The sequence below is a fragment of the Hyaena hyaena genome, unplaced genomic scaffold, assembly GCF_003009895.1.
Source record: "Hyaena hyaena isolate Hyena2069 unplaced genomic scaffold, ASM300989v1 scaffold_915, whole genome shotgun sequence".
NCBI classification, from domain to species: domain Eukaryota; kingdom Metazoa; phylum Chordata; class Mammalia; order Carnivora; family Hyaenidae; genus Hyaena; species Hyaena hyaena.
In genome coordinates this window covers 638,806-710,894 of record NW_024081550.1, presented here as the reverse complement: position 1 = coordinate 710,894, position 72,089 = coordinate 638,806, and the positions used below count along the sequence as shown (strand labels likewise).

At 40.3% G+C, this 72,089-nt stretch overlaps 1 protein-coding gene across 1 annotated transcript; it reads left to right on the top strand.

Annotated features, from left to right (window-relative positions):
* Positions 1-45,041: 45,041 nt before the first annotated feature.
* BMP3 (bone morphogenetic protein 3) lies at positions 45,042-69,111 on the top strand. The gene is made up of 3 exons (XM_039220854.1): positions 45,042-45,366; positions 60,571-61,481; positions 68,920-69,111. The coding sequence occupies exons 1-3, from the start codon at positions 45,042-45,044 to the stop codon at positions 69,109-69,111; spliced, it is 1,428 nt and encodes a 475-aa protein (XP_039076785.1).
* Positions 69,112-72,089: the final 2,978 nt, after the last annotated feature.

Below are 72,089 nucleotides of genomic sequence, written 5' to 3'. Positions count from 1 at the left end.
GTTTTTTCTTAACCTTGTCCTTCTTCTGACATTCTATTCCCATTGATACCCAGGAACTTCCACTTAATTTCAAAGACCATCTATTAGATCTCTGATCCCTGAATCAATCCTTTCTTTGTCTCCTATTTTCACAACCTCTCCCCTACCTCAGTTCTATACTGTCCCTTACCTAGGCTAGATCAAACATAGTGTCATTAGTTGCTCGGGACACGTGTCCTCCCAGCTTCGACCCATCCATCCGCGTTGTGCAAGACAGAGTACTGGCCTCCAAAGATGTTCATGTCCTAACCCTCAGAGCCTGTGACTGTCACCTTACAAGGCAAAAGGGGACTTTGCAAATGTGATTAAGGTTAAGGACCCTGAGATAGGGAGATGATCATGGATTATCCAAGTGAGCCCTCCCTAATCATAAATTCTTAAAATCACGAAGTTTTTGTCTCATGTGATCAGAGACTAGTCATGTGACTCAATGAAAAGGATCAGAAGGCGGTAGTTTTGAAGATGGAACAAGAGGACCGTGAGACAAGGAATGCAAGCAGCCTCGAGAAGTTGGCAAAAGCAAAGACAAGACAGGGAAACCATCTTCCCTGCTGCCTCCAGGAAGAAATGCAGTCCTGCCGACACTTTGATTTTAGACCAACAAGACCTGCTTTAACTTCTGCCTTCCAGAACTATAAGATCATGAATTTGTATTGTTTTCAGCCACTAAGTTTGTGGTAATTTGGCGTAGCAGCAATCGAAAATGAATACTCATGTGCTGCTAGGTTAATCAACTTAAGAACTCTTTTCTTCCAACTCAAGACTTTGTAGCAACCCTCGACCTGCCAAGTATAATTCAAATGACTCTACCTTGGGCGCCTGGGTGGCTCAGTTGGTTAAGTGCCCGGTTCGGCTCAGGTCATGATCTCTCAGTTCGTGGGTTCGAGCTCTGCGTCGGGCTCTGTGCTGACAGCTAGCTCAGAGCCTGGAGCTTGTTACAGATTCTGTGTCTCCCTCTCTCTCTGACCCTCTCCTGTTCATGCTGTCTCTCTCAGAAATAAATAAAACATTAAAAAAAATCAAATGACTCTACCTTACATAAAAAAGTCTTTGTACTTTTGTTGCAGACATCTTCTACGGTTTTCCTCCACCATTACATACCTAAGAAATGTCTACAAGCCATTCCCCAAATCAGAGCCCTACTTTCCCACCATTGTGTCTTGGTACATCTTTTTCTAAAACATGCCTCCTCTTCATCTCCACTTGCTGAAATTCTGGTTGTCTTTAAAATTTGAAATCTATCTCCATCTCCTCCAAGTGGCCTTCTCTGATTTCTGTGGCTGGGAGTGAATCATTTTTCTCTTCTGTGCTCTCTTTGCCATTGTTTATATCTCTTCATTTTGTTTTAGTTTCTATCTTTTTTATGCAAAACCCTTACTTTGCCCTTATTATATCTATTAGCTTTTCAAGAACAAGAATCTTGACTGTTACCTTTGAAACCCTAATGCTCGGAGTTCAGGTCATTACACTAAATAAATACTCAAGAATTCTTTTCTTGAACCAAAGAAGCATTAGAAGAATGAATAAATAAGTGTAGAAAACACACTCATTTTATGTCATCTCCTCTTGATCAGTTTAAAGAAGGCCTGGTATAATATATCAGTTCAGACTTTTAAAACGAATTTTATTGAATTATCTTTATGGTACTAAAGAGTACATATCATATTATGGTCATAGAAAGGCAGCTATAATAAAAAATCTTCTGATGCAACAGTATCACTATTGATGGGTCTATCAATGGCGTATGATGCGATAAACACTGTAGGTAATCTTTAGGCCATGAACATATTTTAGTCTGAACAATTTCCTTATGGTTGAGATGGCTCCTTAAGGATGTTCCAATGTTTGTTTCTCCATCGTCTGATTTGCTTATTTTTTCTTATTTTGAAAATGAAAATGCTGTTGTCTCTAAACAATGTCATCCAAGAACCCTAGGCAGAGAAAGACAAATGTGCCAAACACATGTATGACAGGGGAATGATTTTCCCAGAAATGATAACCACATGAAAGTTCTTAGAATGCCCTCCTGGGCTATGGGACTTTTTAGCCAAAGAAAATGCAAATTGTATGGGCCGAAGTAGGACTCATATAAAAAGAAAAAGGATAAGGAAACTGGCTCAATATTTTTGGAAAAGAGAATCACTTCTTGACATGCAAAATATCTTCAATATTCTTACTGAATATTGACTCTGCTTCTAAAATGGAACTGTTGGCAAATGGAAGTTTCATGAAAAAAAGAAAATCGCTGCCATTGGAACTAACAATATTGAGAGACATAAAGGGAGTAGTAATTAACTTATAACAGGGAGATTGCTTATTGAATGCCTGCTCTGCTGGGCACTGGACTAGGAATTGAGCACACCAAAATTCATAATATAAGGCTTTGCCCTTAAGAAGCTGAAATTCTAAGCCAATTCAAACTTGGTTAGTTCGCTAAGGAGCTAACTGGTTTTTGATGATTTGTTTCCAGTGATCTGACATATGGCGAACTGACCTGCCTCTGAGAACTTCCAAGAATTTTTGAGAACTGAGAATATCATAGTATGAATAAATGATTAAATTATTTGAATTAAGTGGGATAAAAAGTATAACAGAAGTTTTCACAAGATTATTTGATAGTCTACAGAAGAAACATCTAGAAGGCTTGCTGGATGAGGTGATAGCTCAGATGTCCTGAATAAAGAAATAGCTGGGCAAAGATGAGGCATCTACAATACAAGGATTAGAGAGAGGACAGGATGAGTTTGAGGAACTCTAAGGGATTAGATCTGATGACACAAAATGTCTGAAGTGGGATGGGAAGGGTGAGGCATAAAGAAGGAGAGGTAAACAACAGTCAGATCACAAAAGGGCTCACACACACTCTACCCATGCATTTGTGTTTTGCTTTGACAAACCCAGGAGAACTGTGCAGAAATGTCTGACTATCAATAGGATTGAGGTAAGATAAAATGGAAGGAAGAACATTTTTGTTTCCAGAATAGATCACATGGGGTTAGAGAGAAAAAAATGAGAGGCTTGGTTAGTGTTTGAGCTTCTGCATGGTTGTATTTGGATTGCTCAATGTCCTATGTAAACGGAATTGGAGAGATGAGAGGCAGGGGAATCACCTAGGAGGCAAGTGCAGTAAACATGCAAGAATCATAAGGCAGTGACAGAGGTCTGGAAGGAACGAAACAAATATGAGCAGTATTTTGGAAGCAGTATTAACAGGAATGAGAGATCTGTTGGGAATGAGGGAGGAAGAAACTATAGATGCCCCAGTGACCTCTAGCCTGGGAAACGAGGAAAGTGATGGTGGCATCCATTAAACAATTCAAACCTGCTGAAAGTGGCACAGAGTTCACAATGGACCCGAAAGAAAAAATATGTTTTATGGCGTTGATACACGTGTATTAACCCAGTGTCTTTATTAGCTTAAAGTTTTCCAAGAGCTAAAACTTTTAAAATGTAACTTTTACATGATGGTTCATGTAAAACGTTTTCTAAAATTTTGCCCAAACATGCCATTAATACACAGAACAAGGTGCATGCAAGTGGCCTTTGTACCACCTCCTTAGAGGGATTTCCATATACTTTTACTTGGCAAAAGAAAAAGATATTAATATTACTGAATATCTACTATGTGCAGGCACCGTTTTAGAGCATACACTCTGTGCATACTATATGCTCTAATACTCACAAAATTTGAAGAAAATGAAGAACATATCCAGGGAAGTTCATGAAACTTTAAGGCAGTAATCTCTGACTACATCTATAGCCTAAACCTTAACTTTGTAAGTAACTGGCTCTTTGCGCCCAAGGTCATAGACTAGCAAATGCTCTTCGTTTCTGAGTACAAATGTAGGCCATAGACAGAGTAACAGTGTATCCTTTGCACATCTTCGGGAACATGGTAATCCATTTGGTTTTGTGGCATGTGATAAGCTAGAACTGTAATATATCTTTTGGACACTGGATGGCAATATTCTAAATGGGCTCCTCTCTACTTCCCTGTGTTGGGGCCAGCATTACATAGGGTCTGCATAACAAAGCTTCATTTCTGAAATCTTATTTAGTCTCTGGCTTTCTGAGACTTGTACAGTGTTTTGCCAATAGAAAGTAGAAAAGGCAGCTTGGCTCAACCTGCCAGTTTGTCCATCCAAACACTTGCAATAGGTCAGTCATATTATCCTTAACGATGGAAACAATACGTGTAGTAAATTAACTCCAGAAGGCCAAGGGCTAAATTTTCTTCGAGCAAACTTAAGAATCTGAACGTCTTCAAATAATTTCTTTTCCAGTACAAAATGGGAACACCACTAGTTCTGCAGGATCCACATATGATCATCACACTCTAAACCGGATGTGGTCCGGGCGTGCATGCATGTCACTGTCCCCCAAATTGGGAAATCAGTGGAATCTTTTATTACGTTGGACTGTTTGGGAAATCATGACACCAGATTAGGAATCTGAGGGGGAAGAAATGAGAACAGTGTCAGCTGGCTGGAATTCGGTTTTAAGACAGAAGGGAAAGGATGGCATGTGGAGCTAAGGCAACAGCGATCTTCATCTGCTATATCTCTGCTTATAAAAACTAAACTAAACTAAACTAAACTAAACTAAATTAAACTAAGACATTCCCTTATTCAAAAGAATCAATATAGAGATATAGAGCTGTGTGTATTTTAATGGTTTCTGTTTCTTGATTTCTTTTTGGAGATAGTCAAGGATGCAACTTGCAGCCAGACTTTGTACAGTTCCGGAAAGTCCTGCCGCAGATCTCTGGGTGGTTACATGGACTAACCTTTAGGAAAGCGCCTCACTTCCTCCAGCTTTTCAGAGATAGATCTTTACAATAGATTCAAAATCAAAGCTAATAAGTAAATGACTGAAGCCAGCTGCGTGTCCTAAAAGCACGAATCTTGGCCATCTCCCTGGGCAGTGTCTCAAAATGGTAATAAGGAAAAGCAATGTCAGGAATTACATTCACCCCAAAGCACCTAAGGAAGCTCGGCTCTCCAGACAGCTGCCAGAGCTGACCTGGCTTCAGTGCGGACGTGTACACAGGCCAGAGAGGATTTATTCTCATCTGTAACAGTTCACTCTGCTAAATCCCACTGCCGTTCTCTTTATAGTATGGGGGTATTTTGAAGTACAGGAAAAAGAATTATACCTTAAGACCCATATACTTTTCCCCTGAGAAATGATGTGTTATCCTCTGCTTTGCAACATGATTGCCATGTGTGTTGAACTGAGATCACTGAAAAGTATAGAAGGTGCTGAAATATTAGAGCAAAATCAACTTAAAAAACACCAGAAAACAAATCTGTTCGACTGTGCTTCAATCCCACTAATTTCTGAAACAAGGGTGGAAGTGAGGACAGTTACAACTTCTCTGAGTCAGTTCTGGGCATACAGCAATTTAACACCAATATAATACAGAAAAAGATTATATTTGGAAGTCACAGAGTATGTACTTGTTTGAGCAGTAAGGGAAATAAGAAATCATGCCTATAATTGCATGTATATTCCCATTTGCATTTTTATATATGTGGTCTCCAAGAAGCTTGAAAAAATGTACTATTTCTAGATTGTTTATTTTTGTTGAGAGGCAGTGATGAGGCAGCTTGTTGCAGAGGGATGTTCAAATAGGTTACCATCCGCAGATTCGATAGAGTCTAAACTTGGCCCAATAGTAGACATAGTTGGAAAATGTAAAAATACATATTCTAAGCTACATCCTGGCTCTAATGCTTCAAAATCTTTAGCCTGGGGCACATTCATTCGCTGTCACTCAAAATTATGAGACAGCCTCTTTTCGTTGGAGTGCCCTGGCCTGGTAGGCTCTGAGGTAAGTTCCTTTCAAGACAGCTTAGATCTAGCCACCATCCTAAATGCCCCTTTATCTTCAGGAAATAACATGCTTTATGTCCCTGCCTATGGGCAGTTTACCCAACCGTGGCCTTCTTTCCTTAACCAGCCGGCTTCCCTCTTTCAGGATTTTCAAGGTGCGAAGCAATCACGAATCCCTATTGCAATGTAGACTCCCAACCTCTAGGGAACATGCACTGAGGTCATACCTGATGCTTCGGTCAAGAGCCATGGCTACTTCAGCACAGACCTGTAGCCCAGTCAATTCCAATCCATGCCTGCCCAATCTCCGTGTTTCTTGACTGACAGACTGATATTTGGCTGAGGAAAAGCCCCTTCTCCTCTCTGGGAAAAGAAAAGTCAAAATATTTTCTACTTCTATAAATTTCTTTAGACAATTGATCATTCTAAATTGTAATTTTCTCCTCTATATGCTGGAGATAAGTCCTGTTACTTGAGGAGACAAGTTCATCTACTATGCAAAAAAAAAAAAAAAAAGGAAATAAATTTAGTAATTCTCTTTAGAATATGGGAATACTTATCTCTTATTGTTTTCAGCTTTCAGCGTTAGCCAACATCCGGGATGTCACTTTTAATATCCTGTTCCACAGATATTTAAACTTGGTTAGCTGAGTTCAATAATAAAAAGATTGTAATGGTTAATTTTATGTGTCAACTTTGACTAGTCACTGGGGTGTCCAGATATTTGGTTATGATGTGTCCGTGAGAGTGTTTCTGAATAAAATTGACATCAGAATCAGTAGACTGAGTAAAGCAGATTGGCCTTTCCTAACGTATGTGGATCTCATCCAATCCAGTGAAAGCCTGGGTAGAACAAAAACGCTGGATAAGAAAGAATAATTTCTCTCTGCATGACTGTCTTCAAGCTGGGACATAGGTCTTCTGACATGGACTTGGATTGAAATTTACATCATTGGCTCTCTAGGTTCTCACACTTTTAGACTCAAACTAAAAGTATACCATTGGCTCTCCTGTGTCTCTATATTGCCAACGACAGATTTTAGGCCTCCATAAGTGTATGAGCTAATTCCTTATAATAGATAGGAGGGAGAGGGAGAGAGAGAGAGAGAGGTCCTAATTGGTTCTCTTTCTCTGAAGAACCCTAATACAGGTATGTAATTATTTCTCATCACTCCCTGCTAAATTGACTCTGTGGGCCTTTCTCTTGCTCCCACCAACCCCCACCTAAGACTCCATAAGGAGAATTTTATCCTACAGTTTGTCTCTTCTCTGCTTATTCAAAAACAATGTCAACTAGCTTACACCAACTCAGTTACATTTTAAATTTGTCTGCTATTCAGAGATTTTTTTCACACTGGTTGTAAAGCTTTGGTAAGCTTTATATTGGACATAATGGAAGTATTTACACCACAAAATTGCCTAATGCCAAAAATCTGGGGTTCTTTGAAGGGGAGATCCAGTTTTACTGGATACTAATTGAGGGTAACAATAAAACATTTAACTTAAATCCCCTCCCTAAAATCTGAGCCCTGAAAGTATGAATTTTACATAAAATAGATGTTAAGAAAATAGTTTTGAAAAAGAAAGTAAAATAGTAAAAAAGTTAAAATAAAATAACTCCCTATTTCCCTAACTCCAATACTATAGCTAGCTTGAGGCTTAGAGGCCTAGAATGAGGGAGAGGAACAGAGGAATGTGACTAGCTTCGTCTCTACTCTCCTTTCTTGCTGTAATAGTCTTCCTCTCTCCTCTTAGTACCACTGTTTCTGATCTTTCTAAGGTTGGGCTTCAAAGGAGAAGTGGCTAAGGGGAAGGACACAGCGTTAGGTGGCTGGTGCAGTTGTAATCTGGCATTGGTCCCCACTGACTGCAGTGGCTGCACAGTCACTATACTCTTCTCCTGGGGGGTCCTTTTGAGGTCAGAGTTTCCAGGCTGGGGACCTCCAACTGTTAATCTCTGGATACTTCCCTGGCCGATGGCTTAGGTCATTCCCTCAGCCTTTGGACTCAGAGGGTCCAGTCTTCTACTGAGGTTACATGGTCCTTGCAAGGAGTCTTCTCCGATGAGATCATTTTAAGATGATTCTCAGTAGGATTTCTCCCACCCACCTATATTTGCCCTCTGTCCACATCTTCTCCTTCCAAGACTGGGCACTTGCAGCCCTCTATCATCTTTATCCTTCAAGAGTCTACTGCCCTCAGCTTTGCAAATGCAAGTCAGGACCTCTGTGCCCTCCAAACTCCAGATGACACAAGTCACAATCTCTCAGTAATTCTCATGAAACATCTTTTCCCACTTGGGCTAATATGAAGAGGAAAAATCCTCCAAACCCCCCTCAGTGAGGAAAGGAATCCATAAGCAAAAACGCAATGCTCCAAAAAGGTTCTCCAAGGTTTCTTTTTATATATAGCCCTTGTAATGGATAATGAGCTGACAGTGGCCACACAAAACTTTAAGGCTTCTGAGTACATCCTATATAGACAATATAGTATCTTGCTTTACTTTGAGGGGAGAACTTGGTACCTATTTTATTGTTCTAGACTTTTGGAACCTCAACAGAAATTCTGAGATAACAAGTCATATTTAACATCTAAATATATCTATAAGTATGTTTGAATTTATATAGAAAACATCTACATATACATATTACAACTTAACCTTTGGGGAAAAGCATTTGGGGGAATATATGTGTTTCTACTACATAGCTTTCTATAGCATGTAATTTATTTTTACAGTGTGGTTGTATTAGTCTACTCTTTAAAAAAAAAAAAGTGATTCTGGTCTCCATACAGGTTTGAGAACCACTGACCTCTAAGTACCCATTATTTTATTCAAGAACCTTACTGCAATTTGTGTGTGTTATAGGGATAATTCTACTATTTGTGTGTATATTTGCTGTCTTCCTCACTCTGTAGATGGTAATGCCCAAGAGCTGTTTGTATTTGTTACTAGTGTATCCCTGACATTAAGCAGTGAGTAGATGCTCTTTCTTTTTTAAAAAATTATTTTATTGGGGCGCCTGGGTGGCTTAGTCGGTTAAGCGTCCGACTTTCGCTTAGGTCATGATCTCGCGGTTCGTGGGTTTGAGCCCCGCTTCGGGCTCTGTGCTGACTGCCAGCTCAGAGCCTGGAGCCTGTTTCAGAGTCTGTGACTCCCTCTCTCTCTGACCCTCCCCTGCTCACGCTGTCTCTCTCTTTCTCTCCTAGAAATAAATAAAAAACATTAAAAAAATTTTTTTTTAATTATTTTATTTATTTTGAGAGAGAGAGAGAGAGAGAATAGGGGAGGGGCAGAGAAAGAGAGAGAGATAGAGAGAGAGGGAGAATCCCAAACAAACTGCATGCTATCATTGCAAAGCCCATTGCGATGAACAGTGAGATCATGACCCAAGCCAAAACCAAGAGTGGGAGACTTAAGCAACTGAGGCACCCACCCACCCCATTAGTAGACACTCTTTCCTGAAGTACACATTAAAGACAGAAAAGCAGGACCTAATAGTACTGGTTACCTATAGGGCATCGGTATGAGATAGGTGGGAATTGGACACTTTTCAGTGTGTGTTGTTTACATTGTTTGAAGTTTGAATAATGTTAATACACTTTGAGTTACAAAAATGTCTTTCAGTGGACGTCTTCTGATTGTGTCGGCTAATATGGAGCCCTCTACAGGGAGGCAGGACAGTTTCTAGGCTAAAATTTTGTTTTCAGAAATTCCAGACCCTACACCAGCCTAGCAATTGTCCAGCCTCTGTGTAGAGGGCCCCAAATTAACACACACAATCAGAAGATGTCCATTAAAAGAAATTTCTTACAATTCAGAACGCATTGTCACAGACTAAGTCACATACATACACATAGACTCACCCCTACACCTAGCTGTCTTTCAAATTTCATGTAATTTAAAGCCTTATTCATTAACTAGAAATGTTCCTGGACTATTCACCAAGTGAACTGGGATTACTATCTCAGAAATTCAGAATTTTAAATGGGTCCTAAGCTTCAGAAAAACAAACATCTACTTGAGCCTGATGCTAATAATATGATTCATATTTTACAATTTAGTCAAAGAAATTCACACACAGAGTAAGCTGAAGACTTGCATTTTGTGATTTTCTGTCATCTAAAAACATGTGCCTATTTTGCAGCTTAAGTAGGATTTAAATAGTAGGGAGAGAGAGAAGCCCTTAAAGAATTTTTCTAGGGTTCTATAAAGGTCAAATATTTCTTATAAGTTATAACACAAAACTTAATTAAAGAAACTCTTTCCCAGGAAGACCTTTTTTTCCCCTTACCTGTTTTCTTATTCAATTACCAAATATTTTAATAAAAATAGTCTTTAAACTCAGGAAGTGAAACAAGATAGAAAAGATGCATAAAGGCTCTTGAGGTATAAATGACCTCGGGCACAGATCAAAAACATTAGAGTCATTATTATCATAGGAGAATGAAATGGGCTTCTAATCAAATTAGTGAAGAAAAAGAAATAAGCTTTCCACTGCCAAACAGATTCAGTATTATGAAATAAACTCATCTTCTAACATGGTTGTAATACAAATCATGGCCAATTATGGAATTTGAAAGCTGACTATAAAGAAATGGAGTAGAATCAGCAATCATTCATAAAAAAAAAAAGAAAAAAGTCAACAGAGAGGAACTTGTCCTCTTGATTCACTTAAAGTGTTCAATATCCATTACATTTTCTGAATAACGCAAATAGTTAATTAATTGAAGTGGCAAATCCTTGAAGATCCAACCATTTCTGATCCACTTTTGAGCAAGCATCCTAGCTTTAAGATCTTCTGCCTGTAGAAGATAGGTGACAAAAATTTAGTGGCATCCAAGCAGTACAAGGTATGATACTATTCCCTATTTATAAATGCAGTCAAAATATATATAGTAAGTGCATATTGCATATCTAAATCAATGGTGTGAAAGGCATCACCTCTCTCTACAGGGCTTAACAAAAAGCAAAGAAATGGTTAAACAAGTAATGTAACGTAGTGTGATAAGTGCCACAATGAAAGAGGTACAGTATTCTATGGAAGAATGTGGCAGAAGCAACTAAAGGTGTCCTAAGAGCTGTGGGTGTGGAAGGCAACAGACTCCAAAGAAGTGATCTGAAAATTGATGCATAGCCCTCTCTTCCCCCTCCTCCATCCATTTTCCTCCCCATTTTCCTCTTTTTCCTCTTTCTTATCTTACTCTAGATATCGCTTTTCCTATATTTTTCTTGCCCCAATCTGCTTAGTACCAGTTCCTCTACTATTTCTGTAGTTGAATTGACACAGGGCTTGAGTGACGCTCCTCTTTATAGCTAAAACTCGCTTAATCCATATCCAAAGTCAGTTTCTTCGAACCACAGAGAGACCTACAGCCTTGCAGAGTGAGTGAGCATTGAACTCTCAGTCAGGAGACCTGGGCTCGAAGCCTGATTTGGCCGAGCAGTGGCAGTCATGTAGGTGAGAACAAACAGCCTCTCAGGATCTCAGAGTTTTCTTCTTCATAATGAACCCACTTCACTGGGATGTTGAAAAGAGAAATGTAGTGAAAATGGTGTATAAGATGCATAGTCAAACACAAACAACAGTAGCATCAAAGGAACAAATAAAGCAAAAACATGTCTAATTTGACAAAACTGGGAGATGTTTTAGGAGTCTTTGTTTAGAAATACATGAAAAGTTGTAATTGTGCCAACTACGAAATGCATTATATTGCAGAGTTAGGATAGCTGGGCTATAATATACAGAAGTTTATTTTGTCTTGTAATGAATTTTGTTGGTGAAATATAAGTATATGACCATGACTGATAGAGTTTGGAGAATTTTTTTTAAAGACTATATGTTCACCATATATCTTAACTCTTTCCACTTATGCAGCTTTTTGTCATGATAGAATGAAGTTTTCCACCTTGTAAATCCTGGAAGCAATCTTAATCACGGAATAGACTTATTTAACTATTCAAAATATTCAAAATTTACATTATTATCTACATTTTTATTTTTAAACATCTAAAGCACACTGAGTAGTCTGTACACTCTATGCCTCATCACCTACAACTACAGAGTCCTCAAAAAAACCTAGTCATCAGCAACCCTTGGGTGGCTCAGCTGGTGGAGTATCTGATTCTTGATTCCAGCTCAGCTCATGATCCCAGGATTGTGGGATCGAGCCCTGCATCAGACTCAGCATTGAGTGTGGAGCCTGCTTAAGATTTCCTCTCTCCCAATGCCCCTCTCCCCCACTCATGTTCTCTCTAATCTTGGCTCAAAAGGAAAAAATATATAATTAGACTGAATTACTGTGGCCTCTTGCATTTATAATAGACCCGCATCCAGGACCTACAATGATAATCTATTCTTAGATTATTTCCAAACAGTGAGTCACCTTGTATCAGAAAGTTTTGAGAGTATATATATACACATATATTTTATAAAACATACATATCACACATACACATGTGTGTGTATGTGTTTATTCTAAAACAATTTTATCTATTTTACTTTCTTGTAAGATGATTTAAAATTTTTAAATTTCCCCATTCTTTGAGCAAGGCAATGTTCACTTCAGGGCATTTCAGGGAAGGTATCTGTATTTTGGTTGCTGACTGATTCAGTCACTCTTTGAATAACCATTATTGATGAGCTAGGACACACCAGGTAACTCTCAAGGGTTATTTCATTTAACTTTCACCACAACTCTGTGAGACATAATAGCCCTCATTTTAAGTGTACAGATACTTGGACAGGGACAAACAAAATAAAAGCCTGTCAAAAGCATACACAAGCTTTCTATCACCCACGTCATCATGGAATTAATGTGTTCATTTAAGCACCCTGGGCGGTAAACGTCAAAACCTGTTTTGAACCATTTTTCAGCAGTGCCTTCTTCATAGTGGAAAGGTGCTTGGGAGTCCCCGGGAGTGGCTGAGAGTACTCACTTAGATTTCCACATCGCACTACCTACCAGTGCTGTTAGGACCTAGAATGGGGAACAGGAATCAGCCTATGCTTAGCTAGATGATTTGCCACCTAGTGGTATGGTTAGCAAAAATGCTGGGGTCCCAGCTCTGCTCAGCTCCTTCCAGTGATCAAGGCAGACGTGTTTTCAGAATAATAAGCTGATAGAATTTTTAGGTATGACAGGAAATCTCTTTGGTTCTCCTTTCCTTGAGGAAGAGGCAGAAGAGCACCTCTCCATCAAATGCCGCTGCCTTTTGCGAAAGTTATATACTCTGTATGTGACAAAAACTAGGCAGGAAGGAACAACCCACAAAAAAACACTGTAAAGAATTTAGTGGGCCGAATTAGAATTTGGGCGCTTATGGATTCGTAAATTATCTGCCCTTCTGTTTCTCTGGCTTTCCAAAAGGGTGCTGGCAAGTATTTTTACTCTTTGGTTTCCTGCTTTTTAAACTCACAAAATACAAATTTCGGTATTTCTCACCAAGCGACAAATGTAAAGTGTTTTGGAATGTTCGGAGGAACAGTGTTTTTGCAGACACTGAAGTTTGCCAAAAAATCTGAAGTCGACGTCTGAAAAAGTAGGAGACTTTAATTAAATGACCAGGCAAGAAGTGTATCATTTCTACATTGTGTGTAGGTATATAAATTTTTAGTGGACATTGCAATAGAATTCTGCCACTGAAACATTCATAATATTGCAATTTGGGGCTGGGACGAGCCTTTTGTTTGGAGTGGGGATGAATCGAGTCACTCATTCTCAGATAAAATGCACACAGTCAAGAGCTCCATGACTATCTGTGAGGCAGATGGGAACTCCTGATGCATACCAGGCAACTGTTCTTCAGCAAAGAAAACAAAAACCCAGGTGCAGAATGTATTCGAACAGTGCAGATGGGCCTTCAAGGGTGTTCACTGTTTACAAGAAAAAGGAACGGAGCTCTCATCACTGAGTGACCACTCTTCCCGGGGATCTGTTTCCCCCAGCTGGTCTCAAGCAGCATATCCCCACCCCCACCCCCCCACAAAGGCCCAAGCAGCAGCTGTCATTGACCTCTGCCCCTTCAAAGAGAGAGGCTGGGTGGCCGCTTTCACCCTGTCAAGATGTGCTAATTACGTGAACGCTGAGAATCAGAGCCTATATGCTAGAACAGTATTTCTATAGTAGGTCTGCCTCCCACACATCTTTCTCTTGCCCTTAAGTGTTTTAAAGGAAAACAGTTTCCATCTGTTTCTTTACAGATTACTGGCATCTTTTCCATCTAGTTGTATGTTATCGGCTCCCAATTATATCTGGAGTATGCTATTATTGTGAGGAATGTAAAAAGTCAGCTCTAGGAAGACAGATTTGGTAGGAAAGGGAGGGTCCTTTAGGTATCTATCCTACGCCAGGAGCATGCGCTTATTTACAACCATGACTGCCTCTGATCATGGCAATAGCCCCTGAAGGGGAACCTTATCGTCCACACGGGGAGGACAGGTCAGCTAAGGCTAGGGGAGACCTACATGTTTTACTACTCTACAGTCTCTCCTCTTCCCATTTCATCTTTGACACTACCTAGCCAGTCTTCCTCTGGGTAGTTCGGATTATTTTTACTCTGGTGCCTTTCTCCTGGCTAGCAAATGAAGTACAAACTCCTCTTTCTGCCTTTTAAGATGGAATCTCAGCCTGACCTTCCAACTGAATTTTAAACTCCTTACCCACACAAATCTCTCCAGCTACATCCCAGGTTTCTGCCCTTCCTCATGCAATTAAGACTTCTCTTGCCCATCTATCTTATGCTTTATTCTTACCTCCTTCCAGGGAACACTGACCATATTTTACAGATCAGCACAAAGGTCATCTCTCTCATGAAACCTTTATCCTGCCTTTTATATATATTAAACCCAGTATAACTTACTATGTTAAATGTGTAACTCATCAAAATCCATTAAAGGTGACGTTGAACTGGGAGCCTGGGTGGCTCAGTCGGTTAAGCGTCTGGCTTTGGCTCGAGTCATGATCTCTTTATTAAGGAGTTGAAGGCCTTCATCAGGCGCTCTGCTGTCAGCTCAGAGCCAGCTTTAGATCCTCTGTCTCCCTCTCTCTCTGCTCCTCTCCCACTTGCACATCCCCCTCCCAAAATAAAGATAAAACAAAAACAGGACACCTACATGGCTCCGTTGGTTAAGCGTCCAACTTTGGCTCAGGTCATGATCTCACAGTTAGTGGGTTCCAGCCTCATGTGGGGATCTGTGCTGACAGCTCACAGCCTGGAGCCTGCTTAGGTTCTGTGTCTCCCTCTCTCTCTGCCCCTCCCCCACTTGTCCTCTCTCTCTCAAAAATAAATAAACTTAAAAAATAATAATAATAAATAAATAAAACAAAAAAACAAACAAAAAGATGTTGAACTAGGTATGCTCACATTTAAAATCAGCACTAAAATGCAATATTATAATCTCCACAGAACATCTCTTCTGAGCTGTCTTGAGAGAGAAAGCGGGAGAAAAGAATGGAGTCACATAAAATTCCATACACGAAGTATGGAGATAATAATATGAAATGGTGTTGCCAAATAACAATTTGTGGTCATTCTGTTTTATCTAGAGGTGTCAAAATCAAAAGTTTTCAGACACGTGTATTCTATAGATATTGCTCAGGCAAAGGAAATTAATATTGCATCCTTGCAATTGATGAGAACCTATTTATTATCTTATGATAAGCAGAGATGTACTAATGTTTCACAATAGGTTCTCTGGAAAGAGGTGGGGTCTTGATCTATAGTCTTTGCCAATTTCTCTAATGTAAATATTTTCATTACTAATATTTCAGTCTCAACCTACTAATGTAGAACCAGATGGGTACTCTGGTCTCTTATGAGCCTCCTCCGGCACCCCAGTCTAATTATTATTATTATTATTATTATTATTATTATCCCTATTCAGCAGATGAGGAAACTGTGTCAGAGGTTTTGTAATTTGTGCAAGATCATATTTAAACATATGGAAGATGTGGGGGCGCCTGGGTGGCTTAGTCGGTTGAGCGTCCGACTTTCGCTTAGGTCATGATCTCGCGGTTCGTGGGTTCGAGCCTTGCGTCGGGCTCTGTGCTGACTGCCAGCTCAGAGCCTGGAGCCTATTTCAGAGTTTGTGTCTCCCTCTCTCTCTGACTGTCCCCTGCTCGCACTGTCTCTCTCTCTCAGAAATAAAGAAAAAAGAAAAAAGAATTTTTTAAACATATGGAAGATGTGTGCCATTAGTTTGAAATGTTACATTGCAAATCCTACTTTTTTGTACTAGTGCATACTATCTGAACGATGTCAAGAGATTGAGTTAAGGAAATCAAACATAAACGTTCTTGGGTCCCCTGATGCTTCTACCAGGACTAGCAAGCAGAACACAAAGGAATAGTCATGTGGTAAACAGGTCTTTGATAAATATGTCAATAGGGGAGGAGACATGTCTGGTAGCATCTAGTGATAATTCCTAGAAAGATAGAGAGATGAGCAGGAATAGAGTTTTTGCCTCTCACATGATCTTCCCTCTACTTACCCCAGCTTTGTCCCTCACAGAAACCACTCTTTCCTGTTAGCCCTTAACATAGCCGAGCAATTCATTTCTCCTTGGAGTTTGTGTTTTTGTCTCCTTCTCTCTTTTATCCCACTTACTTCGATCTTTCCTTCCTTTCTTACTTCCTATCTGCCTTCCTTCTTTCCTCCATCCTTCCTTCTTTCTCATGTCTCCCCCCTCCCACTACTATTGATACATGGCACTGTTTGCCAATGTTGCAAATCACACGTAATTCACCCTGCATTGTCTGGAAAGTAGTTTGGCCAAATAGGATATAAAAAATCAGTCACAGAATCAGGATCTGTTACTGGAGTAGACAAAAGTGTGTTGTGAGGGTCAAATGGATTTTCCCAGAAGCATATAAAATACTCCTATTAAAAGTTTGGAGTGAAAAATTAATTTCTGGGGTATCAAGCTTAACCTTGGTTCTTCTCCGTGTATACAAACCAAGTTTAAGGTCTAAATGTTTATGCATATAGCTCTCAGATCCCAATATCTTACAGAGGAAAAAAAAAAGTATATAATACTATAAGGAATAGACCAGGTACACTTCCTCTTATTTCCATAATGAGCTCACCGATTAACAGTAAAGTGAATTCCTGACTTAGCCTTCATAATAGAAAGGGCCAATTCATATCAAATGAAACACAAAATAACTCATGACAAAAAGAGGCAGTCCAGTGAAGTCAAATGAAACTTTTAAAGAGTCACATACTCAGGAATCACTTTGTAGCCTTTAGCTTTTGTCTACAATATTCCCAAGGGGAGAATTAGCCTCTTCTCCCACCCACCAGCACCCTCTTTACGTCTCCCATTTGTCAAGCCATTTGTCAGCACGCAGTGGTATCCAAGTGTCTGGACTTTGTCAGATTCTCATCTGGGAAGCACAGCAAAGCTGTCTAAAGTCACTCACACAGCCACCTCCTTACAATGAACAGAACCCAGCCCATGTGAAACCTGCCACTCCTGACCCACGCTCACAGCACAAAGCACTCTGAGTACCTGTGACACATCTATCCAGAGGCCCATTAAAAAGTGGAGTAAAAGATGGGACAAGAAACAGGAATCAAGACCTGGCTCTGAGTGTTCTCCAGGCCTCAGTTTCTTCATCTTTACATTAGACAAGGGGCCAGATGATTTTAAGGTTACTTTCAGCTGAAGAACTCTATAATATAAATAAAAGCATCACCGGCTGTGGTTTACTATTTCAGCTGCAGATATATGATTGAAAAATTGAGAATTTTTTAAAATTTTAATTTGAAAGCTATTTCCACTAGACAGGGGAAAAAAAAGTGTGAGGTACCACTACGTGCTTTGGAACTTTACTTGACCATGTTGGAAATTCTGAAATAAAGGGATACATAATAAAAGATCTCAGGAAGGACACTGCCCATGTGTGAGAGAAGGAACTTGGTATCCATTTAGCACTCAGTGTGGGTTAGATGCTTAAAATAAGTACACAGAAAAGACAAGGTCTTTGACGGTGGCAGGCTTCTTGGTGGTATGGCTCTCTTCTAAGCTCTAGTCCTGAGCATTCAGAGTTTGGACCACTTTTTTTAATGTTAATTTATTTATTTTTGAGAGAGAGAGAGCATGACTGGAGGAGGGGCAGAGAGAGAGGGTGAGAGAGAATCCCAAGCAGGCTCTGCGCTGCCAGCCCAGAGCCTGACGGTGGGGCTCGAACCCACAAACTGTAAGATAATGACCTGAGCCGAAGTCGGATGCTTAACTGACTGAGCCACCCAGGTGCCCCTGGAGCATTTTGGTCGATCCTTTGCTTCTCTTTGAGATGAATAAGTTCTGAAACTCTGCCACACATTGATAAAGTCTTAAGAACTGCCACATGAGGACCATGTTCAGTTCTTTCCCTGCAATATGCCCCATCTTACAAGCCGAGGAGCTGAAGCTCAGGAATGTTAAATATCTTGTTCCCTAATCACAGAACTTTAGAAGAAGGTAGAGCTTGTTTTAAACCCTGATCTCTCTAATTATAACATTATATTCCCCAATATCCCAATACAAAGTGGGGTCTAAGATTATATGCATCAGAATCACTTGGGGTTTATATTAATAACATAGATTCCTTGACCTCAGAACAGACCTTCCAACCAAATCTCTGTGTGTGTGTGTGTGTGTGTGTGTGTGTATGTGTGTGTGTGTGTGTTGTGGGGGCAAAAGGTACAAGAATCTAGAATGTTTAAAAAAAGAAGTTCCTTGAGTGATAGTTTTATATATTCAAATTTGAAAACCTTTGCACAACATTATATGATCTTTCTAAGTAAAACTCACAAGAACCCAATATGACCCATAATGCAATCAGAGAAGGAATTATAACAAGAAATTCAATGCCAAGAACATTGTAATACTCAATTTGGCTGGCCAGTCTATTCCCTTCCCAGCACAGAAGAACCAAACTCCTCTGAGCAAGGGGCCTAGTGAGTGAGCGTGGAGTAAGCACAGAGGGGTTTGGGTTAACTGAAAGTCACGTTCATCTGTCTCCACAGTGGGACTCAGCCTGACAAGGAGAACCGGTTTGCTGAGCACTGTTTATGGCAGCCTGGTCTAATTTTGCACCAATACACTCTTGCTCTTGGTCTCCCCTGGCCAATTCCAGTCTCCTGTTGATATGCACTTCATCCATCAGATGCAATAACACCTGTTTCTTGTTTTTAGTTTCTGGAGAAACAGCTTACATACCTCAATCAGAATGAGACATTTTTGGGGTGCCTGGGTGGCTCAGTCAGTTAAGCACCCGACTTCGACTCAGGTCATGATCTCGTGGTTCGTGAGTTCGAGCCCTACGTCAAGCTTTGTGCTGACAGCTCAGAGCCTGGAACCCATTCCAGATTCTGTGTCTCCCTCTCTGCCCCTCCCCAATTCACTCTCTGTCTCTCTCTCATTTAAAAATAAACATTCAAAAATTATTTTTTTAAAAAAAGGATGAGTTTCATGTTTTTCATGACTGCTTCATCAGGAAATATGTTCGCAAATAATTTAAACAGCTAGCAGTTATATATACTCTTCCAAGAACTCGTGTTATTTTAATTAATCTTCACAGCTGCCCTCTGAAGGAAGTACTGTTAATTGTACTCATTTTACAGATGCAGAAACTGAGGCACACAGAGGCTATGTAAATTTCTGAGGGCCACACAGCTATAGGCAGCAGGACTGGGATTTGAGCACCTGCAGCGGAACCCTAAATCATGCTCTTATCTACCCTGCCACTGCTGCTAAGAATATTTCATATGCTTACTTTTGTTACTTTTATTTTTTGATGGACCAAAGATCTTTACATTCAGGTAGCATTTTATTTTATTATTTTATTTTATTTTATTTTATTTTATTTATTTTATCTTACCTCATTTCATTTCATTTTATTTCAGCTGACACTTGAAAGAACAGATTGTGAATATAACAACTAAAGGTACAACTGGCTCTGCCTTACACTTGTCACCTACATAGGAGAGTGACCTGGAAAAAATGAAATTGTCTTTATAATATCCATTTGTCATATTTCCAGAAGCATAACATTCACCCTCATTCACTGATTACCTTAAAATAACATGCTATAAATTCTCCACATAAATTATCACCGGGAATATATAACCAACAGGAAAAGACAGTGTGATGTAGGCATAAAACATTTTCCCCCTCATTATCTCATCCATCCTGAAGGGTGTCTGGGTGCTTTTTTTTCCTGATACATTTTTTTTTTTTTTTTTTCCAGAATCACCAGAACCTAAGTGCATTTAGGCTTTCTATTTCATGGTATTTTATTGTATCACTGGTGACGCTGAAGATGTCTTCCAAGTAAGCTGAACTAGTTTATACTTTTAACATTTATTTGAGAAAGATTCCTTTAAAGATCAGCGACATGAGGAGATGAGGCCTGCCAGAATGCCAGTGGGTCACATACAAGCTCTGTTTCTACTGTTTCTTCTCTTTTGTGTGAAGACTTGACTTACACAACATCCTGAAATTTCAAATAGAGGCAGAGTTATTTGAATTTTCCAAAAAAAGTGACTTAGGAAGCTGTAACCTCGACTGGAGTTTGGAACTGGACAATGCTTCTTTTTGAAATGTTGGTCTTTTTTTAATAAACAAATTAAAAGAGCAAGAATTTCTCATTTTCCCCCATTCACATTGCTTTGATTTTATGTTTGATTGCTAAATAACAACTAGTCTACAATGTTTTATTTAATTTTTTTTTTTAATGTTCATTTATTTTTGAGAGAGAGAGGGAGAGGGCATGAGTGGGGAAGGTGCCAGAGAGAGGGGAAATACAGAATCTGAAGCAGGCTCTAAGGTCCAAGCTGTCGGCACAGAGCCTCACACGGGGCTCAGACTCAGGGACCGTGAGAGCATGATATGAGCCAAAGTCAGATGCTCAACCAACCGAGTCACCCAGACGCCCCTACGATATTTCATTTTTAGAAAATCTCCAGCAAACATCCCATTTGAGCAGGCAAAATATACTATAATGCTGCAGCAGGTCTCAATTAAAGTTAATTAGAAATAATACAACAACCCTTCTAGGCTTCCTGGTGTCCCGGGTAAGTCAAGCATTCTATCAATTCATGTGTTATCAAGAGATTAAATATTACAACCAAGTCAACAAAAAGATTAAATGATTCAGTTCTAGGTGAAGGACTAGATGAACACCGACACCACCTTGAAAAAAAATATTCCATTCTAGAGGAGGAATATCAAATATGCATCTAATGCACAAGGTCTATGCTTAGCATCTTGAAGAGCACATGTGGGATACCACAGCTCCAAGGTTTTCCAAGACAACCTTGATTTCAAACATCCTGTCCTATTTACTTCAGATAGTTACTGAGTGTTCCTATGTACCATCGTATTTGTCAGACTATGTATCCTAATGTTTTGTTTAGAAACTATGGTTAGAGTTGGCTTTTGCTTCATCTACCGTCAATGGGCTTTGTGAGGGTTTTTCTTTCAAAATGTATTTCACAGAGCTTGGACTTGAAGGAATCAATTGCAAGAGTTAATGTTTCTGAAACCAGATCGCCTGGGTTCTTAACACAGCCCCTATTTACTATTTACTTGCTGTGTGAACCAGGGAATGCAATCTAGCCCCACAGAACCATAGTTTCCTCAGCTATAAAATGAAGACTAAAAGGAGATCTTCTATTAGGTTTTTAAAATAATTTACAAAAGCAATAAATGTAAACCTCTTAGGATAGTCCTTAGCACATACCAAGTTCTCAATAAAAATTAATTCAGTGGGGCGCTTAGATGGCTCAGTCAGTTAAGTGTCTGAATTCAGCTCAGGTTATGATCTCCCACTTTGTGGGTTCTAACCCTGCATTGACCTCTGTGCTGATGGCTCAGAGCCTGGAGCCTGCTTCAGATTCTGTGCCTCCCTCTCTCTCTGCCCCAGCCCCCACACTCTGTCTCTGTCTCTCTATGTCTCTCTCTCTCACTCCCTCAAAAAATAAATAAACATAAAATTTTTTTGTTCTAAAAATTAATTCAGTATTTTACCTAAGCTAGCTATTAAACAATTAATTGACCATTAGATGAGACCAATACAGAGATATTGCTATTTTACTTCAAAAATGGCCCCATCCTATAAGAAGGGTGTACACTTTGTACTTGAACTATGGATTTATTGATATAATTTAACCCATTCCTACAAAATTATCTTACCTTCTACCTTGCTTTCAATTTATAATGTATAACTACTGTATTGCTGTATAAGTAACTTAAACAAGAACACATTCTTGCCAATTGCTTATTGCCAATATTTTATTACTTTAATTGCTTATTAAAGGAAAACCTTTAATTATTACATCTTCCTCATCACCTATCTCCATATATGTAATTTTTCTCTTTTTTAAAAGTTTATTTATTTATTTTGAGAAAGAGAGCACAAGCAGGAAGGGGCAGAGAGAGACAGAGAGACAAAGAGAGAGAGACAGAGAGAGAATCCCAAGCAGGCTCCATACTGTCAGTGCAGAGCCTAACATGGAGCTGGAACCCACAAACCATAACGTCGAGATCATGACCTGAACCAAAATCAAGAGTATGATATTCAACCAACTAAGCTACCCAGGCACCCTTTGTCTCCAATATTTTTAAATGAATGAAACTGTCTGTTACACCAGAACCAAGTTATTTCAAGTATTACATGAACAAGTAATACATTCCAAGGATTTCAAGATATGTTTATTTGTTATTCTCTTCTCTGGTTTGTCTATTAAGTATTGATACTTATTTAATATCTTATACCCTGTATTAATGTCTAATAAAATGTTGGCAAATGAATGTCAATATGGCATTTTTTAACAGGATAGGAAATATTTATACATGACTTTTTCTTTTCCCCAAAGACAACCTAAAAACAAGGAATAATCTGGAAAAATGTCTGAGCAAGAAAATCTGAGTCCAACAAATTAAGAGCCTATTAATTCTCTTTTTTAATGTTTTTTATTTATTTCTAGGAGAGAGAGAGAGACAGCGTGAGCAGGGGAGGGTCAGAGAGAGAGGGAGTGACAGACTCTGAAACAGGCTCCAGGCTCTGAGCTGGCAGTCAGCACAGAGCCCGACGCAAGGCTCAAACCCGAACCGCGAGATCATGACCTAAGCGAAAGTCGGACGCTTAACCGACTAAGGCACCCAGGTGCCCCAAGAGCCTATTAATTCTTGAGAAGTAATCATTACAGTAAACAGCTATAGAAATCCTAATGGACACTTCTGGAAAACCAGTTCTCATGGGTCCACTATGGAAGGACAGACGCCATAACATGCAGGAACCAACTGTGTGGTGCTGAAGTAGAGTCAAAGCATTAAGATGGGGGTAAAGACAGGTTTATTCAGACACTTGCAGAACAACTTTAAGCCACACAATCTAATATAAGCACATCCCCGTCATACAATCAACCCCAAGCCTCACTTATAGTAGGAATTCGAGAAATGTGAGCTGGATGAATAAATAATGAATGAATTTGAGCTTGAGCTGTAAGATAGAAAATGCAAAATATTATGTGTTATGTGTGCTTTTTGATTTTTGGTTTTCGGAAAAATGGCAATCAATTAACTTATCTCTCTAAATCTCGGTTTCTTCTTTAGGAAAATATATATAGACATAACGTTATAATTGAATGCCCCTTTCTATTCCAAAGGGCTATTATATTTTCCAATGGGAATACTCTGGTATTTACAAGTGATGTACACAAGTAAGTAATTTTTACTTCACTTCCTTGAAAACAGTGAAAAGCCACAGGTACCTTTACACAGATTTTCCCTCTCAGTCTACCTTTACCTATCTGGAGGCATGGGCATGAAGTTAAGGGGAGAATGGAAAAGGGAGATGTCAACATTCCTATAGAAGGAAGCTGGAGAATCCTCAAACATCTTTCCTTTTGATGGCTTCCAGAAACTGTTGCAGAATATGTGAAGAGAGAGAAGGGAGTCAGCATTACTTCCCTGTGTAAGTCAAGCACTGGATGGTTTATGTGGAACAATGTGTGGTCCCTGAGGAAGAAGGTGAGAGAGAGCAGTTCCAACCAGGATCTGAAGAACATTTATCACAAGGTCAAGGTGTGAAAAGCACCATTAGTCAAAGGCTATTTCAAGCTTCACTTGCACTCATGGCAATCAATGTGTGAGAAGTGTAGCCCCACTTCTGAATGCAGAAGAAAGACTGATCAGAAAGGGGCACCAGAGTTTCTTGTGTTAAAATATTAATTATTTGTGGGTGGTACTTTTTAAAGATAGGCAGGAGTTGCTATTGAAATGCAAATTTGTGTTTATTGCCCTGAGGGAGATGTTGTAAAAAAAAAAAAATAGACAATGCCCAGAGCTGGAACTTGCCCCCTGGGCCAAGGGCAGATTTGGGCAAGAGCACAAATATGCAGAGAGGACAGGAAGAAAGAAAGAGGGGCAGGGCAAAAAGGGTCAGAAAGACGTAGAAAAGAGCAGCGTGGACATCCAGTGAGAGCAGATTAAAAAGTCACAGCTGAGGGGCGCCTGGGTGGCTTAGTCGGTTAAGCGTCCGACTTTCGCTTAGGTCATGATCTCGCGGTTCGTGGGTTCGAGCCCCGCGTCGGGCTCTGTGCTGACTGCCAGCTCAGAGCCTGGAGCCTGTTTCAGTCTGTGACTCCCTCTCTCTCTGACCCTCCCTTGCTCACGCTGTCTCTCTCTCTCTCCCCTAGAAATAAATAAAAAAAAAAAAAAAAATAAAAATAAAAAAAAAAATAAAAAGTCACAGCTGAGCCCAGCCTTTGTTAAATCCAAGGAAGGATTCACAAGATTTAATGGGCGTCGATGGCAACTAGGGAGGATTGAAAGACTTTTCCCAGTAGAAGCAAATATGGTAAAGCTTATCTATTCCACTTTCATAATGTGAAATGATGCCACACCTGGTGAGACAGAGACCTGCTATTCCTTCCCCTTCTAGTACAGGTTGGCTTAGAAGTAAAACAGTCTCAGGGCACCTGAGTGGCTCATTTGGGTAAGCATCTGACTTCAGCTCAGGTCATGATCTCACGGCTCCTGGGTTTGGGACCTGCATTAGGCCAGGTGCAGATGGCTCAGAGCCTGGAGCCTGCTTCTGATCCCATCTCTCCTGCTCTCTCTGCCTCTACCCCACTTGAATTCTACCTCTCTCTCTCAAAAATAAATAAACACTTAAAAAAAAGAAATAAAACAGTCTTAGAGCATCCACATACAGAGCAGAAGAGCAGAATCACTAGAGATGCAATAGAGAAGAGGCAGAAAAAGCTGAGTCTGTGAAATATTTAGTGGAGAGATTTCCCACTCATCTTTTGTGTCCACTGAATGGTGACAGGAGAGAAAACTGTAGACTCACTAGGAATGGGCCTGGAAGAAATAGGAGGAAACCAAATAGTTTTACTCCCATTGTTTCAGCATTTCCTCCCGTTAGCCGTACTGGAATATAAATAAAATCAACAACTAGGGGCACCTGGGTGACTCAGTAGGTTGAGCGTCTGACTTTGGTTCAGGTCCTGATCTCACTGTACCCAAGTTCGAACCCCATGTCAGGCTCTGTGCTGACAGCTCAAAGTCTGGAGCCTGTTTCAGATTCTGTGTCTCCCTCTCTGTCTCTGTCCCTCCCCCACTTGTGCTCTGTCTTTCTCAAAAATAAAAAAACATTAAAAATTAAAAAAAAAAAAACTAAGAACGATTAAACAAAAAGCTAGATACGTTCATGGACTTAGACTCACTCAGTCATCCATGCACCATTGCTATTTCTGGACTACTTAGTATATGAAGGCAAATAGTTCAGGTAACTTGGCTATCTTATAGGATGGCTGGGAAGCAGAGCTGGAACAAATTCTTACCTTCATGTCTCCTTTAGACTCAAAGTACCTCCATACGTGACTCTTGTACCTTGACATGAAGTGTCCCAGAACCACATATTTCATTTAGAAGTTAAGCCCAAGTCAAATGGAATTTAAAAATTAGTTTTTTAATTGATTTGTTCAATCAAAAATAATGCATGAGTATTTCCTTATGCCCCATGCCTACTGGGTCCTGGGATAGAGCCATGAGCAAAGAAGGGGTAGAACATAGTAAGCTTTACGGTCAGCTCATAGAAATGCGAATGTTGATGAGACTCCCCTAAAGTTATACACTGAATTACCTGGACCTTTTATCCTTAACTGAATGGATGACAAGGAACCATTAAATGTCTTTATATCAGGGGAAAGGCAGAATAAATTCATACTGCAGAAAACCTGTGGATTAGGTGTATACAAACTGGATGGAAGAGAAGGAAAATCAAGAATTGGATAGGTTGGAAAACTGTTTCATGAGGATTCTGCATTAATGTAATTCACCAGACATAGACATGTGAATTAGAGTGGTGTCAATGAGACTATTTTTAAATGGATAAGATCTTTACCAGTACTGGAAGAACTTGGAAATAATTAGAGACAGAGGATAAAAGAGGAAAGAAAAATTGCAAAATGATGAGACATTTTCAGTTAAGAAAGTCCACATGATACAGAATAATTTCTTACTGTAAATGACCTAAGTCACTGTAAGAACTATAGAAAACCAAGAAATCAGTAACTTTTCCTCAAACCAGTGGTAACTGATAAGACATGTCAGAATGCTCACAGCTTTCCAGGCACTGGGGTCAAGAGTAGTTCTTAGGCTTCGATGTTACTTATCTTAAATTCATCAGTAAGATCCTTAATGTTAACATATGCTGCATTAGAGCCAACAGTTTGTTTTACAATTCGTGGAGATATCCTTCATTACACCAAAAAAAAGTAAGTGTTAGAGGAAGAAAAACACATTTGAGAATGACCCCTTATTTATTCTTAAGGACATGGATTTACGGACTGACTCACCACCTTTCATAAAGCAGATCTCCTCTTCAGAACACACTAGGTCTCAAGGATCCCATATTTAATGTTAGAGGATAAAGATTAAGGATAAAATGTAAATAACTTTGGATCAGAAAGAACAGTATTTTCCTAACCCTGCCCCACCACTTACTAGCTATATACCTTGAATTAAAAAAAGTAATGTGCTGTAGCTAAATACACACACACACACACACACATATACATACCCCTCTGAGGACTTAGGTAGCAGTCATTTATTCATTCATTTAACTGGCTTTTATTAAACATCTTTTTGTACTAAGCACTGTTCATGATCCTTGGGGATGACAGAGAAGAAAACAAGGTACTATTTATCTACAAATGAAGACTTATAGTAGGTCTAAGAGGCAACATTTTTTTTTTGCCATATATCCTCCAACTATGACATTATAGCAAGTGTTTTCTGCTCTTTCTTTGAGATACAGTTCATAACATGTGTTTTTCCTTTTAATTTTTATTTTTTATTGAGGTATAGTTAACATAAATATTATATTAGTTTCAGGTGTGTATAATCTGACAATTATACACATTATGTAATGCTCACCACAATAAGTGTAGGTAGTCACCATACAAAGTTATTACAATATCATTGATTATATTCCCTTTTACTTTTCATCTCCATGACTTAGTTATATTATAACTGGAAGTTTGTTCTGCTTAAGACCCTTCATCTATTTTATGTATTCATTTATACCATGTGCTTTTTTAAATAGTTTATTGTCAAACTGGTTTCCATATAACACCCAGTGCTCATCCCCACAAGTGGATCCTCCTCCATGCCCATCACCCCCCTTCCCTTCACCCCCACCCCCATCAGCCCTCAGTTTGTCCTCAGCATTCAAGAGTCTCTCAAGGTTTGCCTCCCTCCCTCTCCCCAACTATTTTTCCCCTTCTTCTCCCTCATGGTCCTCCGTTAAGTTCCTCCTAATCCTCCTATACGTGCAAACATATGGTATCTGTCCTTCTCTGCCTGACTTATTCCACTCAGCATAACACCCTCAAGTTCCATCCATGTTGCTACACATGGCCAGATTTCATTCTTTGTCATCATCATGTAGTATTCCATTGCATAGATAAACCACATCTTCTTGATCCATTCATCAGTTGATGGTACTTTCAAAGGTACCTTTCAGAAAGGACGTTTAGAAACAACCGAGTAAGATTTGCACTAAATGATCTTTAAAATAGAAAAAAGTGAGGGGCGCCTGGTTGGCTCAGTCAGTTAAGCACCTGACTCTTGATTTTGGTCATGATCTTGCAGTTAATGGGTTTAAGCCTCACAATCAGGCTCTGTGCTAACACTGTGGAGCCTGCTTGAGATCCTCTCTCTCTGTCCCTCCCCTGCTCATATTATCTTTCTCAAAATAAATAAACACACACAAAAAAAGAAGGAAGTGATACAGTATCTTGAAAATGAGAGAGAAATCTAACTACAATTTGCTTAGTTTCTACTTTGTGTCAAGTACGTTAGATTATCTTATTTAATCTGTAAGTAATCTTAAGAAATAGAGTCAATTATTTGTTATTCACAAGAGTCACCTTCTGTACTGTCATCACAAACACTATATTGGAGGATAGAAAACCAATGTTCTTAGGGAAAGAAATAAAGGGTCATGTTCCTCTAAGGTTCTGTTCACAGTTATTTTCACTAACCAATGAACACATATCCTTGTTTTATGGGTATTTCTATTTAAATACAACTTATCTTATATATATTGTTGATTTATTAACACTGAACTCATGGCCAACCTTCAAGCATAACTCATGACTGATAAAGTTTATATAATTTATGTATTTCCTCCATAAGTCATCTCAAGCCTTCTTATGCTTCGGGACACTAGATAGCACTTGAGCACTATGGTTGGGGGCCATGCTGGAAGCAAAATCACCAACAAAAAAGCATACAAATGTGAAAAACATGGCATAAAATAGACTGTGAACAGGACACCTGTTTTTGGTATGAAAGCTGAAATGAGAAGGCAAAGTGTTTCCTCGTCCAACTTCAGCTGGGAATGTGCACACTGGACAAGTCACATTTGTCAACACTCTGCACATGTACACGAATGACTGCACAGGTGCCAAAAAACAATTTTAAGTATTCAAAGAAATATTAGCAAACAGGTGAATTTGCACATACAGAATCTGCAAATAATGAGGACTGATTATTATGACTGTTACTGCTACTTAATAGTGAAATAGAGACCTAGAAAACTTATTAATTTGACCAAGGCCTTCTAGTTAGGGAATAACTGGCTTAATAATTATTCAAAATTAGCTTCATCTAGAGACTTTAACCTAAACTAATTTTATCATGTAGTCAATGCGCTAAAAGGATTAGGAACATAGTGGCTGGGTTCAAATCCTACTTCTTCCATTTACTAATTGTTTGACCTTGGAATCTCAGTTAACCACCTCCCCAGGTCTGATTATCTCACTGGTGTAGTGGAGGCAATAACAATCACTACACACTCAGGTGGTTATGGAGATTAAAGTGACTAGCGCAATACTTGGCCTGTGAAAGTGCTCAGCGCCTCTTAACTTCTTAGACTCTGTTACCATCTCTGTAGCCACCATAGACTGAATGCTAACTGAGTCATACACTGAACCAGGAACATGGTGTTATGCTTAAAAGAAATCTCTTGACAGATACACAGATGGTATCTATCTGTGTGTGTGTGTGTGTGTGTGTGTGTGTGTGTGTCCTATTGGTTTTATTTCTCTAGAGAACTCTGAGTAATCCAGTGACCAACCATCCTGGTTTGCCCAGGACAGAGAAATTGTGTGGGACATGGATATTCCAGTCCTAAAGTCAGGATAGACTTGAGCCAATCAGCACAAGTTGGTCACCCTAATTAAAGTATCTCTTCCTTGTAGCAAACTGCATGGTGAAAGGGAATATTAATGTTACACAGATTTACCGGATCCTTCCAGTTATTGTTGACATGAGTTATACAGTCAATAACTATGTTAACTTTGCACTACACTAAGCTGGGTTTATGTATGGTAAAGTACAGATAACATAAAATTTACCACTCAAACCAATGTAAAGTTACACACCACTGTGTAACCATCACCCCTACCTACTCGCAGAATCTTTGTAACGCCCCAAACAGAATCCCACACCCATTAAAGCATCACTCTTCCCAGCTCCTGGCAACCATTAATCAATCTGCTTTCTGTCTCTATGGATGTACTTATCTAGATACTTCATATGAATGGAAATCATACAATGCAAGGTAAAACTGGCACACAAATGTTCATAGCAGTTCTCTTTTGTAATAATGAAAATATGAAAACAACCCAAATGTTCATAAGCAGGCGAATGGATAAACAAAATGTGGTGTATCCATGTAAGGAATCTTATCTGGCAATGAAAAATAATGAAGTACTAAATACATGCTATGTCATGTATCTGCCTTGAAAACACTGTGCTAAGGATACCAGGTTTTATAAAAGAGTACACAAAACAAGAATTAAAAGAAAAAGAAAAAAAATTAAGACATTCTTTAAAGTTTTCAGTCAGGACCACAAGATACATTTTGCAAAGATCCCCTCCTAACCTTGTTTCTCCCTGATAATACTACACCCTTTATGCACAAATTTTTGCAGAAATCACTTAGCAACCTGCTTCCACTACCAAGGAAGGTTAGAGATTTGCGAGAATGGTTTTATTAATTTAATTCCCCAAATATTTAGTAATGTTATATACAAATGTGTTTATGTGAAATATAGAGAAGAACTAAGGCTTAGCGAGGTTTAGTAAATTACCCCCAAAATCCCAATTGGATAGGCATAAGAATAAGTCTGGGTTCTGACACTGAGGCCCATTGTCTTACATATAAGGAATACAGGAGATGACAAATCCTTACTTTTATAAAACAGCAACTTGGGGGAATTAAATTCAAACTTAAGTATGGAGTCTAAATAGAAGGACAAACTGGGGCACCTGGGTAGCTCAGTCATTTAAGCATCTGATTCTTGGTTTTGGCTCAGGTCATGATCTCATAGTTTGTTGGGCTCTGTGCTGACGGCATGGAACTTGCTTGGGATTCTCACTCTGTCTCTCTCGCTCTGTCCCTCCCCTGCTTGTGCAGTGTGTGCTGTCATTCCTTCTCTCAAAATAAATAAACAATTTTAATAAATAAGTAGAATGACAAATATAATCAGGTGGGCTCAGTCAAGGAGGTCGTAGTATTAAGCATGTAGTGTATGTCTGATAGTGTAACATTACATTATCTGATAATTTTAACATTATGTAACATTACACAACATCTGATAATTTTAACATTGAGTTAAAAGGTTGCCTGCAGGAATTAGGTTCTGAGCCAGATTTTGACAATTCAAAGACACAGATTATGAGAGAGAATGAGGAAAAGAATTTCGGGATTTAAATCATTTATTCATGCATTCAACAACTCTTTAACGAACAGCTACTATGAACCAGATGCTTTTAATGGTTCTGAGGCCATAACTGTCATAGCGTTTACACAAACGGCAGGCCATTAGCTGCAAAATGGTTCGGTGCGTTGAGTTTGTGGAAAAATGTAAATAGAAGTGATGCTGTTGAAAGAGGCCCTTGAATTCTGGACTGAAGAGTTCAAACGTTAAAGATGTTATGCCCTGGACAGTCACTATAGATTCCTGGAGTGTGAAAACACTAGGCCATCCTTGGCTATTGCTGTCCTATTTCTGTGTCTGGAAAGAGACAGAGAATGTAAAATAATGATTGTTCTAAACTGGCACGAACATGAGTGAGGCCTGCCGTTGTACAGTAGGATAAGAATATGTCTGTGGGGGTAGAAAAGAAGGCCTTCCCATTTTTTTACAGGATTTTTAAAAACTCCTCTATCAAGACTGACTTTGAGCAGGGTGCAGTAATGCGTTTGGTTATTATTACTCCCTGATAAGAAGCACCATAAAACACCTGTGTTAGGTAATAAATGCCAACAACATCTCCTCTACATCAAGCCTTAATCTATACTCATCAATGTTTAGCAGGACTTCTACTGTGACCTGGAAAATAGATATAGGTTTACCTCTCTGCAGAAGTGGAGGGAAATACTTCCACAGAATATTACTCTAAATGCTACTTGGCTCTCCTTTGCAATCCTATAATCAAACCAATAATAACACTTTGTACTTATGAACTTCCTCACACTGAAAATCACAAATGTTTTATAGGCCATAAATTCTCCAAACACCCTTCACGAGATAAAGAATAATCACTCTCTTCAATTAACAGTTAAACTAGAAACGAGCTGAGCTGAATGACTTGCCCAAGGCCACTGAGGTAAGATAGAAGTCCACTTGCTCTGGAGACTAAAGCAGGGCTGATCCTGGCTGACAGAGTGAGGGAGGCAGTACTTCATCCCAGGTACTAATTCCATTTCCTCTTTCTTTCTCTACCAACTTCCAGCAGTTCTCCAAAATCTCCCTCAAAGTGTTAACTGATACTAGTTGATAATGCTCAAGGTGTTAGCCTTCTGAGGAATATCTACCTTTTATTAGGGGGCTCTTGAAAGCTGGCTGAATTTCAAGAGTCCAAAGAAAGGAGATCTTTGACTTGCTTATGGAGAGTCTATTCTCTTCTCAAAGCTCACAAATTCAGCTAGGAGGGAGGCCATTCACCCCTGTACTCTCTGTTCCCAGAGAGAAGCCTCCTGTCCTACTACATCAATCAGTACACTGAGGTAGAAAGTAGTAGAAACAAAAGAGTCATCTTTACGCCAAAAACTACCTGACATCAGGACCGATCAGGTCCTGTCTGAGCCTTTTATAACTAACGTTCTTTGTGCCCAAGTACTGTTAGCAAGTGTATTGTCTCTTGAAATGTCCTGGGAATACAATCCTAACACTGCCACCAGGTGGGATCTCTTTCACCTAGCAGGATGATATTTTCCACAGCATTTCCAAGCTCAACAACATTTAAGATCTCTTCCAACCTGAGGGAGACGAAGGCAACAATTTGAAACCACCAGCAAATGCCTGGTTGCCACTGCTTCTCATTGAGACTTAATTTGATTTTCTGTAATTTCACATAGCCAGTCTATTACACATGATTCAAGAGGAAAGTGGGAACTAGGAACTTAGGACATGAGGTTTGCTGTATGATCACTTGCCTGTCTTTTATGACATGCATCACTTCAAAGCTCTGGAGAAGGCAACCACACATTACGTATAAGGACTGAATGAACAGAGAAAAATATTGAACATTTTTTCCCTCCCAACTGTTACACCACTGAAAGAGAATTAGTACAGTGTTTTGCTATCTACAAAGGAAACAGGCTTATTTATTCTTTAATGTTTATTTATTTCTGAGAGAGAGAGAGAGAGAAAGAGAGAGAGAGAGAGAGAGAGAGAGAGCATGAGCAGGGGAAGGGGCAGGGAGACAGGGAGACACAGAATCCGAAGCAGGCTCCAGGCTCCCAGCTATCAGCACAGAGCCTGACTCGGGGCTCCAAATCATGAACCACGAGATCATGACCTGAGCCATTGTTGGACCCTTAACCAACTGAACCACCTAGGTGCCCCAAAATGGAAACAAATTTCTATCATCTTGAAGTTCCTCTGTACAACCCTGCTGAGGCTGCAGAGATGTAATAATAGACTATACCCAGGCTTAACAAAAAACAGAGGGGTGGGGGGAGCCTCTCTTTGCATCTTTATGCCATCCTAGGTGACAGCATTAGGATGTCACTGATTCTATGTGTTCTTCTTTCAGTTGCTCTTCTAAAGGATATTTAATGAATACCTACTGTAGGCAAAGACCCATCTCAGGTGCTGTGCATGATTCTTGTCTTTAAGAAGCTGCATTTGAAAGAGTGATGCGAATGTATACAAATGTCCATTTTATGTGGTCAGTTAAATTCTCATGTGCTTATGTATCAAATAATAATGGTCTTGAGTCATTGAAGAAGGCTTTATGAAAACCTTGAAATCTGAAGTGTACTGATCTGCAGAGAATAACCATTTGGTTTTGGTTGTGTGTCATATTAGGAGGAAATTTGTACCAGTCTTTTCAAGCAAGAAAAACTGCCACAGGACAGCAATAGATTCTTGAGGCTGTTCCTCAGCAGTTCTTTAGAATTCCAAGATATACACTGACCTAGTTACAAAGATAATCACAAATCCCATTTTAATTATGTACATTTCCTCCAAAATACATACTTCGATGAAGATGTGTTGCACACTTAGTATAAATGTGGGGATTACCAAAATGGAAAATCATTAACATTTGGTCTCACAGAGTTTAGAGTCTAACAGCTTCCATTCAATCTTAATTCCTGCTCAGCCAGATTCTATTCGGGCCACCTAGCCCCGTCCAGATACTCCTGTTCTGTTTACAGCTCAGCAATAGTTATGAGGATTGACAACACGGATACTTGAAATATTTATATAGCATTGCTGCAATCACTCTTCACTGCCAGTAAAAAGATTTGGTTTGCAGGACCTGGCTCCCTGCCAGAGTTATCTAGATCTTAATTTTATAAGGCAAGAATTTACCCTAGAGTTCAAAAATTGAAAAACAGGGTGGAGGAGTTGGTGGTGGTGATCATTTGTGGTCAAAGAAAGCTGTTTGCTTTTCTGTGGGCAGATATCCAGGGGCAGTTTAAAATGACTTCCCTCAAGGAAGAAACGACAGAAAAACACCTGGAAATCCTGAAGCAAAAGTAAAGAATAAAATCGGTTCCCAGTGGTGATATTTATCATTTCTACACCCCCATCTGTCCCTATTTTTAAAGCATTCGTCACCATGCCTAAACAACTTTAATTGATCTTGTTAAGGTTTTACATGGGTCATCTGAGCAGCCACACCTGGAAATCTGCAGGGTGAAAAGGCAGATGCTTGCAACCATGGCAATGATTGGGTCCCTGGTTGCCGAGGTGACAAATGAGCTCACCTCCCTCCTGTGCCTTTCAGTTCCAAGTTGCTGGAGGGTCAGTAACCTCTTCAGTCCACAGTCCCATTGCCAGCCATCCCCTGGGCTGTATTTAGGGGCAGCATTGGTGCAAAGGAAGAGGAACAAAAGGAGGTAGAATAGGAAAGTGGGAGAAGGTAGAGAGGGGTTTGCCCTTGAGAGTAAAAGGCAGAGGGAGGAAAAGACGAAGCCACATGTATTTCGCCACTGCAGTTAATGCAGTTTGGAGACATGATTACCTGGGACAGTGCTATGGAAGTAGGAATAGAAATGTTCATTGAATTGTGTATGGCACAATTGCTTGGTCACAGAATAAATTTAAGTGATAGGCTCTTAGAAACCCAACTTAAGAAACCATCACCAAAACAGGGCAGAAAGGAGAGATGAATTTTAAGAAGAAAAGACATTTTTTAAGCATTTTTTCCCAAAGACAAGAATCAGACTCAATACACTGCCATGTACAGAAATGGCTAATTCCAAGTCCAAGAGAGAGAAATCTCCCAATGGAAAAGAAGGCTTTAGGAGGCCATAAGAATTTAAACACAAATTACAGGGGAAAGATACCACCCGAACTGCCTGCTGGAAGAAACTGATTATGACGGCGGGTAGAGTTCCAAGTGCAGATCCTGTGGACAACGCGGGGAGAACATCTGAACATCATCTGAGGAGACACTGCAACTATGAAATCACAAGGACTAGATTGACAGCCAGTGGAAGAACAAGGAGGCTTGCAAAATTTCTCATGCTGTGATGTCAGCATAACACAGAACATTCTACCAGGAAGACGAATAGCAGTTGCTATAAGTAAAATCCCTAAAATCCTTTTCATTTTGGTGGGTTGGGGTGGGGGGTGGGAGAGGTGTAGTGGTAAATTCTCACAGCACCATTATCAGTAGAAATTTTCAGTATAGGTGCAATTGGGTAACACAAGGGGATAAATGACTAGCCATGTCAATTAGTTATATAATCTTAGTGTGTGTGTTGTTCTGGTATGGTAATTAGGAGGCAGAGTATAAAATAGCATAAAAAAGAAATCCAGTCACCTCACAATAGAATGTCTTTTCAGTTAAACAGGAAAGGTTAAAATACTGCATGATTATAGAGATATAATTAACACATGCAAATATTCTATGCTCTAGGCATAGGAAAAGGGAGACTGAGAAGGCATATCCCCAGACACTAATTTTGGTTTTATTTGTTTGTTATGACTACAGCTGATATGAAAATACATAAAATACAGTTTATGCCCTCAAGGAGCTGACTAATTCTTATTCCTTATTATATTTGTTTAGTCATCTTTAATTTTAATATCATTAAAGTTTTTAAAAATGTCTTAGTTGAAAAACAGTTAATAGAATACAGAACAAAAGGAAGTGAGTGAAGCCTAAAGTCAAATCATTCATGTTATAGGAAGATAAACATATATTTTATTCAGTATATTTATAGGACTACAAATCTGCTTGGTGGGAGATATTTCATATAACACTCTTCCGGCTTATCACTCACTATTCAATTGGATGAAGTTCCACAATTATTTGTTAAGCATATAATGAGGTATAATGATATTAGGAGAAGGCAATGGGGTAGGAGATGAATGGTTTCTCTGCCTCCAAGATTCTTGCGGCCAATAAGAAGTAAGATCAATATGCTACTTCCATCTCTTCCTAACCCCAAGTCTATGCCTTAGATTCTTGTCTGATTTTCTTATTTAGGAGAGAGAACAGGGCCAAGGCTTTGAGTAAAACTCTTTGAGTGTCTAATTAGTTTCAATGTAAAACATTAAGAAAGTGGGAGATCCTCAATTACAGGACAGCGCTCAGCAAACTCTCCATTCCATTTTTTCCCTAGGATCTGGAACATTTTTTTCCCAGTCTATCTTAAGGCTGCCTTTGCCATCATTCAGATCTCAGTTCAAATGTTGGGTCCTTAGAGAGGCCTCTTTTGACCACATCACCATCCTGAAATCCAACACCACCTCTGCCAGCATTCCTTTCCCTATATCCACACCATTCTTGATCCTATTACTTTGTTTTATGATCTTCATGGTAATTCTGTGAAATTCTTGTATTTTTTATTGTTTGGGTTTATTGTCCATTTCTCTTGGAATATAAACTCCACAATGGCAGAGATTTCAAAGTCTTTTGTATGGCTCTGTCTCCAGCCTCTAGAGTAGTGTGTGGCTTATGATGTACACTCAATGAATATTTATGAACAAATGAGAGAGAAAACACCTGCCTCTTCGTCTCTGGGTCTTACTGTATTGACCCTAGATTTTCTTTAAAGACAAACAAATGAACAAACAAACAAAAAGAAAAAATAACAAGCATTCACTTTGTTCTCAGCTGCATCTCCAGCACCTGAAAGAATTTCTGGTAGATAAAGGATGTTCATAAAAACAAACAAACAAATAAACAAACAAACAAAAAACTGTTAGCAAAATAATGATAGGACAGAGCCAGGAAGAAAAAGACCCAAAAAGCAGAAAACCGAGAGCAAAAATGTTGTGTAAGCCAGACTAGGGAGTTCTGTGTTGATTTCCTAGTGTTGATTTCTATGGACCTTTACTCAATTGTTGTGTGCAAGTTCTAGGCTTGCCTCAGCTAGGTGACAAAAATCAAAAATTAAGGATGAGCTGTGTGTAAAAAGTAAGTGAGCCAAAGTAAGTTAGAGAGGAGTAGCAGAATCCTTCAGTGAAGTGCAGGAGTGAAAATTGGAATCAGCCACAGAAGGATCAGACAGATGGAAAATCTCCAGGGATGAAGAGTTAGATAAGAGGTCCAGCCCTTCTTCCCAGGTGGATGTCCTCCCATTACTGCCAACTGTGAAGGAGCTGGGTTTTATTAGAGAAGCAGCCATTTGTTTATAAAAGTAAACAATAGTAGCACATCATAGAATCTCTTAAGTGCTATGATAAGTACTAAATGCAGCCCACAAGATGCTGGACTGACTAGGAAAACACTTCATAAAAAAGGTGGCATTTTCAGATGGGTCTTGGGAGCACAAACCAGGCATAGGAAAATAACAAGTGAGGAGAGCAGAAAAGGACCATCTAATATTGGGTAAGAGTAGAGATACGCAAGAACATTAGGATGAGGACAGATTATGGAAGGCTCTGAATACCAAACTGAGGTTTCGTTTTGTTTAAATCTAATGGGTAATGAGTAACGAATTGCTTTTTCAGAAAGCTTAAAATACTACTGAACTAAGTTTTAGGAAGATAAATCTACTGGTGGTATTTAGATGATTGCTATGGTAGGCAGGATTCTAAAATGACTCTTAGTCATTTGCATAATCTCCTCCATCTTCTGCATAAGAGGAAACTATGGACATGATGGAGTATCACTTTGGTGATGAGCTTATGTCATGTGGCAAAATTGAGTTTGAGAAAGGGAGGTTGTCCCTGGTGGGCCTGAGCTCAGGCAAGTCCCTTAAAAGGATGGGATCTCTTTCTGCAGAAAGAGATCAGAAGTACTACACGTACTATGTAAGATCCTATCCACCAGTGGCTTGAAGATAGAGGGGACCACATGACAGAAATGGCAGGTGGCCTCTGAAAGCTCATAACAAGCCTTGGTAATAACCAGCAAGATGTTAAGACCTCAGTCCTGAAACTGTAACAAACTGAATTCTACTAACACGTGAATGAGCTTGGAAGAGAATTCTTACTCAGAGCGTTCAAATAGGAATACCACCTATCCAACACCTTGAATGTGAGACCCTGAGCAGAGAAGCCAGGTGAACCCACAGAACTGTGAGATAATAAATGTGTGTTGTTTTAAGCCCCTAAGTTTGTGAAAAACACATAAACAAACAAACAAAAAAACATCAAATACAGGTGAAGTGAGTGAGGAGGAACTGGGAGCCATTTGGGAGACTATCAAACTATTCTAGATTAGAATAAATCAGTAACTTAATGAAAGAGCTTGTAATAAAAATAAAGAGGACGGATGGAAGAGTGACCAAAGAGATAATGTCTGTGTGACTTAGCAGTAGATTAGACATAGCTGTCAGAGAGCAGTAGAGAGTGAATGTGGGACGGGAAACCTGGATGGTGAAACAATAATGGCGCCTTCATAGAAGAATGGAAACCAAGAATAAGATGGAGGCCGGGGGATGGTCACTTTCATCTCAGATGTGCAGAACTTGTGAGGCCAACAGCATAGTTACAAGTCTATAAAAAAATGGGAGTCTGAAATTTCACAGAGAAGCTTAGTTAGGAATGTCATTTTTGGAGTTCCTAAGAAATAAAAATGCATAGCTACAGTGAGTTAACTGAAGAATAATTGGAGAAAAATGATTGGTATGATGTTGAATGAAGATCCCAGAGGGAAGGCTTCTCCCACTTCTGTGCTCTTGAAATTTTCTCTGCCTGGAATATCTTATCTGAAATAATTCTGAAAAACCACCAACTTAACTTTTAAATCTCAGTTCAAGCATCATCTCCTCCTCATAGCACCTCTGCCTTTCACAATCCTTCAAAATTATCTCAAGGTTTCTTAAGTGGCAGTATTCCTGTGCCCCCAGCTAACTTTTCAGAAGACAGGGACCATTTTATTTAATTTTTGCATTCTTAACACCAAATCAAGTGTCAAGAACACAACAGACACTAAGTATTTGTTGATAGTAATAATCAAAAAGATAGGAAGGAACCAGAATAGTGTCACATGCATAAGATAAAGAGGAAGAGAGTTTCCAAAAGAGGGTGGTAAATAGTGTCAAAGGCTTCAAGATAAATCAGGATGAAGACTTGGTGGTGGGGAGCTTTTGGTTTAGTGATTAGAAGTGTAGTGCCAAACACAAGAACAGTCTGAGTACAAAGATCAAATTACAGATGGTCCGAAATAAGATGAAGTGATGTGATGTAGAGGTAGTGAGAAAGTGAAATGTTAGGTGTAGACAACCTTTTAAAGAAGTTCAAAGATCAAAGAAAGGAAAGTGATAGGGTGATAGTTTGTGGAATAGATAAGGAAAAGAGTTTTGATGTGTGCTTTTGGTTTGGGGCTGGAGAAAAACTAAACAAGTTTACAAGCAGAATAGAAAATGATTCATAAACGGCCATAAGATTCATAGACTGTTCATGTTGGAAGGGTCCCTACGCAAGGCTCTGTTAGTTACTTCACACTTTTCGTTGCTTCTTCCTTGGCATCTGAACTCACATCCTACCTGCAGTGGCAATGTGCCGAGAGGAGGAAAGGGGTACTAGGAAATCCAGTGTCTTGCAGGTAGAGGTGACCCGTGTGATAGAATTTTGATCGGTGACATATAAGAGATATCTGGCAGGGCTCTGAGAGAGATTTTGCTTCTTCCAATGAGAAGGAAAAGATTTAGCTTGGACCTCCCTTTTCCTTTCCTTTCTTCCTTGAGCGAGCACCTGATGGCTGAAGTTGCAAGAGGCATCTGGCAACCCTGAGGCAGCAAGAAAGAGAGAAATGGTAAGTGAGTCCCTTAAACACTACTAATGGCATTTGCCAAGCCACTGAACAGATACCAATAGCTCCTTCACTACAGACTTCTTACAACAGGAGGAAAAGTAAACCCTTGTGTGTGTAAGCCACTGTCAGCGATAGATAGATAGATAGATAGATAGATAGATAGATAGATAGATAGATAGATAGATGCAGATTTTGTATCTAGGTATATATTTTATTTCCCCCCACATAATAAGCTTGCAGCTAATAAGACATTAAATACCTTCAATCAGCCTGCTGATATTTGAATCAACCCTACTGTCTTTAAGTTGTCAGCTACCTTATGTGTATTTTCTAGAGGCAGGATATTTATTAGTTACTAAAACTTTCCAGACCATTTTGAAGAATTTTGATATTAGGAAGCCTTCTCTTCTCAAAAACTTTCTAAAGTTCCCTCTTTCCCCATGATCAAACATTCCAGATCCTCCATACACTCATTCCACACTGCATCCCATCTCTATTTTTCCTGTGCGGTCCAGGGCATATACTCTATAAAGTCAAGTCAGCCTTCTTCCTAAGGGACATGGCACTGGTAACACAGCAAGCTCATTCTCACTTCTGTGGCTCCTCTCTAACTGCCATTCTTTCCTAAATTACAAGTCCTTTATGTTTGACTCTAAAATGTCACCCATTTTTCAAGGCTAAATAAAGCCCCAATTTTGCTAGGAAATCTTTCCTGGCCACTCCATCTCCCTCTCATCTCCTCCTCTTACTGATGCAGCAAATTGTCACATAGTCTACAAAACATGGTTGAACACTGGATTAATCCCTCTCCTGCTAGTTGTTAATTGTCCCGTATGGGTTTCTTTGGCTCACCTACTAGAAGATAAACTCCTCCAAGCCTAAGACACATTCTTCTTTCCATATTCTCCCCACAACTGCTAATGCAGCCTTACCTTCATCCTCAATAATAATTTGATGGAATTTTTAGGAGATAAAGGCATATAGTTAAGGGAACTAATAAAGACACCTGGAATACACAGAAACACACACACAGGATTTTGTTGTCAAATTAGAGCGCAATTCAACAGAATCCACTAAAATTCCAAATTAGCGTTTGCTGTTATTTTTAAGTATAAAAATGCCTTTCTTTACCTCACCTTTCTTTTTAGGAAAAGGGACTGATAAGTGACCTCTGATTCACTGGTTGTCTGCAGTGGTAACACTTATTCTCCAGCACGAAATAGGAAACTCTTATTATTAAAATATAAAACAAATTTAAATTAATCAAACTCAATTAAAAAAAAATCAGACACAAGACACTCATACCACCATTATATTCAATTCTGAAGTTCCTCTTTCTGAACTTTATACACCAAGTAAGCCAAATGCTCGCCAGAATTAGGAGTCCTATGACTTATTCCTTTGGGAGAAAAGCATCTAAAGATGCCAGCATTCCGAAACTAGTTAATCCATCCAGATCTAAGATTCTGTGGCCTCTGATCAAAGAAACACTATGGTCTTGAAGTATCACAAGCTGGCATCTCCAGATGTTTTGATGAAGGAACTATTAATGCTGGTCAGTTTGCTCTCAATTCCCCAGGAGGTCACTCAGAAGGTCTGGTATGGTGCCATTTATTTGTCATTACTGGAGATGATGCTGTTGGCCTCAACTGTTTCGTCCCTGGCTCTGTCTTCTTGGGTGTAGGCTAATTGCAAACGAGCCACTTTTGGTCCAGGATTTGGTTGCCACCAGTGTTTGTCAGCTTGCTGGCTTTCATCTACGCTTTCCTTTCCATTCTTGCAATTACAGCTGAGAGTCCCAGCTACGGATTATTCTACCTGCTCACCATCTCCTTGTTACTTTGCTCATTCTGAATGTGATGGCTGGTTACCAAAATATAAAGGTGGATATGGCTTGGCCTCGGCTTTATGCAAAAACATACAAGCAATTATCTTAGCTTACAGCTGACTCTTCTGAAGCATTTGCTGTGTGGTAGGCATGGTACAAATCTCCTGGCGTGGACTGTCCGATGATTCTCACAACAGCCTTGTGAGACAGGAACTATTATTTTGTACTTATGGCTCAAATAAGAAAATGGAAGCACCACAAAGGGAAAGTACATGCATCTAGGAAGAAGTGGAAGGGTAGGCATTGAAGACAGGCCGTCAAGCCGAGCACCCCACAGCACAGCTTCTACAAATGAACAATTACATCAAGTGCAGAGTCGCAAAGTGCAGAGTTGCCACAGAGATATACACAGGAGCGAAAGGAAGAGAAGTTTCACAGACGGTTACAAAGGGGAAAAGGATAAAGTTCTACTGTGCCGAGTGGCACTGGTGGAGACCCAGGACTATATATTTAAAGATCAGAGGTGACCACCAAAGCAGAAGAATATTTTTCTCCTTGATTTGGCATCTTCCAGGGAGGAATATGAAGATGTGAGGAACAATGGAGGCGGGCCTGGAAAGAGGAGGCAAGTCACAGAGCTGAGGGAAAGCAGAAAGGAGAAAGAACCAGAGATTCACAGGGAAAAATCAGAGGGAGAGAGTTCCCAGAGCCTATTGAATTTTGTAATTGGGTCTTCATTATTAATCACAAAAGCTATTATGTTCTTTATGCCAAGCAAAGATCACACATGATCCCATTTCATCCTCACAACTACCCTTGAAGTATGTGTCATTATCTGCAGAACAGTTCTGGGGGCGGCTGCAGGCAAAATCCGAACCGCAAGGGGCTGAGAAATGGCCGAGTGGGGAGGATGTAGTCTTCTGCCTCTGTGATAAATTGGGAATAAAAAGAGCCCCTATTAGAGGCTAGTCAGTGTGCAGGTCACTTCAGCACTGCTTTCCAATTTCATCCAAACAAAACTCTAAAAGGGATGTGTCCTTATTCTCCCTCAAAGAACAACTGGGATGTGGAAGCCCAATGTGATCCAGGAGCCGATCTTCCTTGCGATAAGCACGACTCCACTCCCACAGAGGGGACAGATAGCTGTTACAGACATTTGCTGCAGGATTTACTCCACCAGGCCAGGCTCCCTGCTGAGAATATTTATAGAATTGTCACATTGAAAAGCCAGTTTATTTATTTTAAGTTTATTTATTTTGACAGAGAGAGAGAGAGAGAGAGCGAGGGAAGGGTGGAGAGAGAGAGAGAGAGAGAGAGAGAGAGAGGATCCTAAGCAGGCTCCAGGCTGTCAGCGCTCAGCCGTTAGCACTGAGCCCAATGAGGGGCTCAAACTCACAAACTGTGAGATCATGACCTGGGCTGAAACCAAGAGTCTGACACTTAACCTACTGGGCCACCAAGGTGCTCCTGGAAAGTCCATTTAAATGTTAATTTTATTATTAACAATGTGGTGAGTAAGGGCCAGGAGTCAGACTCTCTGAGTTAGGAGCTCAGCGGTGCCATCCATCTGGGAGTCCCCCTTTCCCTCAGTTTCCCCATCTGTAAAATGGGCTTCCTTGTGAAAATTCTTTAAAGATAATGCAGGTGAGGGGTGCCTGCCTGGTTCAGTTGGTAGAGCTTGCAGCTCTTGATCTCAGGGTTGTGAGTTTGAGTCCCGCACTGAGAGTAGAGATTGCTTTAAAAAAAAAAAAAAAGAAAAATACATGCGCAGTATAAAGAACAATGGAGAAGTATGGGATAAAATGTTAATAGTTCAACCTCCATTTTACAGCTGAGTAAAGAGAGAGTGAGGAAAGATCTCAGTATGAGTAACCCCAGCAGTTTGCTCTGGACTCCTGGATCTCCCAGAAGTCCAGTGTTTCCTCATCACCCACCTCCCTGCAGAGAAACCCCTTAAAGGGGAGTGAGGTGGTGTAGTGCGTGTTGTTGTGTGTTTACTCGTTTGTTTATAAGAGGCACTGACTCACACATCTCTTTCTTCTGGGGGGAGATGCAGAGGACGGGGAAGAGAAGGAAGAGCAGGAGCTACGACGGGCAAGGCCTCAGACAGACCGGAAGGGGTGGCAACCAGACACAGGTGCAGCGCCCACAACTTAGATAAGGAGCAGCTCAGAAAAGGAAGCAAGGATGGTGTTCCCATCTTGATTTTTCCGATATCAGAGGAAAAAGAAACCAGGAGGAAGTTTATTTTCCTCTGTCCTCCTGAAGGCCGGGACACAACCAGTATTCTTGAGAAGATTTAAAAAAATACTCTGTCCGTCCTACCCTTTCTTCCTAGATCTCTTTGCCCCCTCCTCTCCCGACCACCCCACCCCTACTTCCTCTTCTCTCTCTCCCCCTGCTGGTTTGCTGGTTACTTCCCCCTTCCCTTCTCTCTCAGCTATAGCAGGGTCCAAGCTGCCTGCGAGGGACGGGGCGAGATTGGCTGCGGACTGTACAGATCAGCCGAGGAACGAAGTAGCCTCTCTCTCTCTCTCTCTCTCCACACACACACACACACACACACACACACACACACACACACACACACACACGCTCAAAACTCGGACCTGCCGCACTACGGCTGCTCCAACCCCTGGAAAAGGCAAAGGCAAGGGAGCGCCCTCCGGACCGCTGCGCGCACCCGGCTCGGGCAGTGCGCCCGACGCAGCGCTGGTGCTTCCCCAGCGCGGCCGCTTAGGCCGGCTGTTCTGGAAGATAAAGAGGGGAGGGAGGACAGAGCCAGAGCCTGAGGACACCCGGGCCACACACGCCGCGACGTAAGCTCCCCCTCGGCGCACAAGTGAGGACGGCTCCCGCAGCGCCCTGCCCTGGTGAGGTCCGCGCCGCCGCCCGGGAAGAGCCCACCTGCCGGTGCGAGAGCAGCCAGTGCGGAAAGCGCGACCTGTCGGGGGCCTGGCCACGCAGTGCCTGTGGCTCCGGGCGCCCTCGCCCCGGCTCATCTGAAGTTCAGCCCTCGGCTCTGTCGCGGGCCCCTCGCGCCCTCGGCGGGTCCCCCCGCCACGCGGGGAGCGGACGCGCGGCGCCGGGACCTCGCTATGGCCGGGGCGCTCGGGCTGCTCTGCCTGTGGCTGGGCTGCTTCTGCGTGAGCCCGGCCCGGGGGGAGAGGCCGAAGCAGAACTTTCCGGAGCTCCACAGGGCCGTGCCGGGAGACCGCCCGGCAGGTGGGGGCCTCGGCCCGGTGCTGCCGCCGCACGACAAGGTGTCGGAGCACATGCTGCGGCTCTATGACAGGTACCGCGGCGGCGGCAAGCCCGAGGCGGGACGCACGCAGGGGCCCTCCGAGCGCGGCTCTCAGCCCCTGCGCCCCCCGCCGCTGCGCGAAGGCAACACGGTTCGCAGCTTTCGAGCCGGAGCAGCAGGTGAGTGCCCGCCGTCCCGCCGCAGGTTTCTCCCGGGATCCCCCACCCCCACCCCCACACACTGCCCCGCAGCTCCGCGTCTGCTCTCCGCTCTCTAATGCTACCTGGAGACCTTCCCTCACCCTCCGCGGCCGCCCGCTGAGCCCCTCGGTCCCCTCACACCCCGCGTTTCGCCAGCTACGAATCTCAGTTTTAGATCCTGACTTAAGAGGGACATCTGGAGAGAAGAAAGGCGCTGAGCAGCCGAGTGGGTCGCGGTGGGCTGGAGGAAGTGGCTGGGAAAGGGTGAGGGGCTGTCCCCTGCCCGGCGGAGCCCTCCCGCGCTGGGCGTCTGCAGCGCTCCTGGGGTCCCTCGTCCGGATGTTTCCTAAGCCAGCCAGCGGGAGTTCCCCAGGACTGGGCTTTAGCCGTGTTTACCTAAAGGCAGATGTCATTTTATGCCAACCTGAGGCACCAGAGAGGAAAGTCACACTTGAACTAGACGCGTTCCCTCGCCTTTTAGACAGTGGCTTTTCCAGACCTTGCACCCGCTCTTGACTCGTGTTCTCTGTGTTACTGTATTTGACACTTTCTGTTTGATAGTCCCTTGGTGGCAAACAACTGCACCAGGTGGTCGAGTGTTTGGATTACTTAAAACCCATCTGGGCAAACAGGGGTTGTACCTAGTCCACCCTGGGAGGAGTGGGGGGTGGGGAACGCGCGGTGGACATCGGTGGAGGTAAACACCTCTTGGAATCTGCCGATGAAAATCTGCTCATCCCATTTTTCAACACACAGATCACTGCGGAGCGAAATTCATGGTTTAACAAGGCTTCTCCTGTCCCCTGTGGTAAAGCGAATAACTTATGCTAACAGCCTGCCTCCCTTGTGCTAACAGCTTGAGGGAAAGTTTCCTGGACACCGACTTGGTTTATATGCTTTGAAGACACATCAGGCTTCCCCCCTGCCCCCCACATTCACGATAAAGGGAAATGTAACTGCAAACCCTGTCTTCAGTGAACCGTTGAAAAATAGCCAAGAATCTTCAAGTTAGGAGGCCTTGCCTCATGCTCTCTCCCTTCTGTCAGGATCGCTAGAAAGAAATCTCCCAAAGCCTTGATATGTAGGACTCCTGGAATAAAGGAAAACCAAAGCATCCATCAAGGAAAGCCCTCGGCTGACACTGTAAATACACTCTAGAGCTCCTAGGCATGATGACATTTACAATAAATGTGAATTATGCTTTCTAATGGAGGAGTCTTTAGAGTCTGAGCTGAACCAGATTTTACTTTCTTCTTCAAACCATGAACATAATGGGTAGAGGGCCTCCCTTGCCTCAGCATGCCAGCCACTTGAGGAGCCTGTCCTCACAGCTGACCACACCAGGGAATGCCCTGTTTATTTCAGTGCAACCCTGAGAGCAGAGCCCAGTGAAGGAGCAGTGAGAGAACAACAGGAATTGGAAAGAAGTTGGGTGCGCAAGGCAGGTGGCAGTAAATGAAGATACTCAAGTGGCTCTTCTCTTGATAGTCATTCTGTGTGTGTGCGATATTCCTAGGGAGTAGCCAGAGCACCCAAGAGACAAATAGTATTTTTTTCTGTCAACAAGTTTCATTTTTAGTATGAATCACAGGGTTTAGGGGTGGAATGTGAATTTGTTTCGTTCACACCTATTGCGTAGTTGTTTGTATGTTTGTTTTAGGCTGAGTGAACCACGTGTGGGAGAGGGCTAAGGATTTGAATAACTCAGGCTCCATGGACTTCTGGGCTTCGGCTCATTCTGTGCGTTATAATTTCAGTGTCCCTTATCAGCCTCACCGGTCTTATACCATCAATTGATAAACTCTGATGCGGAGGCCAGAAGTTCCCTTGAAATGATGAATTGCAGCTTGAAGCATATATACAAGGCTGTGTGCCCTGATAAGAAAAGTAATCCGTTTAGCATCCTAGAGACTGTCTTAATGACTTATTCATCAAACATAGACACTGGTTTTTGTGGAAGCTTAAGTGTCATGTTACCGCATTGGAGACTCCTGGAGAGGTGGTCCGCGTTGGACCCCTTCCAAGAGTGTTTAGTTACTAACACACTAAAAAGACCTTATTATAAGGCAATTCTGGCTCTAAGAAGGCAGGACTTCGGGGCGGTGCTAAGGCTTTTTATGTGTGTCCCTCTCCTTTATCCATATCAACATTTCCATAACACTCTTTGTCTTCTGACCTATGTTCGGATATAGGTGAAAGATGCTGTCTGCTTTAATAAATCAGATATGTTTTCCAGCCCATGGTGTTTACGTTTCCCAGCATATGGGCTTCTCCATAGCAACGATGTTACAAATTTTAGTGGAAGGTCAGGTGGTGTGCTGTGTGTATGGCGTAGCTGCTGATCAGGCAGACTTTCCAAGTGCTTATCCAGACTGAGTTATAGCCTCAGAGCCCTATTTGCTCCTTGGAACATACCTGATTAAAATTATTTATTGTTCTAAACCTAGAATATCTTTGGTTGAAATGTAGCTGCTGTGGTATCCCTCTGATTACTTTCTACTTAAACCATTACTTGATGGTGGGTGGCATCCATCCTAAATACACTTTCTGCTAACCCCTTTTCTCTTCCCTCAATGCTATGCAGCGGGTGTGCCAAAACCGTAAGTTTGGAACACTCATAAGTCTTTTTGTGATGTGTAAGGGTTTACATAAAGATCGGCTTTATCTTTTCCTTTGTAAGAAGTAATTTACAAAACTATTGACGACAGAGAAGTTTAGATTTATAAAAATACACCATTCTTGCAGGGATACCAGAGGCATATGCCATCAGCTTTTATTTTAACCTTAGTCTAAGTTGTCCTTGGTTACTGTGTATAAAAAGAAGAATATTTTACAGAAGGTTTTCTCCTGGCCTGACTCTTCAGGGTACACACTTTGTGTATCACTGGTTTCGCATGATTCCCATAGCCACGTACTCTTATTTTTCTTCCTCACAAGTTTAACTTCTTTAGGAAAAGCGATTAAAGCACACATGTTCTTATGAGGAAAGTATCATTATTTCAATTCATGAAATATAACTACAAAAAGATGACATTTCAGTGACTGCGTGTCACCTGTTTTAAAAAAAAATCACACAGACTTCATAGATCAAAGAAAATTGAGGTAATCCGGACCCAAAAGTGAATATTTTCCTTCAATGAGAAAGGGAGTGTCTTTCCTACTATGACCAAAACCATTTAAAAGTAAAGGATTATGGATTATCATTTGATGTGTTTCTGAAGTGCAAGGCTAAAATGTATGGATTTGGGAAAGATAGAGTTCAGGGCAGATGGAGCATTCCAATAGGGATCATCCTTGTAAAATCCAGTGGTAGAACATCATGTTTAATGGGCTTAATGGCAAGGGAATATAATAACTTTATAAAACTACAGTTACCTTAAAGTTTCTGGCACCTAGAAACGAGGCTTGAAATTAAAGAGCACTCACACAAAAAAGATAATGTTTGTATTCAAAGGACAATAGTATATCTGGAGCAGGGGATGTTGATATGCGGCTGCTTTGAATTACATACTACTTTGAATATATGACAGGCCTTAATGAAGTTTCTACTGTAATGGGCAAGACAGCTTTACAATCTCTGACATTTGAAAATCCATAATACCATGAATTCTTGATTATCCATACTAATGGAAAAGAGAAAGAGAATGAAAAAAATTATTTAAATCTGGCTTTTTAAGTATAGTTAGACCCGCTCAAAGAGACCATGAGGGTCAGTGACAAAAAAATCCCCTAAGTAGGTTATTCAATCAGGAAATATTTACACATTAAAAATATATACATAACTAAGAATATATTAAGGCGATCACATGTAACTTATCTAAGCAGTGGGAATTTAGGACCACTTGGCTGACCCAGTTCAGATTTCTATAAAATTAAATTGGGACATGAGTATCAAATTTGCCCTTAAGCTTTTTGGAATTATACATGTTTATATGTAGAAGAGGCTTTATAGAAAGCAAGTTCATACCCCCTTACATAGAAGAAGAAATGGATGTCATGATGTATTTACCAGACAATTTTTCAAACATACTGAGCTCATCTCAAAACCTATTATTTCTAATAACCCAGTCTAAATTTGTAGGAGAAACTCCTGTGGAAGAGGTCTTTGGAAGATGTTAACGGGTGTTATGTAAAACTGGGTCCCATGGCCAAATCAGTTTGGAAAAACTGATCATTTTTATTTGCGATGGGAACTGTCAGGGCCTTCAAATGATAATGAGTCCTCCTAAGAGTGGATCATTTTCTCCCTGAGAGAGAATTTTAGAGAATTATGGCCCTAAGATATCTAGTTGGAGAAACACTGGTTCAGACACTTCCTAATTTCTCAGAAAAGGAAGATACACAAAATTCAGGTAAATATCACAGCTGAAAACTGTCTCATTTCTCATTTCCATTTAGTACCTATCTCAGGAGGTTAACTCACATTGTTGCTTTTTGGACTTGGGTCCAATCGGCATTGTATCATCTTCCTGCTTTCATGTTTTAAACTTCTCTGAATGTAATTGTAGAGTCTTACTGTTATTAAATTTACAATTTCCCTGTTTCTTTATGAATTCTCCTTCATTGATTTCTTCTCTGGACTTAATATTCACTAGTTCACAGCTGTATGATGCTTTTAAAAGAAAAACTACTTTATTTGTGGAAAAATTCACTGGAGAATACACACATCACTTTGTTTAAATATATCACCATTAATAACTTGGTGAAAGACACTAAAAAAAAAAAACAGATACACTCAAGACACCTATCAAATCCCTTATATAATTACCAATGTTTGTTGTATTTATTAGACATAATAAAACCCGTACCTATCAAAAAGCCTAGTGAAAAATATTGTGGAAGTTTGCATATACTTCCTATTTGCCAGCCAGGAGTTTTATTTTTGCTGCAACATCAGAAATTTTCTCTCCAAATTTGGATGGTTCTCCCATCTATTCAGTTTGTATATCCTAGCAATCGGTATCTTAATAACTTAATTTTGGTGGAGGTAGTGGAAATAAGTTTGACATCACAAGTAGTCTCGGCTTGAACTTTCCTACGCCAAGTTTCAATTCAGAATGTATTGTTACGAATATGAGCCCATGAACATAGAATTACGTAATGGAAACATTGGCATAGTATTAATCAAGTGTCACAAATATACCAGGACAATACTACCTACGTCGGACAGGGATAAATGACGACACTGTAACTTAAGAGCACTCATATATGGAATATTTAGAAATGCAGGAAGTTGCTCATCTCTCACATGTTAATAGTGGTTGTGTCCTAGCATATCGATACCTGGAGCAATACTTTCGGTAAAACACTTTTTAGGGATGATTTGTTTAAAGGCATAGATGTCTATTTATTTCAAACACTTAAGTGTGTAAGTCATAGAGCAGTTGGTTGAGCAGTGTGGTTATTGACTCCTTCAGTGATGGACTTACCTTTAAGACCATCTTCTCTCAGCGACAGAACCACAGTAAATGCAGTGCCTAGATTTTATTTGGGCACAGTAGGAATAAATCATTTGGACAAACCGATGCTACTGTGTTGCCATCTTCAGCTATTTCTTACTCTACACAGTGAGCTCTATTAAATATTCCTTTCATAAAATAAAGGCATGTAATAGTAGTAGAAATGCAAGATCATTTGTCCAGTCTTCTGATTTTACAGGTAAATCAAGTGAGACCCAACATGATCTTATTTGCTTTTCCTTCAAAGAATATTGTAAAATTAAAATATTGCACAGAATTAAGCTAAAGACTGTCCAGATTAAGTGTAACTGCTACACTTAGGCATGGTTTAAGGCAAATCATTTTCAAGCAAAGAGGAGATTCCTGGTATTTTAATTTTTCTATTACCTGAGGCTGAGTTAGGAGATCTAACGGCTAATCTGATGGCTGAATTGCTTATTAATAAAGTTATCTAATATTGCCAGGCTCACTTTAACTCTCAAATGGTTAAGTCATACTACCTACTGTGCCAGTCTCACAGAAAGATGGTAGAACTCAATTGTGAAAATGCATTGAGGTTTAGAACCTCTGTATAAATGAGATATTCTTAATATTTTAAAAGGTGTCTCTTTCTAGCTTCCCACAAAGCCATAAGCATATGTAAAATACGGCTCATGTGCAATTGCTTATAACACAGAACAGCAATGCAAATATAAACAGGTGATAGTCTGCTTGTAATACAATCCGTAATACCCCAAAACCCACATTCAAGGAGGTACTATTCTGCCCTGGCCTTGATGGCTGAGTGAGCAGACCTGCACTTGGTTGTAGTGAAGTTCATTGTTCTAAAGGATGATCGCTGGATTAGCTGTATCAGCATCACCAGGGAGCTTGTTGGATATTCTCCAGCCCACCCAAGACCATCTGAATTAAACTCAGGAGGTGGGACACAGAATCTCTATTTTAACAAGCCATCAAGGTGATTCTGATGCATGTTCGAGACACACTTGTCTAACCTCATGTCCCTAAGGTTTTGAGTATCTTATAACCAGCATCTATGATCCAGGATTGATTCACATGTGAGACCTGATCTCATCTGATACTTTTAGTGGACCTTTCTATGGACAAATGGTTTATTAATTTATAGAATAGCAAGCTTCTTTCACTTTAGAAGGTATATTCCGATCTTTGTGGTAGTCTTTTCTCTGGAGTGGTCTTTAAAGTAAGTTAATAAAGACTTATTACCCTTCTGCCATAGCTGCAGAGAGTTTGGGGCCTAATAGAGCTGCTGGAAGGGGCATCTGGAAGAGGAATGTGTAAAGCAAGTCTCTGAAGTGCAAAGAACATATCTCATTTCGTTCTTGTGTTCTGAGGACCTGGTATAGTTTACCACATAGCAGGCACTCAGTAAATATTTCAGTTGAGCTGAATTAGATGTTCAGGGGACTAGATAAGAAGAGATAGTAGAAAAGCTATTAGCCAGGCAAAGGGTCCTTTGAAAAGAAACTTGCCATGAGAGAAGTTCCCACGAGGCATTTTACCATGTATATATCTAATGGCAATCCCATTCTACTTTAAATACAACTGTTCTAATAATGCTTTTTTTATTGATGAACTGAAAGGAAACACCATATGGTATCTAAACCCAAGAAGGGCTTCTGTTGACTTTGGGAAGTTGAAACTACTTGAAAGTATTTTTCATTTTGGTGTTAAGTAGGAAACATTTTTGAATCTGGTAAGTTTACACAGTTGCTCATGCAACAAATTTGACAAATATTTCTTAGGACATAAATACCGTAAAGTACTAGGAGTTCAGAGATTTATTAGGACATGGGTCTGCCCTCCGAGAGCTCACAGTCTAGGAATGCCCTGGGGCGGAGGCTAAGAGTAGATAAACTGATTAATGAACATTTTGCTATTCTAGAAAAACCTACATTATATCATCTTTGGCCATGTTTTACTTTGGACATAGAGAATGGTTGTCTTGGAATCCCATAAAACTCAGTCGTTTGACTGGCACTCTGCAAGAAAAACAAGATCGTGGTGACTTTGTGTTCTGTTTAGAAAGTCTCCGTCTTGTCTTTGCCGCGGAGCCGAAGGTGGCCGATGGCAACAGCAGTCTGGAGTCAGGAGTCCGCATACACTCAGCCAGTGACTGCGGGTGTATATGGCTCTTTCCTAGGCACCCTGGCATTTCCAGCAGCTGTACTTTGTTGGAGAGAAAAAAGTTGTCCTTAGTTACATATTTTCTGTATGACTAAAATGTTTTCCCTGCTTTCCGGGGATTTAACTAATCATCAAGATTTCATTTGGTCTATTTGTTTTAAAATCAGACTTTACATAGAAAGCTTTCCATTATATGTTCTAATTCCCTTTGAAAACATTCTGTGTGGGCCAGCACGAAGGTGAACTTCCACTTACCACTCCCTGGGCACCACCTCAGCTACTCCTTGACAGGAGCAGAAGCCTGCCATAGCACGGCTTCTCCTAAGTTACAGTTTCCTCACTGAGTCCTTGGTTTTATTAGGCTTAGGGACTTTGTTTTCAAATAAAAACAGAAATAAATCCTCTGCCTTTATCTATTAATCAAACTTAAAAAAATCTATATAGTTAATAGAAGACCTGGGCTTCTCTCCAAAATCAATGTTACCTAGCTGGTTCTTCATTCTTGCATTTCCACAACGAATGGGCTGGACTCGGTGTGTTTATTCATGAAAGAAGCATTTACTGAGCACTGCTTTAGAGTTAAGCCCTATGCTTGGGGCTGAAGAGTCTGTTGAAGTTACTACAGGTGACCTTGCCTTTAAGGAGGTTTTGGTCTCAGGAAGGAGCGACAATATGATGAAAATTGTATTAGAGGCAGGGGTCTAACTGAAGGAATGGGTTGTCATGATAAGCGCGTCTCAAGAGTGGTGCCGATTCTCTGCCCTAATGATCAAGGAGAACAGGGCTGATGAAGGCATTCCAGGGAAAAGCAGCAGCAGGTGCAAAATCCTGACAGGGGTTCTAAGAGGAGCGTGGCTGAAACTCACCTGACTTCTGAAGGCTTTTTAAATTCACAGAGATGATGATTTTAGAAAATTCAAAATAAGACTATAATGCCAATGGCAAATCCTAACTAGACTGCTGCTGATGTGTTGCCAGCCAGGAAAATCCAAGCTTGTGCTAGCCCCAGCAAACAGTTAGAGAATAGCGCCACCTATTGGTAGTAATAGTTTGGCGTCAAAAACATTTCATTGGCAAGAGCTGAAAATAAAACCTGTTAACAGTTCCTTCCAAGGGATCTGAGAGGCTATCTAGTGCATCTCCACACCCTCCATACCATAAAGAGACCTTCCTGCAATAGTCTTGCATTACGACTATCGTATGTTTGCTCAGTCCCATGGAAGGGTCTCACTATCATACTAGACACTTAGAAAGCCATTACATGTTGGTCTGGATTCTGCCTCCATTCAACTGTCACTTTTAGACCTCATTCTCATCTTTGACCCTGGAAACAAAAAACCCTGATCTCTCTTCAGCCCCTTAAGTATTTGAAAACAATTTTCATATCACTGGCAAACTATTTTTTTTCTTCCTTCAGACCATGTATCTCTATTTATTCAACCCCAACTTGTAAGACACAGTTTCCAGACCCTTCAACATCTTGGTTATTCTCTTCTGTATCAATAAATTGGTTAAAATGAGAACACCCAGAATGAAGTGTGCAACTCTAGATGTAATTAGATTGGGGTGGCAGTTAATGTTTCCTGGTACCTGAAGATTACAAACAGCCTCAAAATGTGTAAACTATTGTTTTTTTTTTTCACCTGCTAAAACCCACCATTGTTTTATATATTATTTTTGTGTCAGTTTGTTCTTACTAATCAGAAAGTACACCTCAAGTACCTATTTGGAATTCAATAATTCAATAATTCCAAATAGGTAAGTACCAGCGTTTTTCAGAAGAAAAGAAAAGTGAGCACTCTAGCATTTTTCATTTGCTGATATTCGAACATCTATACCTGTGTCTGTAGATAAGACTCAGCTACCCACGGAGAAGAGCGAGAAGCCTACTGCTAAACTCCTGTTCTTACGTATGCGAAGACTCTCATTTGGAAAGTTAAATTAACTTTAAAAATCCATCAAATTAAAAGCATGAGAGTATTGAGTAGATATTATCACTTATTTCCACTTTCGGGGAAGTATTTATCTCCTCATTTATTTCTCTACACACAGCTCCACGCAACTGTCTTATTCCTATTTTCATCCATTGTAAATACTAGGTATTTGATGGGTTGTTTGGAGGGAAAGAGCATTAACTTGCATGGAAAGAAAATGTTTTAAGGTTAAAGAAGGCAAAAATAAAGTATGCATTAGAGAAGTTTAAAACTGTTTGGGCGAAATGATTGAGACTTGTAGCTTATTGTTAAAACAAAGAGGGAATCGGAGTCACCTAGAACAGCCAGGGCTAATGCACCCCATGACCTGGGTAGAAACGGCAAAGATCGAGTGCTGGGCATGATACAGCACCTATAGTTGGGAGCTAGATGTGAATTGGCAATTCCTTTTCTGAATTTTGGCAGCTTAGATGTCTGTTAGGACTTCAGAAAACTGGATTAGTTTGGGATATTTTATAAATTTCTGTTGGAAATACCACTATGCAAAAACCTCCATCATTGCTTATACTGCCAGATGTGCTCCCTCTGTTTTCCCATCCCCAAACTTCCCCTTTGCCCTTCATTCTTAAAAGTCTAGTTCAAAGATTAACTCTTCCCTGTGTATCCTTCTTCCCCTTACATGCGCAAAGTTAACTGCTCCCTCCTTGGCATTGCTCCAAGAATGTAGTTCACACCTTCGACAGCAAATAGCATCATCATGACAGAGGTACCTGCTATTGCTTATCAGTCTTTTCCCCGTGCTGCAGTGTGGACAGCAGCGGCCATTTGTGCAACCCTGAGACCCAGCGCAGGGTCCCGCACCTAGTAGGTGTTCAGCTCATGTTTGTGAAAATGAAACATTTGTTTTGCTTTGCTTCTGGTTCTTTGTTGGCTGTAGTGGATGACCATGTGAAACGCACAAATAACACAACTGAACCTATGTGTAGAATCGCTATGCCGTAAAACACTGTTGCTAAACTAACTCTTTTAATTCTATTTTAGATCAGTTTGTTAATCTTAGACTTTTGTCTGCAGGTTGAATTAGCTACAACTGGAGGCAAAATTAAAAAGTAATCACCAAAATTATCTTTAGCTAATGTTCTTGGTAAAGGAAAGTGTGCTGCATTCCAAGAAGGGAATCTTTTGCCCAACTTACTATTTGGTTTAAGTACCCATGTTTAGCAGAATCCTAGTTCTTCTCTGCACTTGGAAAAAAAAAATAAATGTCTTTTTTCTTCCCTTTTGGACTATATGTGACTACGAAAGTGGTGGTTATCCTAGACTGCCACAGTCCAGCAGAAATTTCATTTGAGCCACAAATGTGAGCCACACATGTAATTTCAAATTTTTAGTGGCCACATTTAAAAATATGAGAAGCAACAAGTGAAATTAATTTTAATAATATATGATTATATTGAAATTGTTCTATACCCAGTTTCTGATGTGGGTGAGAGGGGAGGAAGTTCCCCACACCAACAAGCAATTCTCAGACACCAGAAGGGCATCTGAGAATTCAGCTCGGTCTCCCTGAAGATAGCATCAGATCCCACAGGCGAAGGGCTCAGTCCCACAAGACCACCCTCCACTTCCAAAGCCAGTCACAAGCCAAGGCTGTTACCCGTGCTTCTGACCAGCTGGCTACATATTAGAGGTTCCCATGACCCCCTCCTTGGGTCTGATGAATTTGCAAGAGCAGCTCACGGAACTCAGGAAATGCATTTGCTTACTAGATTACCAGTTTATTATAAAAGGATATAACTCAGAAACAGCCAGATGAAAGAGGTGCATAGGGCAAGGTAGGAGAAAAGGGTGTTGAGATCCCTCTCCAGGCATGCTGCTTTTCCCCAAATCTCCATGTATTCCCCAACCTGAAAGCATTCCGAACCCCATTCTGGTAGGTTTTTATGGAGGCTTCATAAATATAGGCTTTGTTGATTACACCAGGCAATTAAATCAGTTGATGCCTTCAATCTCCCTCTCTTCTTTCCTTCTGAATCAGGGGTGGGACTAAAAATGCCAATCCTCTAATCCGTGGGCCGGCTTCCCCACAAGTCCTCTAAATTCACCTCGTTAACAAAACAAAAGGCACCTGTATGAATCTCATCACTTAGGAAATTGCAAGGGTTTTAGGAGCTCTGTGCCAAACACAGACCAAAGACCAAATGTATGTATTTCTTATTATAAATCACGATATCGCAATTTTTAACCCCATCCATCCAAATATTATCCTTTAACGTGCAATCAACATAAACTTATATTCATGTGCTATTTTACATTCATGTTTGTACCAAGTCTTTGAAATGCAGCATGCATTTTACACTGAATAGCACATTTCCATTCAACCTTAAATGGCCAGTCACTATCATATTGGACAGAAAGTTCTAGTTAGCTAACATTCACTGAGATTTTCTGAGTGCTGCGTGCTCTGCATTCTGCCAATTAATTCGCACAACTCTGAAGTCGATGCTGTTGGGCTCTTTTTACAAATAAGCAAAGGGAGCCTGGGTGGCTTAGTCTGTTGGGCATGGACTCTTGACTTCGGCTCAGGTCATGATCCCAGATTGAGCCCGGGGTCAGGCTCTGCGCTGAGCATGGAACGTGCTTCGGATTCTCTCCCTCTCTTGCTCTCTGCCCCACCTGCCTTTTCTCTGTCTCTAAAAAAAAAAAAAAAAAAAAAGAGCCAATTGAGGCTTAAAGAGCTTAGACTTTTTGCTGAGGACAGCTAGTGGGTGTGGTGGAGCTGGGTCTGGGCCATGGGGCTTTGACTTTGACTTCAAAATAGTGTACTGAACTAAAATGCTAGCCATCACAAGAGGCAGCCTGACAGATTCTGAAACATTTACTAGAAGATACTGAAGATTAGACACAGGGGTGGAGACTGCTTAACAGCAGGTCACAAGGTGTCTGGAAACATGTTTGAAAGAGGGAACATTTTTTTTTTGAGGAGGAAGAGGAAACATTTTGAAGCAAAATGTTGGGCGAAGGAGCACTATTACTTTGCCCATTAAGACACTACCACCCAGATCCTATGTAGCTCATTTTTTCCCTGCCAGGATGTCTGTTTGGCAGCCATTTGATTGCCACATACTTAGAACAGAGACTTCTCTTCCTTCCATTTTCAACTTCCATCTGCTACAAGAAGTTTGGGTAAAAGTATATGCTACAGTGACTGGTACGAATTAAGCTAGAGTCTCTGAACAGCCCTGATGCCACGGCTTTGTTATAAAGGTCTGTAAAATATTATCCTGGTGTCATGGATTGTACAAATGTGCACAAATGGCAGCTTCCTCCTTTTCCTTCACACAGTGTTAAAAATGAGTAAAATATGTTTCCCATTGCACTTCCCTTGTGCTTGGGGACTCAGTGAACTCATTTTAAGTTTCCACGTCTTTATAGAAATGTTTTGTTTTTACTGAAATATGTTTTTGATCAAGAACATAATTTCACGATTGCGTGTATGTTTCTGAAACCAGTATGTATACGGAACAAGTGCACGGAGGGGCGCTCGGGCTCTGGTGGCTGATTCCAGGACTGGGTGTTCTTGAGTCTAACCTCAGCCTTACTGTTAACGTGGTAGATGATCTTAAGAGAAGCAACCGAGCTCTACCCTTACTAATCGATCTCTTGTTCTGTTACTCTCTCTCATTTCTGAGGAATGCGAGCACAACTGACCAATGTCAATCATTTCATCGAAAGAAGAAATTCAACTCTTAAATTCTTGAGCTGTCATAAATTTCAAGCAAGCTCCACAACAGCCTTAATTCTTTATGACACTTTTGAATGCGTGGCTCATTGTTCCTCACATGTTACCTGAATATTGAGTTAGATGGTTTTGCTTACCTTCCCTCCTCCTGCACCATAAACTTTGTGAGGCAGGTACAGTTAATGCTAGCATTGATAACAATAATCATTTATATTTAAGAAACACTTTCTGGATGCTTTATGAACTGCTTTACACACATCTAACTTAATTCTGATGGCAGTAGAGGTAGATACGATCTCCATGTTATGAATGAGAACAGTGGTGTGCCCAAAGTGGCTGAGTCAGAACCTGAATCAAGGTGAGTCTAATCCCACCAATGCTTGTAACAGGTAGGTTATACACTGCCATGGATAAGAAGATATTCCAATCCTGTGCCAGATTTACAGAGCTAGTTCTTGGTAGTCTTATAATGAAAAGCCCGAGCTCTCAGCTCTCACACCAGTACGTTTCCTGCTGTGTTACACATTTCATAGTGCTTCAGGGAAGGAAAAAAGCAAATCAGTAAAAACGGCTAATCCTTGCTTTTCATCTTTCTCTACCTTTTAAAATTACTCCTATTATCCTTTTTGTTTGTTTGTTTGTTTAATTGAGGTGAAATTCACATAACATAAAATATTTTTAAGTGAACAATTCAGCAACATTTGATACCTTCACAATGTTGAATAATCACCAAGTCTACCTAATTCCAAAATATTTCTATAATTCTGGAATAAAACCCCCGACCCAATAAGAGGTTTCTCCCTCATTCTGCATGCCTCCAGCCCCTGGAAAACATCAATCTGCATTCTGTCTCTATGGATTTACTTGTTCTGGAATACTTCATGTAAATGGAGTCATACAATATGTGACCTTTTGAATCTGGCTTCCATCAATTAACAGTGTTTTCAAGGTTCCTCCACACTGTTGCATGTACTGTAGTAGCAGTTCTTCATTGCTGTTTATGGCTTAATAATATTCTACTGCATGGATAAAACCCTGTTTGTTTTTCCATTCATTCAGTGATGGACATTTGCGCTGTCTCCACCTTTGGCTATTGTAAATAGTGTAACTGTAAACATGCATGTACGTGTACCTGTTTTCGATTCTTTTGTCAATAAAGGAATAGAATTGTGGAGTCACAAGATATCGCTATGAACTTTTGGAGGAACTGCCAAACTTTACCACATCAGCTGAAGCATTTTGCATTCCAACCAGCAATGTAAAGTGTTGCTGTTTCTCCACATCCTTGCTAATACTTATTTTGTTTTTCATTATTATAGCTCAGCTAGTGTATGCTAGTGTATGCTAATGGTACCACAGTGTGGGTTTTATTTACATTTCCCCAGTGATTACTAATGTTGAGAATCTTTTCATGTGCATGTTGGCCCTTTATACATTCTTTTTAGAGAATTGTCTGTATGATGTTTTTGGCCATTTTTTATTGGTTTCTTTCACTTCCTGATGTTGAGTTGTGAGAATTATTTACATATTCTGGATACCACATTTTATCAGGTATATGATTTGAAAATATTTTCTTCATCCTGTCGGTTGTATAGACTTTTTTGATAATGTCCTTTGATGTATAAAAGGTGTTTTAAATTTTGAAGTCCAGTTTATCTATCTTATCAATTTATTTATTCATTTTCCTTTTGCTCATCATATTTTGGGTGTCATTATCTAAGCCTCTATGGCTAAATTTAAGGCCAGGAAGATTTTACCTGTATATTTCCTTCTAAGAATTTGATGGCTCTAGGTCTTATATTTAGGCCATTAATTCATTTTGAGTTACTTTTTGTATGTGGTGTCAGGTAGGGTTCCTGTTTATTCCTGTTTACTTTTGTTTGTTTGTGTTTTTCCTTTCTAGGGACTCTCGGAAGCAAGGGACTACACATTTTTAACCTCACTTCTCTAACCAAGTCTGAAAACATTTTATCTGCCACACTGTATTTCTATGTCGGAGAGCTGATAAACATCAGCGTAAGCTGTCCAGTGTCTCGAGGATGCTCACATCATGCTCAGAGGAAACACGTTCTGATTGATCTCTCTGCATGGATCCTCAAATCTGACAGAAACCAAAGTCAACATCTCGGTCATCTTTCAGTAGATGTGGCCAAATCTCATCGAGACTTTGGGTCCTGGCTGTCTAAAGACATTACTCAACTCTTGAAAAAGGCCAAGGAAAATGAAGAGTTCCTCATAGGATTTAACATTACCTCCAAAGGACACCAGCTGCCAAAGAAGATGCTACCCTTCCCCGAGCCTTATATCTTGGTGTATGCCAATGATGCTGCCATCTCTGAGCCGGAGAGTGTGGTCTCAAGCTTGCAAAGACACCGGAATTTCCCCATTGGAGCTGTGCCTAAACTGGATAGTCATATCAAGGCGGCCCTTTCGACTGAACGGAGAAAGAAGCGCTCTGCTGGGGTCCTGCTGCCTCTACAGAACAATGAGCTTCCTGGGGCAGAATATCAGTATAGGGAGGATGGGGTATGGGAAGAGAGAAAGCCTTACAAGACCCTTCAGACTCAGGCCCCAGAGAAGACTAAAAACAAAAAGAAACAGAGAAAGGGACCTCACCAAAAGAGCCAGACACTCCAGTTTGATGAGCAGACCCTAAAGAAGGCCAGGAGAAAGCAGTGGATTGAACCTCGGAATTGTGCCAGGAGGTACCTTAAAGTGGACTTTGCGGATATTGGCTGGAGTGAATGGATTATCTCCCCCAAGTCCTTTGATGCCTATTATTGCTCCGGAGCATGCCAGTTCCCCATGCCAAAGGTAGCCATTGTTTTCTGTCCTATACTTCTGGATTCTGTAGAGGAGAAAGACACACTGACCAAGTGTGTGTTTTCATTTCTGAGATCCATCTGGACACTTGTTTCTTGCATTCTAACATGTACTAGACAATAATGGTTATGCTTGGTTTTTCTTTAATGGTTGTTAAGGTGATATGAAGTCAGTACTGGTATGAGGAAGGATATGAGAAAAGACGTATGTGTAAAATATGTGTTTTGTGCTTCTTCCAAACACAGTGTGCAATCAGCGATGTGGTCTATTCAGCTGTGTGCAAATCTTTATCTGCCCACAATAAGCAAGCTGCAAATGACAGAAGGCTGATTGATATTGGAGAGGCTGATATTGGAGAGGCTATTCAGAGAATGACTAGATGTCATGGGGAAAAGGAAGGGGAAGGACTAATTGTATCCATGCCCTATGCAGAACATTTTTTGACAAATAGTTTCTCATGAGATAAACTCGCCCTACAAGGGTCAAGATCAGGGCTGGGCCAGGTAAACTCACCTCATGAAATCCACCAGATGCTTATTTCATTTGCTTCCCTAATAAACATCAAAAAGAAAGGTAAAATAGGGATATGGTAACTCTATAAGCTTCTTCCCAAACTTATTTCAGCTGGTCAGAGCTTATCCGTGTCTCCTCCAAATTCAGTGGCAACCGTACTGTATCATGTTGGTACCAAGTATTCTGATGAAAATATTCTCGGAAGCTTCCACAATCCCACCTCTGCCTTGCACAGCAAATCCAAGTAACTATTCTCTTTGAAATTAGAGTTAGTAAATCACAGTGGTGCCCTCTGGCATTCAGTTAAGCTTATCTCTGAACCTCTATTCTTAGCTTTTATCAATTTGAATCTCTGACATACAATGCAAAGGAGCTGTCGGAATAGAATTCAGAGAAAGAATAGAGATGGATTTTTTGTTCTTTTTCTCAAAACTAGAAGTGAATCAACTTTTGCTGCTGCGTGATAATGGAGAAAAAAATCTTTTGCTTCGAAGAGTGAGCAACTTCTACTTATAGATCTTTAAAGTATCATGTTCATGTTCTAGTCCCACGATCATTGGGATGTTTAACGGAACACATGCATAAAGATCTGACTGAACAAGGCCAGGTCAGCCTCAGGGCCAGGAACTTGATTGGAATCTCATTTTCTTGTTAGGATGTCTCAGAAGAAAAAGCATTCTACGTCTTCTAAGACTTGTCTTTCCCAAGGATTTTTGTCAATTCCATGTTATGTATATCTAAACACAAAGTAAGAATTATTATACACTTACTATGATATAAACAGCCTTGTCTTGTTTAAATATTGATAAAGGGTAGATCACTGTGAAACAAAACTTTTGCCAACTGGGATAGCATGTATTATTATTTTTAAATTGTGTTCGTGTTTAGTTATTTTTGAGAGAGACAGAGAGAGGAAGACAAAACACAAGCGGGGAAGGGGCAGAGAAAGAGAGACCGAATCTGAGGCAGGCTCCAGGCTCTGAGCTGTCAGCACAAATCCTGGCGTGGGGCTCAAACTCACAAACCATGAGATCATGGCCTGAGCCAAAGTCAAATGCTTAACCAACTGAGCCATCCAGATGCCCCGGGATGGTATTTAAAAACAGACCACAAAGATGCAGAATGTAACAGTGATGAATCTTACAGTGTGGGGTTGCTCTGTGGCATTGGGAGGCAAATGAACTCACAATCTGTCTCTAAGTGGGTCTGATTTTTAAGTGGGTCTGTGAGTTTTCCAAATAATCTCTCATACTCATAAACTGTAATTTCTTCTATGAGGCCTGGGGAAGGAATTTGCCTTCCTGACTCCAGATTTTCAGACCCAGGGAGCCATGACAATGTGGAGCTCTTCAGTGAGTTTTCAACTACTCACTCTGGAGACGTGGTGTGGTCTCCACTCTGCCACAGTTACCCCAACTTGCCCCTTCCATCTTGCTTTGACTCTTCAAAACCCTGCCGTTGCTTTGGTAGTTCAGAGATCCAAAGAATAATTATTTAAAAAGCTTGTGAGGGCGGACGCCTGGGTGGCTCAGTCAGTTAAGCGTCTTACTTTAGCTCAGGTCATGATCTCTTGGTCTGGATTTGAGACCAATGTCGGGCTCTGTGCTGACAGCTCAGAGCCTGGAGACTGCTTTCAGATTCTGGGTCTCCCTCTCTCTCTGCTCCTCCTCCACTTGCTCTCTCTCTCTCTCAAAAATAAATAAGCATTAAACAATTTTTTAAGCCTTATAGGGAAAAGTTAAGAATAACAGAGATAAGTCTAAGGAGGGAAGTGTGTTAGTGTGGCAGAATGATTAAATGTAATGCTTGGTCATAGCCAGGCTTCTTAACCCTAATGTGGCTGCAGATTGCCTGGGGACATGTTGGTTCTGATCCAGTAGCTCTGGGCATAGAGCTTAATAATCTGCTGCTGCTGGTCCACAAATCCCATTCTGAGTAGCAAAGCTGAGGGTTAAATGTGGTTTTGGGGAGAAGTTACTCATATTTTCTATACAGTTGACCCTTGAACAACAACATGGGGGTTCAGAGCACTGATGTCTCTCACAGTCAAAAATCCACCGATAAGTCCTAACTCCCCCAAAACTTAACTACTAATAGCCTGCCTCCTGTTGATTGGAAGCCTTATCGATAACATAAACAGTTTAACATGTATTTTCTATGTTATATGTATTCTATATTGTATTTTTAACAATTAAGTAAGCTAGAAGAAAGAAAATACTCAGAAAATCATAACAAAGGGAAAATACATTTGTATTACTGTATCTATCAAAAGAAATCCATATATATGTGTGCCCATGCAGTTCAAACTTACGTTGTTCAAGGGTTAGCTGAATGTTAGTGTTCTCATCCTTGAAATGGGTACAATAGTATATAATAAAACAGTACTACCGACATAATAACAACAGTGGGAAAATGAAACAGTAGAACACTGTGTGCATAGTAGGAGTAGGCACTCAGTAAGTATTTGTTATTAATATTTTTATTAATGGTCATTGTCGAGACCGAGGAGAACAGAAAATTAAATGTAGGGGGCGGAAGAAAGGCCAAATAGGGAAAGGGATCAAGAGAATACAAGATGTAAGACAAGGAAAAGGTTTATAAATGTTTCTACTCCCTTTGTAAACATCTCAAAGCCTAAAATAGGATTCTCCCTGCAGGTTCAACAGCCTGTAAGCTCTTCCAGTAATGTTTCTTTGGAGAGTAATAGAATCAGGACGGCATTGGTTTGCAACAACTGAACTCATCATAACATTTGTCAAAACTTGGAATGGCATCCGAACTCCAGGGAGACATAACAGGGAGAAGTGTGGAGTTTTCTCTCTGAGGCTGAGATTTCCTTTTGCCAAGTTGAGAGTGGAAGTTTGGCTGTTACATGGAGTTCTCCGTCTCTCATCACCTTGTGTGGATCGGCTGAACTTTTCAGGCTTTCTAGTGGTTCCCTTTCAGCCGTCCAGGCTCTGTGGCTTTCAGGTGGTAGAGTACCCAAAAGAATGGGAAACACGAAGCAATCTGAAGCTGCCATAATAGGGGTAATTAATAAGCATTGCTGTTATCAATACGGCTTCCAACACGGTAACCAGAGCGAACTATTAAGAGAAAAATCCAGTCGGAGCAGCAGAGGAAAATAAGGTCCCTGACCAGATCAGTACAAACACATGTGGAATAACTAAGGTGCCAAAGAACTTTCAGACTTTAGATATACATTTTGCCCCAGAGAAAAGCTCTCCCAGGCCAGACTCCTCTGCTGGCCCCCCTTCCTTTTGGCCTCCTGCGCGAAAGCCTGCTCTATATGGCGGGGCTCTCCGTCTGCAAAAGTCGACAACCTGTTCTGTAATTCAGAACAGCTGTGTGTTGCCTTTCCCAAATTCCAGGCTTTGCCCTTTCGCTGATTTCAATTAGATAGTTTCTGGGCCATCACACCCATGTGGGCTGGACTGGGAGAGTGTGGAGCAAAACCCCACGGCTCAGGTCAGGAATGAAGGCTCTTAGCTGATGACACACTCTCCCTTGCTAATGCATTTGTAATCAAATTCAACCCGAGGACATCAGGCGCCGCTTGGCAGGTGCAGGCCGGACCACTGCAGATTTCATTCACAGACACGGCCCCTTGGATTTTTCTGATTTCTAGCCCCTCCAGCCAATCTGTTCTCCCAGGGAGAGACTCCTGGAATTCTGCCATGAGATGAAAACTACCCATATAGCTCAGGCCAAGTTGTATGCCTTTGCTTCCCCTTACCACCTTAGTGGAGATGGAAAACAGAGCTTTCAAATGAAATGAAAATGATTGAGCCATTGTTGCTGACCGAGATGTGAGAGAACCAATAAGGATTAGAGGAATGGGGTTATTTTTTTTTTTTTAATTTCTAGGAGAGAGAGAGAGAGAGATAGAGAGAGAGAGAGAGAGAGACAGCATGAGCAGGGGAGGGTCAGAGAGAGAGGGAGTCAAAGACTGAAACAGGCTCCAGGCTCTGAGCTGGCAGTCAGCACAGAGCCTGACGCGGGGCTCGAACCCACGAACCGCGAGATCATGACCTAAGCGAAAGTCGGACGCTTAACCGACTAAGCCACCCAGGCGCCCCTGAATGGGATTATTTTTGCATGCAATCCTGTGGAAGCGAAGGATAGCAACAACAACAGAATTGGGCAGCAAGGAATCCAAACACTTTGAGCCAAATATCCTCCTATATAATGAAGAAATTCACATTTAATGAGTTCAAAGTGATAAACCCTCCATTACTTTCCTAAGTTTCCAATTCCAATCTCTGGTCATGAAAAGATGACCTAAAAATCCTAAGTTTTGATGTACTGAGTTACCTAAGCAAAAATCACCTAAACTGATGTTAAAGTCATGTTTTACTCTCATTAAAAACAGAGACCAGGGAGGGAAATAATGCAGACCTCACTTGTGACTGGCAAATTTATTAACCTATATCAAGAGAGTCATGAGAAGTATGATCTGAACTCAAAAACAAACAAAAATTTTAGATTGGCAACATGGTTCAAATGAGCAATTAGTGCATGAATCTTTTGTGCATGACATAATGATTCTTGGTAACGGCAGCCTGATCAGAGGATTCCACAGTGAGTCGAAATGGGGAAACTCCCTAGAAAATTGAAGTTGCCTGATAAGACACAGCAAACCAGAATCAAGGGCCCATGCCTGAATTCCAGCGAGCCCACCAGAGACTGTTCATAGTTTCTGAATCTATCATTTGTGAGTTAGAGCTTAAGGAAGAAAAAAAAGGACAGGAATTTTCCTAGGGAACACCCATGAATATTTTCCATATCTACTCTGGGTCATTTGCACAGCAACTTTTATTTTTGTTGATGGGAATTATTTCCACAGAAATAGGTAAAATGGAGGGTATGCTATTTCTTGGAAGTATTTCATCCATTTAGTAAATATTCAGTGCCCAGAGCATATACTCTTCTAGGCACTGGAGAATAGCAATGCATAGCAGAATTTATTCTTTGAGACCTCATTTTCTTAAACAGATCCACTTCTTATGATATTCAAGTATTATAGGAGTCATTAAGACATTAAAAATCACAGAATAATGTCAGAAAATCTACAGTTTAAAAAAATCCTTTGGGGCATTATTATAAGCTATTTGGATCACTGAGTCTTAAGAATAAATCAGTAGAGAAAAGTGGATCGCTGCAAAAATTTTCTTTGGAAATTACCAGTACTGATGAAATAACGACAGTGGCTATTGATCTCTATGGTACAATACCCATTACAGTTTCTGTCAGTTACACAGATTTTATTGATGCTACAAGGCGCAAGATACATGAAATAGAACAACATAGACTTCCTTTTCTTAAAGGGAGAATATCTTGCTTTGCAAAGCTAATTGGAAGTGAACAATTCTTTTCTACATATCCTTAAGAGTTTCTAGGAAAAAGGAGTAAAAATCCAGTTGCCCCTCATTAAGATCATTTTTTAAATGATTTATGCCTATTCACAATAAAGTTAAAGTCTAACGTACGGATAATTTCTTTAATTAAAGTTGAACGATGGGATGAGGCAAATCGGATTTGCCCTTTGTCTCACAAAAATAATCCTTTTTCTTTTTTTGTCTCTTTTTTTTTTTTTTTTAAATGGTATGCCCGCTTTCTATATTATTTGCCTCTCCCTTGGTCCGTATGTACCTTAACCTTTTAACTTGTTCCAGTTTCCCATACTGGGGGTTTTAGGGGTATGAAATTAAAATATCAACTCAGAGGTGCCTCTGAGCCATGAGAAACATGGCTTGAAGTCTTGAAATGAAAAACCCAGAGTTTTGGCCTAAATCCCACTTCTGAATTGACATGTAATCTCTGGCCAGTTACCAAATTTCTGTTTCTAAATGTATTTAAAATAAAACTAGTTGCACCTGCCTAAGCGAGACACTGGGGAAAACCTGATGCTGAAAAGCATGGCATCTCTCCTGAAGAAGTTCGTACCACTCTGGCAATACCCGAACATTCTGGGCTTGGAAAAGTGACTGTCTGTCAAGGCTGAGCAGAGCTGCGTGGTGCTCTACAGCAAACCACATGTCTCATGCTGATGTTAATGGCTCTGTCTGGCATTTTCTCAGGAACAAATTTTTCTTTCTTGACCAAACTTCTGATATCCATGGGATAACCTTAAGCCCCCTAGAATGTTCCCAGAGGATATGGTCCACACTTAGAACTCTTAACAGGACTGCCTTGAAGTCAGAACCCATGGAGCAACAGTGACCCCCAGTGGCCAATGGGCTGGTCTTCTTAACCCCAATTTGTGCTTCTAAGAAGAGGTGAATAATTACACAGTGGAGTAATTACATCCAGTTCATCCTGGTGGCAATATTAAATAAATCAGTGCTCCTTGATGTGCTCATTTTTATTTTAACAACGAAGTGTAAATATCGCTATAGCAGTGGTAATAATGTGTCTGTGTTAAATAGGGTTTGTTAGGGTTCATTATGATTAACATAAAATCAAGAACAAATGGTTTTTGTTACAATCCTGTTATTGAAAACACCCTAGGATGTATTAATCCCCTGTTTGGCAACTAAATTGTTTTTAATGCAGTGATTCTGGCTTAGGTAACTGGATTCAAATACCCACTCTACCACTTACTAGTTATTTGACTTCAGACATGTCATTTAAGCTTTTTGAGACTATTTCTTTATTTTTAAAATATTTCAAAAAATGGTAGTTTTGCTATAAGGAGTACAGATACTATATATAACATGCCTGGCACATAGCAGGTACTTAATAAATGATAACCATGTTGATGATGATGGCATCGGAATGCTGAACGGGTAATGAAGCCAGGGCATTATAAAGTTGTTGAAATGAATTCATTAGGTATGTATCTTAGTGATGAATGGGTAAGAGCAGAAAAGGAGTTCCACCTGACTTATGTGTTCTTCTCCCATTTCTTTTCTAGTCTTTGAAGCCATCAAACCATGCTACCATCCAGAGTATAGTGAGAGCTGTGGGAGTCGTTCCTGGAATTCCTGAGCCTTGCTGTGTGCCAGAAAAGATGTCCTCCCTCAGTATCTTATTCTTTGATGAAAATAAGAATGTGGTACTTAAAGTGTATCCTAACATGACAGTAGAGTCTTGTGCTTGCAGATAACCTGGCAAAGAACTCATCTGGATGCTTAATTCAATTATTAGTTTATTTAATGGACCCCCCTTTTTTTTGCACTGCCAATGCATTTCATCCCAAAAGATTTTTATAGTCAGAGAGAATGAGCAAATAGACTGACGATTTCCATCAAGGAGAACTGAGGTGCATTTGTCTCTGAATGTAACTATATGCAAGATTTTGGTAAATATGGACATTTATTTCTTTTTTAAAAATTCACAAAGGAAAAATGATAACTCCAACTGTTTTTTGGAGCTATTAGAGGACACACTGATTTATTTTTGTAAGGGGCTTTGAAAATAGGTTGGAAAAACACCAATAGCTTATCACTTATCTCTACTCATAGAGAATAGACAATTTCCATATTTTGAGGTAGGCTTATTGCCATAGATTCCTGAGCAACTCAGCAAGTGCTAAATAATCCAATCAACTTTTAAGTTTATCTTAAGATTTGTTAAGACTCTTGTTTACCTGTGTTTTTCCTCCATGTGTAACTGTATGCATAGACGAGTGGAGAGTGTGTGCTGAGTGTTAGAGTATATGCATGTGTGTACATTGCCAGGTGCCTGTGCCGTCTCTAGGAAGATTTGCTTAACATGGTTTTATAAGTCAGTCTACACAGGATTCTTTGTGTTTTTCATTTCATGTTCTGGCAAGCACCATTCTATTATGAGAACTTTACCAAAAAGGACAGAGCGATCCAAGAGCATATGCAGAGAGTTACCACTTGGCCCAGCCATTTAATTTGAAATACAGTTGTTTTCATTTCATTGCCTCTTAGAAAAGGGAAACTGCAACCCAATTTTCAAAAACCCAGATGTACCTCCTCTTCTTTTTCACAAATACCTTCATTTGTTCTTTTAAATTGAATTCAGAAATTCAATTAAATTTTTTAAATTAAATTAAAATTTTGGTTCTCTTGGTATGCTTTTACTTCTTATGAAGTAATCCATAGATACCCAAGCTCAAAAATGGATGGAATATTGGAGATTTCTTGAAATGACCAAGTTAATCACAATCACATCTCGAATATCATTCTTCAGCCACATCCAGGTCCAGGCACCTTTTCACATGGATCAAGGTTCAGCCATGAAATCTATACTTTGGCAAAGCTCACTAATAATTATTCACTGAAAAAAAAAGGAAGCCAAATATAGACACTTTGATTTTTCCCCACTTCCATTTGTCGTAAATATCCTCTTATACTTTGTCCTTGAAAATGTGTTTCAAAAATCTCTCTCTCACCATATTCACATGCGTGACAAAAATGTTTTCAGACCATGTCTGTGGCCAAACCGCCTCTTAGTTGTATCTCCCCAGATTAGAGACAACTAGCCATTTCAGAGGCTGTGAAGTATCAGAAGATGTAGGGTTTGGTTCTGTCTCTAGCTATAGCTACCTATCCTGGTTCATCATGTAATAAATATTTATTGAGCATTTATTTTGTAAAAGGCACTGTGTTAATTGTGTGTCTTTAGTATCTTCACTGGTAAAATGAAGAGGTTGACTAGTTGAGCCAGAAGACCTTTCTGATACTGAAAGCTTGGGTTTTATACGAGCTATTTTGAACGCATTTTCCTTGAATGGATGATATTGACAGATCTAAAAATATTGCAAATATCTCTGTTCATAAACCGAAGGCAAGAACATTCTAGTCTTCAGTACTTGGTAGTGAGTATGGAATTCTCTGTGGCTTAAGTAGTGTTTCTAATATTTCTAACTTATTTGGAGATCCATTTGAAGAAGATTACCATGAAAGAAGCGCTTTGACACTTTTGGAAGATGCAGAGGTTGATGCGAGTATATATTAACTACATGAATGAGACACACCAGTTAGAGTGTTAAGCTCTGGTGCCTGAGTTACTATGGTTTCTTATAGTTAACTTTTTTATTCTGGTAACATTATTTTAAATACTCAAAATGAGGTACGAAATGGACTTAATAAACTTTATCAAAAATTTGAGGGTCACCTGGGTGGTTAAGTGTCTGACATAGGCTCAGGTCATGATCTCATGGTTCATGAGTTCGAACCCCACGTTAGGCTCTGTGCTGACAGCTCAGAGCCTGGGGCCTGCTTCAGATTCTGTGTCTTCCTCTCTCCCTCCGCCCTTCTGCCCCCCGTCTCTCGCTCCCTCTCTCTCAAAAACATTTATAAATAAATAAATAAACAAATGAATAAACTTTATCAAAAACTTCAAAGCAAAATTATGTAATAGAAGTTAGCCAGTGTGTGGCCATTGTATCCTGGTCACACCATCCTTCAATAAAGAAAACATCTTTTTCATTGGCAGATATGAGGAAATTTTTAATTTAGCTTTTTTTCTAGAGATATATCAACCAAGATCTCTAGCTGTTCCCAGCATTACTTTTCAGCCTTCAATCCAGATATCTGTTTGTTATCTTTCTTAATTTTAACCAATGCCTACTTACTACAGATTAAATCCTACAATGGCCAGGAAAGCCTCACAATAATAAAAATTTCTAAGTACAAACTAAGATTTGATTTTAAGTAGCAACTTATATAACAAAATTACAAGACAGTGAATAAGCTTGGGAGTCTCTTAGCAATCAAAATATTTTTTGACCAGTCATTATGGCTGTGTGGCCTCATAACCATCATTTCACTACTACACTGAGGACATATTATTGTATAAACAGGGAAAGTTTTATTCCCTCAAAATAAAAGAATCTTATTTTCAGTCAAGAGTGTTGAAGTATATGAAATGATATTTTAACTGATAAAAATTTACTTGAAATAGTTGGAAAATTAAGTGATTTTCATAATTTCTTAGGTACTAGTATGTGCATAATTTTTACATAGACTTTTTCTAAATCTCCTGATACAAAAATGGCATTGATGTAAGAAGAGAAATTAAGCTTAGAAATTAAGCTATTTCCTCAATCATGCATCCCTACCTGTCTCCCCCTCTTCTCTCCTGTTCACCGCTTCTCTTTCCAAACTGCCA

What these genes read in the sequence shown, in the direction of transcription:
- BMP3 (XM_039220854.1), top strand. Translation starts at nt 45,042, where the DNA reads ATGGCCGGGGCGCTCGGGCTGCTCTGCCTGTGGCTGGGCTGCTTCTGC. An exon ending in CTTTCGAGCCGGAGCAGCAG is followed by an intron (nt 45,367 to 60,570) that starts GTGAGTGCCCGC and finishes TTTCCTTTCTAG; the next exon opens with GGACTCTCGGAAGCAAGGGA. An exon ending in GCCAGTTCCCCATGCCAAAG is followed by an intron (nt 61,482 to 68,919) that starts GTAGCCATTGTT and finishes TTTCTTTTCTAG; the next exon opens with TCTTTGAAGCCATCAAACCA.